Source organism: Bactrocera dorsalis, chromosome 4 (assembly GCF_023373825.1).
Source record: "Bactrocera dorsalis isolate Fly_Bdor chromosome 4, ASM2337382v1, whole genome shotgun sequence".
Lineage (NCBI taxonomy): Eukaryota > Metazoa > Arthropoda > Insecta > Diptera > Tephritidae > Bactrocera > Bactrocera dorsalis.
The window spans coordinates 18,382,336-18,454,424 of record NC_064306.1 but is presented as its reverse complement, the minus strand read 5'-3'; the positions used below and the strand labels follow the sequence as shown (position 1 = coordinate 18,454,424).

At 34.5% G+C, this 72,089-nt stretch overlaps 1 protein-coding gene, 1 long non-coding RNA gene and 1 pseudogene across 3 annotated transcripts; 2 read left to right on the top strand and 1 right to left on the bottom strand.

Moving 5' to 3' along the window:
- Positions 1–15,010: 15,010 nt before the first annotated feature.
- Positions 15,011–35,891, bottom strand: LOC105225204 (uncharacterized). Of its 2 annotated transcripts, XM_011203588.4 has the most exons (7): positions 35,809–35,891; positions 35,592–35,753; positions 23,030–23,159; positions 16,346–16,487; positions 16,081–16,279; positions 15,440–15,605; positions 15,011–15,378 (listed from the first exon to the last, which is right to left on the bottom strand). In XM_011203588.4, the coding sequence occupies exons 2-7, from the start codon at positions 35,715–35,717 to the stop codon at positions 15,269–15,271; spliced, it is 873 nt and encodes a 290-aa protein (XP_011201890.1). In that variant the 5' UTR covers positions 35,718–35,753; positions 35,809–35,891; the 3' UTR covers positions 15,011–15,268. The 2 variants fall into 2 exon arrangements, with proteins under 2 accessions (XP_011201890.1, XP_049310678.1); XM_049454721.1 differs by having other exon boundaries at positions 35,592–35,870.
- A 130-nt stretch (positions 35,892–36,021) lies between these two features.
- LOC125778152 (uncharacterized) lies at positions 36,022–40,576 on the top strand (annotated as a pseudogene).
- Positions 40,577–42,945: 2,369 nt separating this feature from the next.
- On the top strand, positions 42,946–52,417 carry LOC125778173 (uncharacterized). The gene is made up of 4 exons (XR_007422539.1): positions 42,946–43,790; positions 43,852–44,090; positions 44,145–44,779; positions 51,896–52,417. It is a non-coding gene; the product is annotated as an uncharacterized LOC125778173 (long non-coding RNA).
- The last annotated feature ends 19,672 nt before the right edge of the window (positions 52,418–72,089 follow it).

Below are 72,089 nucleotides of genomic sequence, written 5' to 3'. Positions count from 1 at the left end.
ATCCAATTGTTTCTGACTATATTTTCTTCCTCAGTGGAACTAGGAAATTTTATTTCTTCTCCTTTAACTTTTACTATAAGTTTGGCCACGGCCCGCATACTTCTCGAGAGTGACGACTGACTCATTGGCATGTTGCAGTTATTACCGACACATTTTTGGTAGGAACCGTGACCAAAGAAATTTAAAGTTGCCAGGACTCGAATGGTCAAAGGCAATGAAGTCTTTTGTTGATCATGAGGCCGTAAGTCATCTATTAGACTCCGGCAAATATCACGCGGCAGTCGGAAATTTTTCATGAACTCACTTTCACTGAGGGCAAATGGATCAGTAGAATCCCTCAAACTCCTGAAATAACGCGCGCGATCTCTATTTTCTAAATTTTCCTCTCCTTCTAAAAGCAACAATAATAATATGTCTTCTTCCATTTTATTTTATTTAATTTCAATCAAAATTACAATTAAAATGTGTTCACAATATTTTCACAAACAGTTGTTGAATTTGTCAAGAGCATTTGACATCTTGATAATTTATCTAGAAAAGAGCTTTTGGTTTTTGGCACAGAATACCAAAGACTTGATAAATAATCAATATTGATAAATAAGCAAGATGGAAAATTTATCAAGTGCACAGAATCGGGCTGTTACTCTTATTTGGTTCTGCTGCTTCTGTTGCTTTTGTTGCCGTTATTGATGGTTTTCTTGTTTTATAATTGTTTCTGTTACTGTAGTTGCTTCCGTTGATGATGTTGTTAATTGTTGCTTTAGATATATCTGATGATGAGTGGTCTTCCTCCAAAATCCCTTAATTTTCTTCCTGTTCTCTGCTCGGCCGCCAATTATATTTATTACACTTGTCCAAGTTAAATAAAAGTCAATGTTTGATCCAAATTAAATTAAGACAGTAATTATATTTATTACAAATCTCCAAATTAAATAAAATACAGTATTTGCTCCAAATTAAATATAAGACAGTGTTTTCTCTTTGAGTGCCAAAATCGTTCTGCCCTTTCTTCCTAAATTTTTATCCAACATAACTTAACTCCTAAGCTTAAAGCTATCGTCTCTTGTTACAGCTATATGAAATGTTTATTATTTATGTTTGTGCACTTAATGCTGTCAGCAGTTTTGATGAGAATGTTTATACGATATTTCTCAACTTTAACTTGCTCTCAGCAGTTTTGGTGGGAGTGTTTATTTGACGATTCTTAACTCGTCGAGAAGCTGCAATCACAACAGACAGCCGAGAACGATTTTCTACTCGGCTTGCACTCCTGCTCTCTGAGAGCACTCGTTAACAACTCGGTATAAGGGAACTGTGGGACATCATTTCAAACTCCTTACGTACAGCTGCAAACGAAACCATTGGTTTTCGGAAAGTGCAAAAGAACAGCTGGTACGACGAGGAGTGCCGTGTCGCAGCAGAGAGAAAACAGGCTGCTATCTCGCAACGTTACGATCGACCACAACACGTGCGAGATGGGATAGATACCGAGAGTTGAAGAGGGAAGCGAGACGCATTTGGAGACCGAAAAAGAAAGAGGCCGAAATGCGTGAGTACGAAGAGCTTGATAAGCACGCCGACAGGAGTAATGCTCGAAAATTCTACGAAAAGATTCGGCGACTTACAGAAGGTTTCAACACCGGAGCATACTCTTGTAGAACCCCCAAAGGTGATCTAGTCACCGATGCCCATAGTGTACTTAAATTATGGAGAGAACACTTCTCAAGCCTCCTGAATGGCAGTGAAGGTACAACGCCAGGAGAAGGCGAACCCGATTCCCCAATCGATGACGATGGATCCCGCCCATGAAAAAGTTCGAATTTCAATTACCCGTCTGAAGAACAACAAAACAGCGGGGGCCGATGGATTGCCGGCCGAGCTGTTCAAACACATCGGCGAAGAACTGATGAAGAGCATGCATCAGCTTCTTTGCAAAATATGGTCGAACGAAAGCAAGCACAACGATTGGAATTTAAGTGTGCTGTGCGCAATTCATAAAAAAGAAGACCCCACCATTTGCGCCAACTACCGTGGGATAAGCCTCCTCAACATCGCGTACAAAGTTCTATCGAGCGTATTGTGTGAAAGATTAAAGCCCACCGACAACAAACTGATTGGACCTTATCAGTGTGGCTTTAGACCTGGAAAATAAACAACCGACCAGATATTCACCATGCGCCAAATTTTGGAAAAGACCCATGAAAGGAGAATCGACACGCATCACCTCTTCGTCGATTTCAAAGCTGCTTTCGACAACACGAAAAAGAGCTGCCTCTATGCCGCGACGTCTGAATTTGATATCCCCGCAAAACTAAAACGGCTGTGTCAACTGACGTTGAGCAGCACCAAAAGCTCCGTCAGGATCGGGAAGAACCTCTCCGAGCCGTTCGATACCAAACGAGGTTTGAAACAAGACGACTCCCTATCGTGCGACTTCTTCCATCTGCTGTTGGAGAAAATTATTTGAGCTGCAGAACTTCATCGAGCAGGTACAATCTTTTATAAGAGTGTACAGCTGGTGGCGTATGCCGATGATATTGATATCATCAGTCTCAACACCCGCGCCGTTAGTTCTGCTTTCTCCAGACTGAACAAGGAAGCAACGCAAATGGGTCTGAACGAGGGCAAGACGAAATATCTCCTGTCATTAAACAAACAGTCGTCGCACTCGCGACTTGGCTCTCACGTCACTGTTGACAGTCATAACTTTGAAGTTGTTGATAATTTCGTCTATTTAGGAACCAGCAGGACCTGGCCTCGCTTGGAATATCCAATTGGCGCCACGTAGTGAAGAGAAGAAACAACTGGCGCGCTGTTGTTGACTCGGCTATAATCGCGTAAGCGGTGTCTGCGCCAGTAAAGAAGAAGAAGATTTTTTACTATTCCAAATATTTAGCAATTGTATTATTTTTGGGGAAGGATCAGTTTGAAATTGTACGCATATACTACATCGTTTCCGTTTAAACATTCCTCGCTAGAGAGCTCCGACAATAAATGCGTCCAAGCGCTGCTAAATTCAAGGTGCTATAGAGAGAACCACGTCCCCCGACCTGCTATTTATAGACACGCTCCTAACGCCACGACGTGTACCGCCGCAAACGCTATGTCCCTCAATTTTTAAATCTGTAATATCTTTGAAGAAATCAACGATATATTTAAAGTATTTAATTGGATAAGGATTAATGCTGTATTAGTTAAAATCGCTTCGAAAATTAGCCATTATTTATAGTAAAAAGGAAATAACTGAATAACAAAAAAATGTTATTGTGGGGTATCCATAAGAGAGAGACATACTTATGTATACCATAGCGAAAAAAAAATATAATTATTTACGTCATCGCATTAGAAACCTCAAAAATGACAGTATTTCTCCCCTATTTAATGGATTTTATTATACATAAACACCTTCATCTTCAAGCACTCTATCCATTAAAAAACCGCATCAAAATCCGTTGCGTAGTTTTAAAGATTTAAGCAAACATAGGGATATAAGGACAAAGAAAGCGACTTTGTTTTATACTATCTAATGATAACGCATACATATTGTACATATCTTACACATTTTTTTATATAGAACAAATTCGTTACGTATGTGTAACAACATATAACACTAATCAACTCTATTTAACTCTACATTTATAAATTACCAAGCAGAGGTACTTATTTCAAAAGCCACTCGACCTTCCCAAGCGATATGGTTTCGCTCTATGCGCTTTTGAAAAGTTCCAGGAAGTTCTGACGTTTTCGAGGCAAATTTTGTTCAGCGATGAGGCCCATTTCTGGCCTAATGGGTATGTAAAGAAGCAAAATTACCGTATTTGGTACGAAAAGAAACCTAGAGAGATTCAAAAGCTGTCATTTCATACAGAAAAAAAAAACGGTTTGGTGTGTTTGTGGGGTTCGTTCAGGCCTTGGAGCAAAATATCGCGCGTGTCATTCGCCAGTTACCAGTTCAAATGCTCGAACGAGTCATCGAAAATTGGACTCTAGGATTGCACTATCTGAGACGAAGCCGCGTATCATCATTCGAACGAACATTTTTTAGCAGTTATTCTTTGAAGATGATCTCTTTATTATCGGCTACAACACAGTTGCTAAAAGTTCTAAAGATGATTTCGGACGAAAAAAGTCCATGTACACCTGTAGAAACTACACCCTCGAAGCAAGGTGCTACGAAATAAAATAGTGGGAAAGGCATAACATGTAGTAAATTCATTACTGAGAGTGACAGTTTAATAAGATACTGCATTCGGTAATTCTGGTAAGTTGTGGAGACAATCATTCTCATCAAGATAAAAATTACCCACGTGGTAACAAATTAAAGATTTTCTTACTGCCCCTTATAAGGTTAGGGCAGAGTTTAGAACAGAGCGTTCCTTTTCACTGTTTCCCTTTATCCCGAAAACTCGCATCGCCGACTTTTCAGATATTGTCGTCGAACATTCCTTTGCGCCATACAGCAAGACGGGGAAGATGAGTTCTTGTACAATTTGGTCTTTGTTCGTTGAGAGAGGACTTTATTTCTCAATTGTCTACACTTTCCGAAGTTACCTGTTGCCAGAAGTTATTCTGCAATGGATTTCGAGTCTGGCATTGTTGTTGGTGTTAATGCTGGTTACAAGAGGCGAAATTATCTACGACTTCGAAGGTATGAATGTCAACAATGACGTGAGAGCCACGTCGCGAGTGTGATGTCTGGTTGTTTGATAACAGGAGATATTTCGTCTTGTCCTCGTTTACAAGCGGACCCAGACGTTTCGCTTCCTTATTCATCCTGGAGAAAGCAGAACTAACAGCGCGATTGTTGAAGCCAATGATATCATAACATCTGCGTAAGCCAGCAGCTGCATACTCCTATATGAGATTGTACCTTCTCTGTTTAGTTCTGCAGCTTGAATTATTTTCTCCAAGAATAGATTGAAGAGATCGCACGATAGGTAGTTGCCTTGTCTCAAACCTCGTTTGGTATCGAACGGCTTGGATGCAGTTCCTTTTCGTGCTGTCGAAGGCGGATTTAAAAACGACGAAGAGTGTGTGTTGATCTTCCTTTGAAGAAAACGGTTTTAATAAAACGAAATACGCGCTCTTGTTAACCTTATTTAACTAAAATAGTAATTGGTTTCAAATTATACTTATTTAAATTAGTTTACTCTGAACATTTTTATGTCATTTGACACACATTTTAATACATAACAAAAATGATGAATAACGACTAAAATCAAAATACACCTACAGAAGTTGCACGCTCAAAAGTCGCTACTAATGGTTTTCATTATTTTAACAAACCTTATACCTCTTCGGCTGAGTTTATATCATATATGTATGTATATCCAATTTGAAGATGATTTTTATAAAATTTTAACTGGCACGAAATCAAATATAGCAATAAAACTAAGTGGGTCTATAATGCGACTTAATAAAAAACTAAATGTGATAGTAATTCATTCACGATTTCGTCGAATGGTAGGTATTTTCATATCTGCATTGCCAATACAAGTTCTACTTAAGCGAAAATACTGTGACAAACATGATTGCGAAAACAAAATCGAATAGACGATAAATTTAATTAACTAGAACTAGAAGAGGCTCAAGACCAAACTTTATGGGCATAAACATGATTGTTGCTGCAATACCGAAGCAAATGTCGCAGATTTCATCAAAATTCTTGTCACAATAATGCCAAATGTACTCACAGTTAGAAGCGCGTTGTCAGCCCGGTTTGAATCGATTGTGGTGCATATGTCAATACAGTTGGTGGCGCTGGGGATGCATACTATATAGTATATTAACACAATAAGGACAGGAAACGTTTATACCTCAAAGTAAAAAAAAAACAAGAAGCTTATATACCAACACCAGTGTTCTCACAGTTTGAAGAACAGGAAGAGTAAACTAGTACAAGGGTCCTCGTAGTCGGAAGAGCATGAGGTGCGTATATCAAAACAGATCTCCTCATAGTCGGAAAATTGGATAAAATTAAAATGGATGAGTCCTTGCCAGAAATCCATATTTGCAAGGGAAATGCATGAAATGGAGTTGAACCAATGTGCAATGAGCGAATTTACATGGATGCAGATAGTCCATCTTCCACAAATTAATTGAGAAACAGACATGTTATGGTAGTAAAAAAGTTTTTCATTGTCAGAAGTATACTTTATTCCTAATCAATTGGAGGTAGTAGTGGATGTATTCATCAACAATCGGGTAACGAGTCAAGGGATGTACCAGAAATTGGGTATGCAGAAAGCAGATTATATGTTTCGAATTAATGCCGATAAGAGAGGGACGGGTAATAAAGTCAACTGCATCGAAGAATATGTACATAAATACCACGCGTTTGGTACTACAAATATGTCCAATCTGACCGATCAGACTTAGGTGGTGCGTTGTGTGACGAACATGAATGCGACGACAAAATCGAATATACGTTATAAAGCCAGAATTAACCAGACAGCGAAATTCGTATCTGCCAAAAATTTAAATGGCGATGTTTTGTTAACGTATAAGGGCAGCCGGATTGTGCTGTAGACACAGTTCTAGGGGGTGCGCTGCTGTATAAAGAGCAAATAAAGTAAGAAATTGTAATCTAATGTAATGAGTAATAAAGTGTGAAGTTGTTGGAATTAGAAATAAACATTAGTGTATAAACATTAAAGTGATACTTTTATTTAACAATACAGTGATCGAACTTAAGATTGAGTTACAAGGTAGATGATTTATCGAGAAAACCGTTACAATATGAAATAAGTTAAGTGCGTTGTTAATGATTACGCTATTAGCCTGAAACGGTCTAATAAAACACGCCTAATAGCAATATGCAAGCAGGCATTTGCTACTTTTGTGATTTTTATGTCTAAATAATTTGGAGTACAATTCAATACAATTATAATAATTTAGCCTAAATCATTTTGTATTGCATTAATAATGGAGTTTTCAATAAGAGCGCTACAAAAGTTGTTTAACCCTCTCATGCCCGAATTAAAATGGGCGGAGCTAAAACACTTTTTAGGACAAACATACTTATGTTAGTCTTAACTCAAGTATGAAGTGATATAAATTTCAAAGTACTTAGTGTCCTGGTCGTTAGTTACAGGATGTTGCCTATAGGCAACAGCACTTTTACAAAATTATTTTAATCAAACTAAACACTTTTACAAAGACTTATTTTTTCTTAATAACTATCTTACCATTATTTATTTATGTTGTTCCTTTAGTTTTACAATAAATCAGCTATTTTAATCCTTTAAAACAGTTTTTGCGTAAACGCCTTTTTCCACGATCTTGACAATTTCACTCTACGAAAAACGCCTACAGAGTGAACCCTTGCAACAATACACCAGACTACATAATGCAAAAAATCGCGCGTCAAAAAAATGTAAATAACGGGACTTAGAAGCATATATGTACAATGTTGGAAATAGGCATGAAAAGATCAAATAAAACAAAAACAGTTGGGGATATAATGAAATTCTTTATTTTTGTGAAAGTACATTCGATGCCATTATGTAGGAAAATCGATTCCTTTTGCATGGCCACCCAATTCTCGACTGTTTTCAAGCATAAATCGGTCGATACTGCTGCAATTTCACGTTCGTTATTCGTACGAAGCTCATCAATCCTCGCTGGCTTGTTGGCATAGAGCATAAACATGACGTAGCCGCACAGGAAATATTATAGTAACGTGCCGGTCTTGATCATCACGGAGAAAGTACGGCCCAATGACACCGCCGGCCCATAAACTGCACGCAACCGTAATTTTTTTGGGGTGCAATGGTGACTCATGGAATCCGTGTATATTTCTGTCCGACCATATTTTGACGAAGCCATTCAGCCGGAAATGAGCCTCATCGCTGAAGATGATTTTTCGATGAAAATCCGGATCAAGTTGTTGCTCAGCCCAATTCAAGAACATACGGAGATTCTGGTGCTCACTCTTGTAAGAGCTTTTCGCAAAATTCGCCACAACTCTTAAGAACGACGTGTGAGAGATTCATTTAGGTCTTCTTCCATTGACGCGTTAGCGGCCAGTATTCTCGATCTACTACAGGCATTTTTTTGTTTCACTGGCACGAGACCACTTTGTACTGTGGCTGTGGATTCAAATTTTACCAGTAGACGCTGAATTGTTGATCTATCAGGACGAATTTTTCGACCATAAATTGGACGTTACGATTCTGAAGTCGAGGCCACAGACTCCGAATTTCGGTAATTAATTTTAATAATTTCCACTCGTTGTTGGATCGAATATCTTTCCACGATAAAATACCGAAATGGCTTATTGAAAAAAAATGTGAAAAGAGCGGGGAAAAATATGGCGTCGTTTGCTGTCCCTATCGGTCTACTTTTGTAGCGTTTCTATTGAAAACCCCATTACATACTAGGTTCTGGGAAAAGATTGAGGAAGATGAAAATGTCGTTCACACAATATTGACCATTTTCAAAGTAGTTTTAAGCTACAGAATTCTTAAAGTTGAAGGCAGTGAGACTTTAATCTTATAGTGTTGGGCCAGTTCATCAGTGTAATGGATTACTAGCATCTTTTAAATTTCTTCATTAATGCGTGCGATCCCTATTTTCGCAATTTTCTTCCCCTAAAAATAAAAGTAATATACTATATGTATGTACGTTCGAATAACAAATGTATTTGCACAATTAATTATGTAAAACGGATTTTTCATTTGTGATAAGCACTGCCAGGAGCATTTAACATCTTGAAAACTTATTAAGAAAAAAGCTTTTTATTTATGTCATAGATTGTCTAAAAAACTGTAGGAAAGTTAAAATTCTGGCAAGAGAAAGTAAAATTTGAAAATTTTTCGTGGTGAATCCAAGCATCAGAGTTTTACCAACCTGTACATACATATGTATGTTATTGATTCGTATTATTCATTTGTTTATGTTATTATTTAATTCATTCATTAGAGAAATGATATCTTAATCAAGATAATAAAAGATAAAATCTTTAAATTATGTATATGGGGGCTAAGAGAAGTACAGATCTGATTCAATCCCTTTGCAGCAGACAGACATACTACTATCAGAAAAGAATTCTCTCTGAATTTCAGTTATATAGTATATCTCACACATTGTCCGATATTTTGGGTGAAGAGTCAACTACAAGCATTGGATCCACATATTCAGTACCTTAGGGTTTGAACAGTCAATTTACGCAATATTTAGTCATAAGGTGCCACACCTCAAATGCATAATTCGTGCAAAGAAAGGAGTTTCAAATGAAATCTAAAATTGTTTATTTGGAAAGTATGTAAGCATGGCTTTAGTGGAATTTCGCTTATTTTCACACTGTAACATAAAAATGTGAGAAGAATGTAATGAATGGCTGAAATCGGTCGGACGAGTCTCGAGAAATGTGATTTCACCGAAAAGTGAACAGCATCACCCCCATCGGGGGTTAAGATTTAAGGTATATGGCGTATTTAGCTTTTGAATTACCGCGCTTTTGGTAGTTTTTAATATTATAGTACCGTTGTTTTTAGAGTGGACAGGATTTTCCATTTTCATTCAGATAGTCACCCTGATTTCAAGTCGTCTCGTTCTGTTCTTATATATACATAATATACATATATTCTATCTCGATTAGTTTCAGGTGATAATAAAAAAAATAAAAATATAAATATATAAAAATTATATTTTAAATCATAAGCATGTGTTCAATATTCACGTTAGAATCATTTGAATATTTTCTTACTGCAAAAAATTAAATAACATTACACAGCTTCTGCCAGGGTAGAGTAATTTTTGTTTCCATACATACATACATGTACATATGTATATGGATTAAAATGATTGTTGTTAATGAACGAGGCGTTTTGTTTTTGGACACACCATGTGGAATCGCTAAGGTATTTATGTCTAATATCATAACCAGGGTGACCCATTTTAAGCTCTAAAAATCGGTTTTAAGCGCTTAAAAAAGCTCCAAAAAAGTTAAAAATATGCTCTTAAAAAAGTAAAATATGACGATAAAAAAATTTATTGTATTACAATTCTTTTTGTGAATTTTACTGATAAATATTCAAATTTTACTACTTTAATTAAGAAAAATAATAAAAGTATATTTTCCTTTGTCCTATTTATTGCAACGCACTACCATGTGCATTTTTAGGCTTTTCAACTTAAAATTACGTCTGTATTCAGATAATATATTTCCATAAATTGAAAAAGATCTTTCCACGTCACAAGATGCGGTTGGACAATATTTAAATTTAATTATTTCATTTGGAGAGAACTTAGCAATTAAACTTGTTACTTGTTCATTTTCGAAAAGAACATTATTTATGTCCACAAGTACTTTGTAATCTAGGTTACGTAGTATAATTGCTTTAAATTTATTTAAATATTTATCATTTGAGATCGTTTTCAATCTCAAAAAACTGTGTTAAGTATGTTAATACTTTTTTCAAGGGGAATTCCTTTTTCTTCGAGCTGTTTTATGCTTTCGTTTATAAAAACAAAATTCATTTTAATAAAAGCTAAGTCGCTGCTCAATTGCTGATCTTCAAAAAGGTTTTTTGCAACTTTAATGGCCTCTGAGTCTTCTGGGTCGGAGGTGTCAAGCACAGTTTTAATTTCATTAAAATTTTTGAAGTAGTACTCCGCAGCTTTCAACCAGGTCCCCCATCTGGTTATAACTGGACTCGGAGGCAATGGTAAATCTGGGAACATTTCCAAAAGTTTTTTTTACGCGAGGGTGCCTAAAAAATTTGCCAAATAAATGTTTGCCTTGTGAATACAGTAAAACCTTACCTTTAAAAAACAGATTTGTTGCTTGCAATAAGCGTATTTACTTTGTTGAATTGACAACGGACAAACTCAGCAAGTCTATGCAATGCATGCACAAAACATGTTACATGCATCATTTTTGGATACAAAACTTTTAAGCTGGACATAGCCGACAGCATATAGGCTGCTGCGCCTGTTACGACAAGTAAGACTTTCGAATATTGCATGCCTTCTGGCCATAATAATTGCATGCTGTCATTAAAGAATGCAGCCACATTACTTGCGTTTGCCGAATCCAGCTCGGCTACATTTAAAAGGTAACACTTGTCTTTTTCTTCTTCTTCTTCAAGAACTCCAAATACAAAATTGGCAATATAACGTTGCTCGACGTCTGTTGTTTCGTCTAAGGACACCCATATATATTTATTTTCCACCTTTTTTTTAAATTTTCCGTACATTCGTAGTATAATTTTGGAACGTATCTACGCAGTGTTGTCTCTGATGGCACGTTGTTTTCAGTATATTTTTCTAAAAAATTTACCACGCTGGGATCACGCATTTTTTTCAATGGAATATTAGCTTGCATAAACGTTTTGCAGAGATCCATGCCAAATGAATTTGATTCCTGCTCTTTATATTGTGTCAATAATGTTTGTTCATGTATAGAGTTGGTGGCGCGCCTTTTTGCCGCAGCCACATCTTTTGTTGAACTGAAATGTTGTGTGACGTTGAACATCCGTCCAGCGGTAATCGTTGTGTTGCAGTACAAACAAAAAAGTACACTTTCATCGCAGCGTAAGATGCCTCTATACTGCTCCGTGACTCTTTTTAAAAAAGATTGCTTCGATTCTTTTACTTTCGGCATTTCAACCACTAAACACGTTTGACAACTTGCTAAGAATTTTCTAAGCATAAGCACAATGCAATAGACTGAAACAGCATTGTCGGTGGTGTTATGCTTAGTAAAATATAAAGGTGTAAAAGAGACAACATGAATATTTAACAGAAACAGTGCTGTGAAAAATGGTAAAAAAAGGAATAAAAGGTAAAAATAAGACCTTAAAATGAACAAATACAAAAATATGCAGCATAACCAAATAATTGCAAAAATATGCAGCATAAGCAATATTAAGTAAAATCATAAAATGGGTCACCCTGATCATAACAGAAAATCGGAGATTGACATTGCGGTTAGATGATAACAAATCAAACAAACATGTAACATAACAAATATAACGGAATAGCTTCAGTATTAAAAAAAATTCGATAATAATTTGAGATTAGTGCGTGATATTAAGATATGATGCCGACCCCAAACTCCACGCGAACGGAACCGCGGTTTCAGCCATAGTATTAAATAATTTAAATAAGAAGACAAAAAATAAAAGCAGCACTTTTGCGTTTGGTTTGAACTTCAAATGTCAAAATTATATTTTCTATTTGATAAAGCATATATTCTTTCACCAAAACTCAACATATGTATATACTACTTATTAGAAATGTTACCGCTTGGCGGTATATAATAGAAATCTTTGATAAATTAGCAAGACGATAAATTTGTCACTTCCGTCGAATATACTTGCTTTCATGAAAATACCGTAACTATTAATATATCAAATTAGGTTTTTTTTAAATAAAGTTTACATTTCAACAGAAACATACCATGTGAAGGAACTATGGTAAGTGTTTCTGTACAACTCACCATTAATGTGGTATATATGTTTTTGTAATAATGTTTTATTTCCTTTACTTCAGGTTATATCGCTCATTTGCTGCAAGACCGGCATAAGTCAAAAAAATCGATTCGCCAGAAAACGCGTTTAAAGTTTTCAACTTACTACAACCTTACACGGTGACTCCAACCTTTCACCTCTTCTCAAGCGGAGCATGAATACCTCTTATTCATATGAATTTTTCACTCAACATGAAGTATGATATAACGAACAATTCTGCAGCATTAACTCAAAAATCACGTTTTTTGAATTATGCCGGTCTTGCAGCAAATGAGCGATATGTATGTATTTGTATCGTTCAAATTTGTCGTTTGCTTCAAAAATTTTTGAAACTTATTCAATGAAAATGTTATGTGTGTTGCACACAAAGTGATCAATTACAGATTGAATTTTGTTACGATGCCACGAAGAGGTCGCGCTAATATCAGTCGGCGTTCTTTTTGGCATCAACATACATTAGCAGCCCAACGCACATGACCGAGTACTCGCAGGATGCGATGACATACGTGCGGTATTATGGATCGCGGTCAATCAGCAAGCGATCGTCACTATGTCACAGCGAGACTTTTCAAGCAACAGCTTCTATGGACTTTATCTTGAAACAACGTATATATAGTGCTGTTAGATGCTAGATTACTTCTGTTGAGTGGCAGAGGAGAGGTTTTGCCGCACGCACACATTTTTCTTTGGATATTGAATGGTGGTTACATCAGATCGAATTGATTAAATCATTCAATCATGTGGAAATTCCTGATAAAAGAAAGATTCAGTAGTATACGAAGTGATGAAAACCAATAAGGTTCATAGACCTTGCGGAAACCACAATCCCACTTCGGTTTGCGTGTCTGACAATAAATGCACGAAACAGTATCCAAGTGCTTTTCTTTCGGAAACACAAACTATAAATTATGGATATCCACTCTATCGGCGTCGCTCACCAGACACAAACTGGAAATGATGGATATCAACTCTATCGGCGTCGCTTACCAGATAACAGAACATTCCGCATTCAATTTAAATAGAAGAGTGAATATCGAAGTTGACAACACATGGACCGTACTATATTCACCATTATTGTCTAACTCATATTCAAAACTCATACGAGTATCAATGTTGAGTATAGCAGTTTGGTGTAATCGATAAAATACATTTGTAAGTACGTCACCAAAGGAAGCAACATGACGGTTATTGGTCTTGAACGATACGGTTGAAGCGCTTTGTAGGATGTTTACTTTTTCAATTCATGAACGTTTTCCCACTGTTATGCGTCTCGAAGCTAATTTAGAGAATGACCAAAGAGTGTATTTCAACCCAGGGAATACAGTACAGCCAGTGGTAACACCGCCAGCAACAAAATTAACATTTACGAGTTTTTGCTCAAGTTTTGTCAGTGATCCATTTGCGAGGACATTCGGAAATACCTTGACATTATACATGGAATGCATCGTCGAAGAAATACTTATGCAGAAAGCAAGGCCAACCAGTAGGTGGACATCCGGTCCCAAAAAACGACGATTGTTTCTACTTTGATAAATGTACGCGGTTCAACTTCATTTGAGTCATTGCGTACTGTGAATAATACGGTGTGTGCAATTTTTTTAGAAGAAAGCCAGCAATTACAATTGCTGGAAAATGATAATCACTGGATTGCAAATGAAGTTCGCACACTTTTCGCGATAATAATTTCGACATATAAGCCTTCAAATCAGCGTCTATTATGGGATACGAACAAAAGTTACATTACCGAAGACATTTTACATCGTCTTCGCTAAAAATTGGAAATGAATAAATTCCGGTTGATACTTCCAGTGGTTTATCAATTCCATCAGCCGTTTATCGATTCACGAAAGATGAGCTCATCACGAGGGTTTATCCGAACATTGGCCAAATTATCTTAACTGCGAGTCCTTGAGTGCACGTGCAATGATAGCTGCCAAAAATACCGATGTTGATGACTTAAACTGGAAGATTCAAAGTCAAATTCCCAGAGACTTGCGCTCATACAAATCGATCGATCCAGTGGAATTTCTAAATACTTTGTAGAGGTTTGGTATGCCACTGCATCATTTGCGTCTCAAAGTTGGATCTGTCGTTATTATGTTTTGCAATCTACAAGCGCCGAAACTGTGTCACACACCTATCGAAACACCTATCGAATACAAGGGGCAGAATGCTTGATTCTACGAATTTCTTTGAGTTCTATCTATTTGTCATTTCAGTTCAAACGGATTCCGTTTTCAGTAAAAATTGCATTTGAGATGACAATCATCAGGAAATGTAGGGTATAAATTTGGAGTCGCTATGTTTTTTACACGGCCAAAAATACGTGGCGTTGTTGAGTACGAGTTGGAAAACTATCTACGCATCGGAACAGAAACCAAAAAATGTTGTTTATCAAGCTGCGTTTCATTGAAAAAAACAAGAAATAAGAAATTCAACTTTCTTTTCATTTCAAAACACATATGTGTGTAATTTTACACAGGAAAACAGCTGCAGGCTCAGCTAGTATATATGTATATATATTTACACAACTATTGGTTTCACAGATTTCTGTAAAAATTTAATTCGGATTAGTTTTTGATATTATAAAAAATCCTTAAAAATAATTTATAATTACATATTAGGTTACATGAAATTACAATAAATTAAAAGATAAAAGTACGGTAACACGATTTTATAAAATTTAAACATAGTCATATATGATGTATGTATATATGTATATGTACATATATATATATTAATAAAGTGGGTTATCCTTTATGAAAATTATAGTGCATAAATGTATTTCATAATTAGTAGTTATATGGTCCATATTGAGACCCATGGTAATATGGCCCAGGATAAATTTGCGGTTGTGGGTAACTAGCATAGGGTGGATATGGCGGTTGCTTCTGTGAATACACTATATATTTTAAGAAAGCGTTAGGGCAATGAAAAATATAATTCAAATATTTATAAGTCACCTGGCATTAAATATTGTAAGTTCAGTTGTTCTTCTTTCTCACGTTCGTTCCGTAAGCAAATAGCAGCAGCTGACAGTAAGATTGCCGCTAGTAAACAGGCACCTATTCCAGCCCAGGCAGTGAGATATGACCAATCGTATGTAATTTTTGTGTTATCCCTGAGTACCTAAGTGAATAAAAGGTTTTTATTTTTCTTAACAGTTGCAAGTAATTGCATTAGAGTATTTCAAGTGTATTAGAAAAATTAGGCAGATCGATTGTTAAGTCGATATGTTAGTTTATTATAAATATTAGGTTAAGTTGATGTTAACCACGCTCAGGAAATGATAATACTTAAAGCTTCAATTTAGAGCTTGGGTGGCTCTCCTATTTTCATACTAAATACATATATTTCCTAGATTATTTTGATCGATTGATAAAAACCACGAAAAACGCTACAACTAATTCATACAGCTCAGCCTATAGTTAGCCGTTGCAATCGGCCCAAACTATTTCTATTAATTGTTGCTGATTTCTGTTTTCAAATTTTATATAATAAACCGAAACATGTGGTATATTGCGAAATATTTAACACGCCTTTAATTCTTATAAATTTAGTGATTGCAATCTTAGTATTCTGTTGCTTGCTTTTTTTCAGTTACCGTATTCCATTGTTGGTAATAGTCTTCTCCAACAACTTTCTCTTTTTCAAAAAATTCAACAGTGTGCCATAAGCCCATAGCGCCAGCAGATAGTAAGCAACTTGCTAATAAAAGAATTGATGTAGCTGTTATGGCACCGGATGATCGCTTCCAACATCCAGACAGTCCTGTCCAAAAAGCGCAGAAAATTGTGACAAAGCTAAATAAAAAAGTAAATATATATATATATAGATCATATTTAAAAATAGTTATAGTCTTATGTTACCCGATAACAAATAAAGCTATACAAGACCGCGCTAAGTGTAGTCTGGAATTCGCATCTTCGTTCGAAGTCTTCTCATCATCGATTTGAGGAAAATAGTCTAAGTTAGAGCAATGTGTTTCTATTGGTGACAAGTATGTAGGTACTGAAACGAAATTAAAATTATTCAATACATATTAAGCTTGTATACTTCTTAATTTCATTTTCTTTACTGGTCCGTAAAGAGCTATAATGGATATAACCATTTTAAGATCGAATAACAAAAGATATAGATTTCAGAGTTAGACACTTAATTTTTAATAACACTGTTTTGATTGAAAATATTAAAAAATATTTTTCATTCAACAAAAAATCTATTAATAGCAAATTTTTTTACTCATTTTTTGTTAATATATTGTGACATGCAAAGAGGAAACATGAAATTAATGCCGAAATATTTTAATTACAACTGAATCCTTTCGGAAAATATATGTAACATACGAGGCATTCTCAAAAAATAACGGGAGTTTTCGTTTAAAAAAAAATTATTCGTTTGTCTACAATAGCGATGCGCTTTTATTGTTACCTATGCTTGTAAAACTTGTTTCGATCTGAAGGATGAAAAGAATTCCTGTGGAGGTCTCTGTTGATTAACGTATTATTTTGCCAATAACTGACTTGTTAGGTACAAATCAAAAAATTCACATGATTACCACAGCTACAATAAGCATAAATTCATTTTCAATAAAAAAAATTAAGAACCATAAATAAATTAATATTGTAAGTGGTTAACTATATTCAAAACCCCAAAAGAAATTATACTAAAACAATCGTAAAGTATTTATAATTTAAATTATTTTTAGTTAATAATTACCATATTTCAAAAATATGTAACAATTTAGGAATTCCTTAATGCTTGCAAATTTATTTGCAATATAGAAACTTTATTTAAGAGGTAACGCCAATATTAAATAACACATATCAGTTCAATTTTGCACCACTTTTTTACGCATCTTCTTTTTTACAGGCGTAGACACTGCTTACGCGATTATATCCAAGTTAACAACAGCGCGCCAGTCATTTCTTCTTTTCGCAACGTGGTGCCAATTGGAAATTCCTAGCGAAGCCAGGTTCTTCTCCACCTAGTCTTTCCAACGGAGTGGAGGTCTTCCTCTGTCTCCCCCGGCGGGTATTGCGTCGAATACTTTCAGAGCTGGAGTGTTTTCGTCCATGTGTACCATATGTAAATCATGTGCGCAGCCGCTTTTTTTAATTCGCTAAACCATGTCAATGTCGTCGTATATCTTATCGTTCCATCGAATGCGATATTCGCCGAGGCCAACGCACAGAGGTCCATAAATCTTTCGCAGAACCTTTCTCTAGAAAACTCGTAACGTCGACTCATCAGGTGTTGTCATCGTGCGTTCCTATACACCATATAAGGGGACGGGAATAATAAGTGACTTATAGAGTTTGGTTTTTATTCGTTGAGAGAGGGCTTTACTTCTCCATTGCCTACTCAGTCCAAAGTAGCACCCTTTGGTAATAGTTATTCTGCGTTGGATTTTTTTTTTCAATATTATTCTTGAATCTGCTTTTTTTAAGCCTAACAATAAGTTTTAAAATCTTAAATCTATTTAAAACTAGACAGGCTCAAGCAAGTGATTGAGCTGTTTTGGTGATACGTCGCTCTTTAATACGCAGGCATATCTCTTCTTTTAAGTCGTGTTTGATCGCAGGAATGTACCAAGGCATTAGCCAAAGGGTTTGGGTAATCTAGGAGTTTAGATATATATTAAATTCTGCTGTCTTCTACTTCTTTTTTTACCATAGGGATACCAAGGTCTGTATGGATATTTTCGTTACGCATGTACCATGGTGAACATGTACATATGTACTTGTTCTAAGCATTTTTGATTGAAACCTTTGTAATATATCAATATTAGTTGCACAGGTCGTACCCCACAGTTGAATGCCATACATCCAAATCGGCTTTATGACCGCATTATATAAAAGCACTTTGTTGTCTAGGCTAAGTTTGGAGTTTTTATTTAAAAGCCAATTTAAATTTCTCCACGTGAGCCTTCTATCTAGGTGAATACCAAGATATGTTACTTCGTTCGCTTGGGGTACTAAAATATTGTTTATTTTTACTGGCGGACACATCTTTGGTCTTAGCGAAAATGTAATATGTTTACACATCTGTTCATTCACATTTATACGCCAGTTCGCTAGCCATTCTTCGACAGAACTTAAATGCTTCGCTAATATTCTTGATGCTAAAATGTGGCATTTGTTACGGCTCACTATATCTGTGTCGTCCGCAATAATTGAAGTTAATACATTATTAGCTGTTGGAAGATCTGCTGTATATATGTATGATGTATAGTGTTGGGCCTAAAACACTGCCCTGGGGTACACCAGCCCTTATCTGTCATCAGATATGAAATCTCTCACTTTTACCATAAATTTTCTATTTTTTAAATAAGACTCCAATGTTTTATATAATTCTAAAGGTAGAATTTTTTTAATCTTATATAAAAGACCTTCGTGCCACACCTTATCAAACTATTCTATTGTGCATGTTATCAAACGCCTGAGCAACATCTAGAAATATTGCTGAACAGTACTCCCTGTGCTCAAATGCTTTCCTTATCTCGTTAGTAATTCTATTTACTTGCTCTATTGTGCATGTTTCGCACGAAAACCTAATTGATGCATTGGTATTGTATTATTTTCGTGGAGGAAAGGAAACATCTTTGATAGTAATACTTTTTCAAATACTTTTGAAAGACAGAGTAGAAGACTGATTGGTCTGTATGAAAACGGCTGTGTTAAGTCTTTCCCAGGTTTATCTATCAAGATAATCTGCGACTTTTTCCATGAAATTGGATAGTAACCGAAACTAATTGCATTGAAGAGCAAAGAGAGCACCTCTACAGCAATAATTGGTTACTCAATTAGCATTTTTGGGGAAATATTATCATGTCCCGGCGACTTTTTTGGATTAAGTTCTTTGATAATACCTATAATTTAAGAAGGTGAAGTCTTAAGAGACTCGAGCGACTCTTTAGCTGTGTTGGGTAAGATTGACAGCTTACAGTTGTTCTTGGCAAATTGGATTGAAATACCTTTTCTAGGTGATTTGCAAAGCAATTAGCCTTTTCCTCGTCACTTCGAGCCCAATTTCCACCCAAGTCTCGTATAGGCATGTTTGAGTCAGTTGGTGGCTTCATGGTCTTTTGGCCTTTCCAAAGGGAATTTTGCTTTTTTGAATTTGGACACATTTCAGTGTTCATTTCTTCCTCACGTTTATGCGCTTTTTTTAATTTACGTACAGCAGTTTTTAATTGAACCTGAGTGGAAGTGGAACGATTTATTTGCCTTTTTTTATTTACAAGCATTTCTATTTCTCTATTAGAGACTTTTCTGAAACCAAGCCAAGATTGTAGGCCGAGCTATTCAATTATAGCTTTTGTTTGGTGTTGCTAAGACAGCTGCGCTGGTTATTATATGATTGACTTCTCTTATGCTTTCGTCAATATCTCTTCCTGTATTTATTTTGTACTCAATATTAACGTGACTACTGACGTATTTTTTTATATTTTAGCCAACTCGTTTTATAAGAAGTTAGACCCACTTTTGGATTAACGAATATGAGTTGTTCACACAATTTTATTATTACAGGAGAGTGCCAAAAGAAAGATCAGTACATGTATCAGCTGTTATTTGCGATTTATCTATATTTTTGATTACAGCAAAATCAATTAAATCTGGTATTTTCTTACGATCACTAGGCCAATATGTGGGCTTACCAGGAGATATTATTTCAAGGTTAGTGTGCCTATAACAGTTTGATACAGCTGTCGTCCTTTCGGATTAATAAGACGTGAGCCCCAATGTTGTAATCTCCACCTGCTGGAAATCTTTGACCTAGTGTTCCAAAAAAGTCTTTAAATTCGATTTTTGTAATTTTAAAACGAGGTGGACAGTATATAGCTGTAAGGTTTAAGTCACAACCCCGATTTTTTAGTTATATTGTTGTAGCTTGTAACTGTGGTGTAGCATCAGATTCTAGAGCATAGTGGTTAAAACGATTTCTAATCAACAGTGCCGTGCCGCCATGCGCTTTACCATCCGGATGATTTGTAACATATAGTCTAATTCCCGGTATATTGAAATGATATTTATTTGTTAGATGAGTTTCCGAAATAAGCATTACATCTATATTCGTTTCAGACAGAAATCTGATAATCTCTAATATATGTTGGTTAACACCGTTAGCATTCCATATACAGATATTTAGTAAGCTCATTTTTTACTTAATAAATTTTGCAGCATTTGATTTGTGATTTTATTAAATCTTGGATACACATACACATAAATTGTGCCATACACTGTTTAAGATTTATAATCATAGTTTCAATACCTATTTTGCGGCAGTTGCATTTGCACAATGTTGCCTTTCACCACATTTGCATAGCTTCCTTGCATATTATTATTGTTAGAAGTAATAGGATTTTAACTATTTTTTGTGGTTGCTATAATTTCATTATGGGGTGTTTGTAACATTTGGTTACGACGTGCTTGAATGCTCTGTGACAACTTCGGTTTCAAATCTTTATATACAGAGCAACCTCTGTAGTTAGCAGTGTGATTTACTCCGCAATTGCATCAATTTTATTTAATTCTTCTTTCTTAAGGGTGCACACATACCACACAAACACTGCGTCGAGTGCAGAATGATTTAGTATGCCCATATTCTTGGCAGTTAGCACATTGTACCTGACCGTTTCTTTTATGTGGTTCCTCCACAAATACTGTACGATGCAGCAAATATTTCAAATTATATATTGGATGTGTTTCATTTTTTTTAAGTTGGTTTGAGTTCGGCAACAATTCAATTTTAAACATTGGCTGCGGTACTTTGTTTCTATTAAATATATTTACAACTGTTTTAATTCCAAAACCGCATTCTTCCAATGCTTCTTTGACTTCAATAGAGTCTACGGTGGACTCTATACCCTTAATTACAACAACTAGGCCCTTAGAGCTCTTCTGTTGATACGAATAATAAATTTTGTTTTTAATTGACAAAAATTTAACGATTTCTTATGAAACTTTTTTCAGGACTGAATATTTGTTTCGTCTATATTGCCTTTTTTCAAAGGCACTAATGAAAATAGTTAGTGCCAACAATTTCACTTATTTTATTGGAGGTGGTTTGGGATTAACGACTGTGATGGTACCCTTCGCATCGTCGTCTGAACCATTACTTCCGTTTTATTTTCATTTGGGGTGCCGCCTTGAAACTTTTTAGGATTGACCGCTGACTTTGAAGGACTTAATTTCCTTTTTATACTAACGTAGCGGTCAATGCCAGTTTGTACAGACGGGCCATTTTTGGTTGGTACACTCTCACCTTTCGTTGTGACTTCCTTCGTTGCCTGCGCGTTTGCTGGTACCTGCAAAGTGGTTGCTGTCAGGCCATTTGTTGGTGCCCGATTGTTGTTTTCGGCTGCTACTGCTGACTGCGTTCTTCGCTTCGATTCCTTTTCAGCTTTATTGCCAGTAGTTGTTGGGTCGACAAAACTGAAGTAGGCATTTAAGGAATGCCTACGGCCTTGCTGATGACGCTGGGAAGCACTCATTATTGTTTGTTTGATTTTTTGTTTTCACTTGTTGATTCGGGCACTATTTGTTTATTATTATTAATTTGTGTGCACTGTTTTTAATGTTTGTTTACAATTTAATAAATTGTTTTTTTGTTTACTTTTCGCTTGATTTTATTATTAATTTTTTTTTTTTTGTAAAGACTGAATTCACGGAGCGAATTGAATAACACGTCCGTACTCTCTGAACACACTCTTTGGATTTCGAGGCTGATGTTGTTGTTGCTGTTAATGCTGGTTCCAAAATAGACGAAATTATCTACAACTATTTCGTCTTGCTCTTATAAAGCTGTCTAATGTCATCTCAGTGGTAAAATTTATTACCGCTGTAGTTTTTGGTTATTGACAGTACCGTTAGTGAGCGGGGTTATGGTACGGTAAGAGTTCTTAGAGGATTTCTCTTGAGTGAATTTGATTATTTTTTGCGAGAACAGTTTGAGAGATATGAATATTAAACTTATTAGAAAGTAGAGCCGCGCCCAATTTTTTAAAGTTTTTAGCCCACAAATGCCCCTTCCTACTGAGATCCTCTGTGTAAATTACAGTTCCATATCTTAATTTAGTGCTTATTTATGGCACTTTATAGGATATCCTTTGATGATATTTTGTGAGCGTGGCAGTGATCCGATAATACCCACCTACGAGCTCGTTGTTACTTTTTTGCAAAGGAACATATATACCAAGTGTCATTACGTTATCTCAATTTTACTCCAGACGGATGGAAGGACGAACAGACAGACAGTGAACCGGATTTAAACTCGTCTCATCATCCTGATCATTTATATATACACACATATATGCATATCCTTATCTATCTCGATTAAGGTGACACATACAACCGTTAGGTGAACAGAACCTTTATACTCTGTTGCAAGAGTATAAAAATGCGATACGATAAAAATATACCGAAATTAAACGAACTTAATATAGTATGTTAAGAAAAATATAGTAAGCATACAGTTTTAATATTTGCTTTTGATCTTACTTTTTGCTTTATTTTACAGTTTTTGGTAAAAAAAAGAGTATATACACTTACCCGCATTCAGTGGTGGTCTTTCCTTCGGGAAGCATACTCGGAATAAACCTCTTGTTCGAGGGTAATAAAAATATTTATTGGTCATGCTATTGAAAAGATCATCGGCATCAGTATGTTTTGCAGCAAACATCTAAGTAATTTAAATGTAAAAAAATTAATATTTTACCATATTTATTATAATTATTTTTTATAGAGAAGGAGAAAATTTTGTTGTTTAGCCCGGTCAATAAACCTTAATATGTTATAATATATACAATTTAAATAAGGGGGAAAATCAGGATGATGCACTTACATAAGTATTTTTATTATTTTTTGTAAATGTATAGTAACATAGATCAGTCTTAACTGATTTTGGTGCTGCAAAAGGTAAAACTGATTTGAAGTAAATACATATGGTTCCCTGATATGAACTCTTCAAAAATATCAGTTTTTAGTCTTTCATCGATTTAATAAGGAAACTTTTTTGAAGATATACAATACACGGATGATTTTATCTAATACCTTAACGTATTGCTTCATGAGTTCCAAATTGGTGTGCAATGAAGTTAAAAGTATATTTAGGGTATTCCACCAAACTCGTAAATGCCTCATAAAGTTCATAAACTCGTAAAATTCTGCGCCTTATAAATGAGCTGTCAAAATTTGTATGAAAATAAGTTTACGCGTTTCGTATAAAACTATGAGGCAAATTCGACGCGTATTTGCTTCATAAACTGATATTTAGTTTTAGTGTTGCCTATACTATGCCTATTTACGCGGCTTTTATACGTATGAAAAAAAGGAGCGTTCCAAAAAACTAAAGCGTAAATTTTTGAACTTATAAGTTTCTACATTTACGAGTTTGGTGGAATACCCTAATTATATTTACAAACTAAACTTTGTAATATTTATCTGCCAAGCGTCATGTTGACAGTTGATTATATGAATCAAAGGAATTTATTGTACTTGGGTGCAAGTGACCTAATGGAAGAATGATACTTTTGATACTCTTATATTTCATTGAATGAGCAATAGACCACGATATTGTTTCTCTCTTTGAATCTACATAGATAGATCGTTGTTTTTTGGAGAGTTCTGATCAATTTACTTAAAGCATGTAAAGGCCCTTCCCCCATTTCTGCATCCGATAAATTTGAAAGATATTGCAAAACGCTAATTTTGAAGTACTCTCACACTGGAATAAGTTGTTCATCCGTTTATTTCTGATTAAAGGGCTTGGGTTAATGTTTTGGATGTGCAGCAAAAAGACTTCGATCGAAAGCCGCCAAGGGCCATTACAGAAAAATTATTTTACGGACGATCTGAAGTTAGGAAAAGGAAGGAGAGAGGCGTGGTTAAGTTTTGAAGGGTTAAAAAATAGTTTATCTCGATTTCCGACAAAACTAAGAGTCTGATAGAATCAGAACAGTTTTGGGCAGCCGCAAACGACAACAAATATTTATTATTCCCCGTCAATATATATTTTGAATTGCGCAAAACTTGCCTCTGATAAAAAATATACAAAAGTATGAATTTGTAATAAAATAATATAGTTTGAGGATAAAAACAATCGCAATAGAAGTATTTTAAAATTGTCATATCTCAGATTGAAGTAATCCGAACATTGTCACGCCGTTAACCAAAACCGTATAATGCCAAAAATATGCTCCAAATTAAAACAATAATTTGGGGCAGGGAGTGGTAGTGAGGGGCATCTGTGGGCTAAATAGAACTTTCCATAAATAGTTTATTTTAGGTAGCCACAAAATGTCAACTATGTTGACCTCGGTACATATGACTGACTTTTTACCATTTATGCAATTGATTATACATAACGCTAAACCTACGTTTTCTGCTGCAACGTTGATGAGATTCGCTGACCTTGCGCTTCCCACAGTTTTGTTTGCACGTGTCGTAGTTTCAGCGATTTGGTTGGTGTCGGCTTGTATTAATTTGTATCTTATGATTTTAATGCATCATACTCTTTAAATTATGGATTTCTAACTAATGCCCCCTTCACGCGTCCTTTTCTCGGCCTTTGAATCTTTGGGTGTGTTGAAAATTTGATTCAGACCGGTTGCGATAGTTTAATTGATTGTTCTGTGCTGTTTTGTATAAGATATTTTCCAAAAATTAAGATGATGCTGGCTGCATGTTTTGCACTATTTGCTGTTTCTCACAAGTTTACTTTTATGTATTGTTAAAGTTTAGCTCTTTCAGCATCTCCAGCGAGGGGGAATTTTTGAGTGGTGCGGATGAAGATTGTAGTATATTTTAGCGCTGATTTTAATAGTTGTGTTGGTGTACAAAACAATAAATGTTCCTTTTAATGTTGCAGATTAATTGTTAACAAAAATTTTACCCTTGCAGAATGGCAAACGACTTTTTAGAAGACTATTGGTTCATTAATCAATACTTAAATCTACTACATTACTATTTAAATATTTATGTTTACAATAGTTTTTTTTTATTCCATAGTTTTTCTCTTCACAATTGAGAGTTGTATTGAAAGTGATTTTACTAATTCTTCAATTATTTTTTTACAAATTTGGTTATCTATGGTTGGAAGGCTTACAATATAAATTATAATTTTTACTATTAGTTGCAATTTTTATTTTCGTCTTTGTCTATTACCTTCCTTGCGCTATCTACATATATGAAATGACGATTTGACAAGATAAAGCAATTTATTATATTGGCCTTGTCCAATGTATTGCTTATGCGATATTTAGAACTTCTTTGCTTGTATCTTAACTGTAAGAATGATTTTATTTCTATTTTTTTTGCATATTTTTAATTATATTATTCGTAATATTTCTTATTTCAACAATATTATCTATTGTGAGTTAAATAATTACTGATTGGTTATTATTATCTTGCAAAACATTGTTTATTTTACTTGAAATAATTTCGTACAATTTTGTATATTTTTCCCGTTTGTAGTCTAGCTGTTCTTTATTCTACTGTTATAAGTTGTGAGTTGAAATAATCGAGTATCTGTACTTCCGTCCAGCGTAGCGGTAGTAATATTCTAGTAAAGAACTACAGTACCTTAACTTTCATATTCTACTATTGTTAATTATTTGTCCTGTTTCCGTTAACACGGTATTTTCTTAAACTATTTCCCTACTGTCTGCTCTTGTAGAACCCCCGAAGGGGATCTAGTGACCGATGCCCAGAGCATACTTAAATTATGGAGGGAACACTTCTCCAGCCTGCGGAATGGCAGTGAACGCACAACACCAGGAGAAGGCGAACCCGATTCCCCAGTCGATGACGATGGAGCAGACGGTCCGTTGCAGAACAACAAAGCAGCGGGAGCCGATGGATTGCCGGCCGAGCTATTCAAACACGGTGGTGAAGAACTGATAGGGAGCATGTATCAACTTCTCTGCAAAATATGGTCGGACAACAGCATGCCCAACGATTGGAATTTAGTGTTGCTCTGCCCTAGGGATGGCAAAATTGGTTACAGAATCGATTCTCGATTCTGACTATTTTTCTATATTTTTCGATTCTAAGAATCGATTATCCGGGGGCAAAAATCGATTCTTTCGATTCTAATCGATTTTAAATTAAAAGGATAAAAATTTATTTATTAAATCACAAGGCATAAATTGAATGAATAATTCAAATCGATTAAATAAAACACAAAAATAGTTAAAAACAATTATATTGTTTTGCTTATAAATAAGGTACAGGGAACATTACATTTCATTTCACAAAAATAGTTAAAAAAAATTATATTGTTTTGTTTATAAATAAGGTACAGGGAACATTACATTTCATTTAATTTTTTTTTAAATAATTCAAATTGTATCTGGTGTACTACCTCTATCTACTATCGACCGATTAATAAATTGCCTTAATTCAATTGGTACTCCACCCGCTTCAGTAAATTTTTCATAGAAAAGTTTCTTGACCGTTTCTTAAGGTTTTTTTATATGAAGTTTTTACATTTCTTGAGAGCTGGATACTAAGCTTATAACTTGAAACTGGTCACTTAATTAATAGTAAAGTCGAATGTCAAGAATCGATTCTTAATCGACTCCGACTACTGAAGATCGATTCCGAAAACTCGAGTATTTTACGAGAAAACTCGATTCTCGAGTAGAATCGGAATCGAGTTTGCCATCCCTACTCTGCCCAATCCACAAAAAAGGAGACCCCACAATCTGCGCCAACTACCGTGGGATAAGCCTCCTTAACATCGCGCATAAGATTCTATTGAGCGTATTGTGTGAAAGATTAAAACCCACCGTCAACAAACAGATTGGACCTTATCAGTGCGGCTTTAGACCTGGAAAATCAACAACCGACCAGATATTCACCATGCGCCAAATTTTAGAAAAGATCCGTGAAACGAGAATCGACACACACCACCTCTTCGTCGATTTCAGAGCTGCTTTCGACAGCACGAAAAGCAGCTGCCTCTATGCCGCGATGTCTGAATTTGGTATCCCCGCAAAACTAATACGGCTGTGAAAACTGAAGTTGAGCAAAGCCAAAAGCTCCGTTAGGATTGGGAAGGACCACTCCGAGTCGTTCGATACTAAACTAGGTTTCAGACAAGGCGACTCCCTATCGTGCGACTTTTTCAACCTGCTGCTGGAAAAAATAATTCGAGCTGCAGAACTTAATAGAGCAGGTACAATCTTTTATAAGAGTGTACAGCTGTTGGCGTATGCCAGTGATATTGATATCATTGGCCTCAACACCCATGCCATTAGTTTTGCTTTCTCCAGACTGGAAAAGGAAGCAATGCAAATGGGTCTGTCAGTGAACGAGGGCAAGACGAAATATCTCCTGTAATCAAACAAACAGTCGTCGCACTCCCGACTTGGCACTCACGTCACTGTTAACAGTCATAACTTTGAAGTTGTAAATAGTTTCGTATATTTGGGAACCAGTGTAAACACCACCAACAATGTCAGCCTGGTCATGTTGTCCGAATGGACGAAAACACTCCAGCTTTGAAAGTATTCGACGCAGTACCCGCCGGAGGAAGCAGAGAAAGAGGAAGACCTCCACTCCGTTGGAAGGACCAAGTGGAGAAGGACCTGTCTACGCTTGGAATATCCAATTGATGCAACGTAGCGAAAGAAGAAACGATTGACGCGCTTTTGTTAACTCGGCTATAATCGCGTAAGCGGTGTCTACACTAATTAAGAAGAAGATTTCCCTACTGAATGGAGTACTTAGCTCAGATCCTAATCTCCTATTATTCTTAACTAAAATTACTTTTCTTGGTAGATAAGCCTTTATTTCCTGCGTATTCTCATCATGGTATTCGTTATCCTTGCTTTGTTTGGATATGTTGGTAATGAAATTTGTACAAATTTCAGTTGGTTGGGATGTCTCTCGTACTTTTTTTTCCTTACAAACGGTGCAGTTGGCTATTATTCGTTTTATTTTAACATACTGGGGAAATATTTTCCTTCGAGAGTGCTGCTCTTACATGTGTCTTTCTTGTTCGTTACTAATATCTTCAACCATTTTTTGGGTGGATCGGCTTTTAATATTACCGAAGTGAATAGGATATATATTTTTGATCATACCCATGTTGTCCACCATTATCGTTTCTTCTAATATGACTTCCATTTATAAAAGATGAGTTAAGGTATCGTTTCATGTAAGAAATCACTAATTTTTCGTTGTACTCTGGTCTGTAATTATATGTCTATGAACAGTTGCAAAAATTATCTTTAAATGACATGAAGGTATTTTGCCAAGCTTGAAAAAAATTTGCTTTTTGAAATCATTGATTAACTTATGACTTGATCTTTGTCGTTATGATTTGTAGGAGAGAGTGTATCGATCTTCTTGAAAGAGAGTCTGCAACTACATTTTTTACCATGTTAGTAAGTTAGCTCGTAATTATAATCTTCTAAAATAGCTTTCCATCGTTTCGTTTTACTGTGGTTGTTTTCGTCAGGTTCGGACACTTATTAATAATATTATTAATTTTATTTTGTTGTTTTAAAGAGGGGCAATTCTGACATTATTAAATCGTGTGATAACTGCTGCCTTATAACTTTGAAATTAATTTGATTTTTTGAAAATCATTTTAGAAAGATGTTTTAGGCTATACATATAAACTGTTAAAATAGGTAAGACAATTTTCTGATAGTGTGTTAAAATTTCTAGACCGGAATTGCCTTCTAAGCAAAATGTAGCTATGAAATAAGTGAGTGTGGTACTTTTTTACACTCTCTTACTAATTAATTTAGAATACAAAGTTTTTAGAAAAAAGGGTAAAAGATTGTATCGTAAAAAAAAAAAAATCCAATCATAAATAAATAAATACTATTCTTTACTGACATTTTGTCAAAATAATGGGCGATCGTTAATTTTATTCTATCAAACAGTTAACAAATCTATTCAAAACATTTTAAACTGTGAGCTTTAACTTGTTCTATTTACTATAATAGTGATGGTTTTCATAATATCTATGAACCGGACGCTCTATTAAGCGGACATATCCATTAACCGTGCGATTCTGTACTGTGATGCAGTCTCTAAATTTGAGATTTTAAATTAGAGACAATTTTTGAGATTTAGACGATTTTGCTATTCTGTAAGTGACAGTCACATTTCATTATTCGGAGATGTTTTTACTTTAATGAAAATAAATATGTCGATAACAAATATTAAATTTTCTATAACATAGTTAAAAAACATAATTATCCATAAAAATAAAAATATATATTGACTTTGTTTCATAATATTTACGAAGTTAACGTAAAATTGATTTATTTTTAACCTTTTCGTATTTGAGTTGCTTACAAAATATAAAAAAAAACGATAATCGATTAATATCTATGATGATCTCTATTCCGTATATTCAAAATGGCAGTCAAGAGTTCTATTTAGTTGATCTGCTAACTATTCGGTCTCAAATTTGAGTCAATATTTTGAGACTAATGCTAGAGACCGTTTAATGAATAGTAACTAGTCACAAATTGATACTTTACCTCAAAATGTCTCAAATGAGGCTAGAGACTGGTTACAGAATCCCGCTATTAACTGTATTAATTTATGATATGAAAATTTTAATGCACAAACCAAGGATAAAGGGATGGCCAAACTTATTCCAGTGCGAGAGCGCCTCAAAATAAGCGTTTTTTATATAATTTTCCATTGTAGCCAGATCGGGAAAAATAGTGATTTTTAGGCATTTAAATAAAAATACCCAACATTTATTACAATTTAAAATTGTATTATATTGGACTTCTAATATACCGCGAAACTATTTAAATAATTTTTAATAACGTGAATTAAGCCCGCTATTTCTCAATTTATACATGTTTTAAATCATTGGTAATTGTAAGTTAATATTACTACACATCACATTGCAAAACGTTTCATGAAATATATTAAAATTTCGCATTTTCTTTAGTTTTCATTCTTTTACATTTTCTATTAGCGATCTTGAACGGCGGCAACAAATCCCTCCGTTCACATACATATATTTCGGTTCCAGTCATTCCGATTGCAAAACGTCAAAACCTATCAGATCCAGTCAACTGTCAAAGTTCGGTTCATGAGCGGTTCTCACATTTCCAGTGACAGGAGAGTTAGACATCTCTTTAGCTCTGGCACAAACTGTTTTATTGTTTAAAAGCAAAAGTAAAATCGATATCTGTCAATGAACAACATCCTTTAGCGAATAAAGGTGTTGTTGAATAAATAGCAATGGGGTTTGCTAAAAATTTATGGTCAGGAATACAATGTATAAAAACATAAAAAAAAATATATTTTTTATAATCTCAGAAAATGAAGTTTAATTTTTGTTCTTTATCAAATGTCTTCATATTTAGTAGGAAATCACTATTTTGAAATTAAGCTTATACCATTAAAATTTTGAAAAAAAATATTCTTATTTACGCTGTCATCGAAGCGGTTCAAAGTATTATTTATAATTTCGATAATATTGTCAAACATTTTTTGTTCTTTTTAATTACGTTTACAACTTGAAAGCGAAGTGCGGAATATGTGGTGCAGATTGGTAAAGATCGATCTTACTTGGTATCCTCTACTATATCATTATATTATTATATCATTAGATTTGAAACCGACTAAGTTTTAGACTTAGGGTTTTAATAGTTTTCATTAAAGACTTAATTTACGAATATAATCACCAAGATTGAAATTTTTACCTATTAGTAGGTCGATAAACTAGGGTTGGAAAATTATAGACTTACCTATAGTACGTATACTAGGAACTATACGCTAGTATGTATAAATTGAGAATATTATATCTAAATAAAGTTTACGGAAAACAAAATTTTCATTTTTGAAAATTTGACAATTTTTTTAAATAAATAAAAAAAATATAAAACAAAAATCGGCCCACTCCGGGATTAGCAGGGATAGTTGTCAAATTAATTGAAGTTTTTTTTTTAGGAAAAAACTTCCAAAAAATGGCGATTTTACCGATTATTTTATATAATTGATCGTGTTAAATTTTTTTCGTGTATTTTTTCGGAAAGTTCATTCAAAAACAAAAATTAAAAAAAAAGGTCCCCAAAAGTCAATTTCTGCAAAAGTTGTTGCTATTTGAAAATAAAAAAAGCATTTTTTTGAAAAATTCATAACTTTTTTGAAAATATTCTCAAAAATGTTTTTCAAAGGGTAGAAAAGTATGGATAAGTTTCGGCAAAAACCTAAAGGGGTCGGTTTCAAAAGTGGTCGATTTGATATGGAATACCCCAATATAAAAGAAAGTCGTGTTAGTTACACCATTTATAACTCAAGAACAGCTGAACCGATTTAGCTGAAAATTGGTGGGGTAGTAGCTTAGAACCAGGGGACAGATATAGGTTACTTTTTAGCTCTTTATGTTAAAAGTCAATACAATTCATAAATACCAAAATTATATGTCAAATCATATGCATGTGTTAAAAATGTATGTAAGAATCATTTGGAAATTGTATTACTTAAAAAGAGAAGGAATTAAGTAAAAAAAAAACACAGAGCTAATGCGGGAGAACACTAATTTTCGAATGCATGCATAATTAATATATGGGTTATACTAGTTGTTGCTATTGAACCAGACGTCCTTTTTTGGACGAAACCGTCAAATATTTTTAATATCAAAACAAAAAATGGCATTGACATTTTCGTCGTCAAGGCATTGTGACTACTTTACCCAAATGCATTCATAACAAACCGAAATAGCGGAATAACTGCAGTGTTAATAAAAGCGTCTATTATAATTTGAGGTATACAGAAATACAGATTGCACAGAGCAATACAATATTCAAATGCAAACGGTGAAGTATATGCGTACAATTTCAAACAGATCCATCCTCAAAAATAATACAATTGCTAAATATTGGGAATGGTAGCATAGAACCAGAGATAAAGAGGTGTCCAACTCCTCTCTCACTGGAAGTGAGCGAGCAATTGCTAAACGTCAAAACCTACTGAACTTTGACAGCTAATCGAGTTCAGTAGGTTTTGACGTTTAGCAATTGGAAACGAGCGATGGCCAGACTGAAAACTTTCCAAAAAAATATGTAAACGGAGAGATTTGTTGCACTTACAAAATATGTAAAACAATGAAAATTAAATAAATTTATCAAATCTAAATGTATTTGATGAAACATTTTGTAATATCAAGCATCATAGTATTATTTTCAATGGAAAATTATTAAAAACATTTATTGATTAAGAGCTTAAAAGCTTAAAACCTTTTATTGGGTATTGAAAAGTCAAAAGTCAGTTGTTTTAACATGCCATACAAAGATTTAAATAGATTCTCTATGTATTAAATAACCACTAAATAGTAATTTTTATTCTTACTAAATGTTGGGTGTTTTAATTTAAATGTCCAAATATTTGTATTTTGTCCAATCTGGCCATAATGGAAAATGTTATAAAAAACGCTTATTTTGAAGCGCTCTCACACTGGAATAAGTTGGACATCCCTTTATTCCTGATAGAACTGCAACCACATACACAGTGCAATAGATCATAACTGCTTCAGTAATCAGTCGATGAATACTATACCACGTGCATCCCAAAAGAGTGATGGCATAACCTTGCCAGCCGATTTTCTACGCTTGAGGAGTGGTATGCAGGCCGCTAGGCCGACTGTTGATTGGACTACAATGTGAAATGATGAAGCCATGTTTTTATTGTCACATATCGACGCAAAACTTCGATTTTATTACGCTCAAACACTTCTCAGAATCAGCAATTCGTTGTTTTTGTTGGATTATGAACTTGGGCGGCACCCACTTTACACAGAGTCCACTACTTTTATTGGCTTCGGTGCTCATTTCGCCTCTTTCCAACTTAGCAAATCTCTTTACAAAGGTTGCAGAGTTGGTGCAGAGCCCAAATACAACAGTATTTTTCCCCAAAAAACAATGCTTAATTAAAAAACGAAATGCCTTTGATCTATTTTTTGTAAACTAACAAAAGTTGCTTCTCCCAAAATAGTATACTTCATTACATATGTATGTACCAGTAAAGTGCGGACGGGTCCTCGGGGTTAAAATAAAAATTTGTGTTTTTAATTTTTCCCACATTTATTAATTTTTTTTTTGAATCAACAAGAACTAACAATTTTAATTAGATCACCAGGTTAGCACATATCACCTTTTTTTCTTTCTTAAATTTTTAGCAAAATACATATCTCAAATCCGATTGGGTGGCGATTCCTACGATTTTCTAATAAAAATTAACGAAATTAATGGCCAACCATACCTCTAACTTATTCCTGTTTACTGGAAACCTACCGACCAGACTCAAAACTTTGCGAGCCAACCATCCCCATACCTTTCCTATTATATTGATGTCATGTGAATACGGTGTCCACTGCATTAAATGATGTTTTGTCCTTCAATCTGAGACTAAGCCCCTTGTGAATCGGTGCTCTATGATATCGTGCAAAGTTCTAAACAATTTTTAAAATGAAAAAAGACAATTTCCAGTACTTTTTATACGTCTTTGCATTCATATTAGTATTCAACACTTGCGATGCGCTTGTATCATATCAATAGATAAATACCAATATCCATAAATCCAACTGATGTTCCTCCTTCCGAAGATTATGGTAGTAAAAACAATCACCTGAACACACAACATTATTGAATCGGACTTTACGTCCATGTGCTCCCTGTTTTTTTTTTTCGGAGAGTCTTAGGTGGTACAAATTACTATGCTAGCCTGATGATGCAAAAATAAAGCACAACTTGAAATAAGTACAGTAAATAGCAAAATCGTATAATGGTACATTCTTATCGCCTGTATTCTTTACCAGTGATTGCCCATACAAAGATAAAAAATAGAGAACAATAAAGTAGCTAAAAGTTAATAACAAAAGAAATTTGAAGCAATTGGGCTAATGAAGGTGTGCTAATCTGATGAAATGCCGTGGAAGTAAATCTGTTGAGTGGCAATTGGTGACATTCTGTATATTTAACCAGAAAATTTTAAGTCCAGAAAGGACTTTCAAAAAAAAATTACAAAGGACGTAGTGAATGTAGTGTCAAAAAGCTTCATATTTCTTTTTCCCATGAATTTCTAATTTAAATTTTGATCAAATTGTGTCATTAACAATTTATTCGTATTCAGTTTTAACTCAAAAAACACATTTTCATTCTTTGAATTCTTTGAAAAATTTTGTTTTGATTCATACAAAAGTGTGATACCATAATATTATTTTGAATAATACCTGACATACATATAATGCATACAGTTTATCAGAGACCCAGTCATTAGCAAGAATTAACAACTTATAACATAGTTATTTTTTCTACTTTCGGTTTTATCACTCAGTGTAGAATAACTATAATATAACTAACTAATATTTATAGTTCATAATAAAATATAAACTAAACATGTGAAAGCTACTAATATTTCTATCATGAATACTGGTTTATTTTAATATACGAAGTTTAAATAAAGCACTATTATTTACATATATGTATGTACATTTGTATGTATATATACACTTATGTACATATGTATGTATGTATATTTCGAGATATATGTACATACATACATATATGCACAACTATTGAGCATAAATAGCAAAATATAGCTCAAACCGGTTTTACACAGACACAAAAATAACTATGAAAGCACTCATAATTCCGAAAATCAAAATTACAGCAGGTATGCAGGTAACTCAAGTAAACGTTTCGTTAGCTATTCACATACTTAAGATATTTTTATGCAAGCATAAGTACATTTTCATACAGGTTAATACGAACATATTTACAAATATATATAATATATGTACATATACATACATATGTTTTAATTTTTAGGCGTTCGACAAAAGGTTCATTATGCATTTGTATAAGACGCATTCCATTCACACCTCACATATACAAAGGCATACTTATACTACAAGCATAATATAATATGTATGTACATATTGTACGTAGCATTAGAGAAAAGAAAACTAAGCTATGCCCATAAAATACACGTTGTAGAAAGTTAAAACTTTATTTAATATATGTGCGTGCAATGTAAGTTATTTTTAATCATATATAACGCGATTGTATTTTTATTTTCTTAAAGATAAATTATTTATGCCCTAGTAAACACTTTTTACTTTACTCACCTGGATATTACTTCTTTTAACGTCATAGTATAACCAGTTATCTGTAGAAAAGGCGATTGCTAATAAAGCCGTTGCAATTATTGCAGATATTGTTGCGATAGAAAGCGTAACTGCTGAGCACGGCATTCTGGACCTTCATATATTTCTAGTAGTGTTTTTATTCTATAAAATTCGAATTACAGCTGTTTTTATACAAATATTTATTTAAAATTATTACTGTTCCCAGCTTTAAAGTATACTTCTTTGAAGATGTCAGAGTCGATACTAATATCTAAATACGTTTGTGAACTCGAAGACAATGCCTCCGTAAATCTGGATTTAACTTCGCTCAAATTAGTTAAGAGTTGAGTCAAATAAAAACTCAAGAGAATACAAAAGCGTAAATCGGCTTGTAAAAATGAGTAAATGGTATATAGTTATGTACTTACACTCGCATTCTTACGGAGATTTATGTATCGCCTCTTAGGTTTGTCGTGTTTGGTGTGTTTAGATTTGATCGTGCTCAGCTGTTAACTATATATTTTACCAAATTTAGGATTTTAGAAATATATTCCCACTTGTTGGGATCGTAATGACCAATTTGTTACGTTCTTATTTCTTTACAATACCGGAATCTAGTGAGAATGTATTAATTTTGTTGAATACATATACATACACAGTTTTGTGAAATGTCCTATCCTAAAAAATTTATTACATATAAATATGAAGATCCTGAAGATCCTCTGTCAACCTATTCCAAATTCCAACCATTAAATTCCTCGTTTGCATATACATGAATCAGTTAATTAGAAATCCCCAAAAAATTAATATTGCAGATTGATATATTTCGAGTTCAAATATATTAATTAATTTAATAGCGACCATATTTGTTTTTATATTATTTATTTTTGTTAAAATTATGTTCCGGGAATAAAAGTTAGAGTTTCATTCACTTCAATGGTAAACGTAGTATTTACCTGTATGGACTAGCTTAGTTCATAATTAAGATTTATTAAATACACGCGCTACAAAAATTATGCTGCTAATGGTTCTAGTTCATGTTATTAACCTAAGTGAAGAATTGATAATTTTTATTTATCACGATCTTCTATCAGGTGAGAGACTTTTTAGTTCATGTAACAATCAAATGTTAGCTTCGGGGTAGTTTAATGTGTTTAAAATAATTGAAGTTTATCTGTGTTATAAAAAAAACATTTTATTTACTTTTTAAAGGTTTTGATAACGCCCTTAAATTAAGACTATGAGATAGGAGCCAGGGTCAAAATAAGACTGATATCGACTAAATTTGGTGTGTGTTATTCCGCAAATTTCTAAGCTCCAATGAAAAAAGAGCTAAATCGGACAACAACCGTCTGAATTTTTCACTTTTATATACGCAAACGAAGCACCAATAAATGTATCTTGATAAAAGCTTGCGCGAATACTGCTTCTGAGGTCTGCCCCTATTCATGTCCACGGAACCGAAAATGTGGACCAAAGTTCCAATTGCGAACTTTTTATCGATAATATCGTTTAAACTGTAATATAAATACATATATTATATAAATTCTGAAAGGAGCCGAATACAAAAAGTAGTAGTTAGGCAAGGTTTATTTATTTATTTCGTCGGCATTAATTTCGATATGTCCGTTACAAGTGATGAAATTTATTGATATGTTGTTGAAAGACTTATGCGACGATTCTCAAAAAACGAATGATTTTTGCTGGAAAAAGTGTATTATTATGTGGAAATTCCAGAGAAATATTTCCCATTGTTCCTTATACATCACGATCAGTAATGATTGAAAATTGTATTACGAGTTAGGCTGAATTCCCGTGTTTTAAACAAATAACGTTAACTTAAAATAAGAGGCACTCCCCGAAGAGTTGGAATTCGTTCAATTTTCAAAAAGAATTGGTAATGGTGAATTAACGTTAGACAGTTTAGGAAAGATTTACTTGAAATTCCAGCAAATTTTGATAGGTGTCGAATCTAACATAGTACATGATATTTGTGGAATTATAAATGAAATATTTTTATCAGATAGAATGTTGAATGACACTAGTTGAAGCTAGTGAAGGTTGTGGACATATCAATAACAATGTATTCATGCAGTAGAATTTTTAAATAATTGTAAGTGGTTTGCCACCACAAACATAAGTTATTTGAGCTGCAACTTACTAGTAAAAAATTACATAGTTTTGTTAATTCGAAATTTAAATACGAAACAAGCACAATAGGTGGTGAAGTGCTCACTGGTGTTACTCGAGGAAAACGTATTTTGATTCCACGCATACACTTGACGTATTCAGGTACTATAATACCATTTAATTTTTAAAGGACACAGTTTCCAGTCATCCCCGTATTTTATAGAGCTGGAATACATATTGTTGAAAAGACTTGTTTTTTCTCATTGTCAAGAGTTAGATCATTTGACGACCTTAAAGTTTATGCCAGAAAAGATGGTGGAGAAGGTCATTTGGCTAATGATGAAAGGGTGAAAAAATATTGTTTACACTGAAGTTTTGCGAACTTTGTAATATAAAATTATTATTATACATTCTTATCATTTTAGATTTAGTTGAATTTAAATGATTTTCAATATTTTAATTTTTTGATTCGTTCATTTCCTAATTTCGTTTCTTTGTTTCTCGCTTTCACACTATACAAGCGATTTGATTTCGTGATGGCAGCGGATAGAAGATTGTTTGACAATTTATGACGAGAGCAAGTTGTTGTGGTACGTCGCATTGTCGAAACTGTGGTTCCATTAAAGAATGAACGCGATCAACTGAAAATTCAATTCTAATCATTTAATAATAAGGATCAACGCTTATTGCGCCAGGACGTTCAATTTCTTCAGAAGAAGGTGCCGTTCTACGAAATTGCTCATTCCCATGCCTATAACTTTCCTACATCACGTGAAGAACAAATGTACGCAGCAGAAGAAAAGAAAATTTCTTTTGGAGGAAGAAATGAATTCAGAAATTCAAACTCCAATAATCAAGCGGGTGCGGAAAATGAAAGCAAAATGGACAGCGGAAGAGACCGAGCGGCTGATCCAAGAAGTAGAGTTCAGGGAAGGAACATGGAATTTTCTTTCCCATGATTACAGAGATAGAAATTTGTGAATTTTAAATATGCCACGATCAGAAGTAGCAGCCAAATGGAACAGCCTTCGCTACTCTTTTCGCGTAAATAACTGTGAAATAGTACACAACAAATTGCATTATAAATATTATTTTTAGGCGGCCTTCAACCGAAAGGCACATACAAAAAGTGGTCAAGGTGCTGGAAGAACGCCTACAATGAACCCACTTTTTAATTCTTTAAAGTTCCTCGAAGTCGAGCTCGAGATGATGATGAGTATATTCAAGTGGTGGAACGTGCACTGGAGACCCTGACATCAGCTACCAAAAGTGACGCTTGGGATGGTTTAGGAAATTTTGTATCATCCAATGGCCGAGAGTGGGCCCAAGAATCTCCACAACTGGCCAAAAAATTTAAGCGGGATATATGTGAGTTGATATTCAAATATCAACAGAATGTAGCCAGGTCTGAGCAGTTGCACAATTTTATGTGTTAATAAAACCTAATTTTGCTGTTTTATTCCATAGGTCAACATAATGCAATTCGAAATCACATATATTTTATCTACTACATCTGCTAGTCCTTTGTACCTAGACGCACCACTAAAAAACCGAAATCTTCCAGAGTCATCCTCAGGAAATTCTTCAACCACTTTGGGTCCTAAGAAACCAACTTGGATCGAAGTGTGGCGTAAAATCCACTGGTGCAACGATTCCTTAATCCTGGTCTAATCCACCACTGCTTCGGTTTCCTTTGCTGAGCCCTTTTATTTTTCCAAGCTTTTAATGGCGTTATAAGACATAACGCCACAGTTACTATTGCAATTTTTCTATTTTTATTCATTTTTACACTTTCACGCACTTAATTAAAAGTAATTATATTTTCGATTTAACAGCTGTCAGAATTGCCTGTTCACAATTGACATAAATGAAAACAAGTGGTCAATCATCTGACACCAAAAATTGACGACAGTTTGGATATTGTAATGAAAGCGAATTTGGCACCACAGTTGTTCGTTTAGGCAGTTTTTGATGTCAATTATTTTGACCTAATGAAAACCAGGCATTTGTTGAAATAATTTCAAAATGGAGCATCAGTTCGGTACTTAATCGGTATTTCATTCAAACGATCAGAATTATATAGTAATTATTTCGGCATCTTTTCGCAGGTGCATATGCAGTATAATGACAAATTCAAATTAACCGATTCAATTCCATTGTTCGGCCACTGACGACCCTAGTCCATATAATTTTACGTCAGCCTTTATCTTTAAAAGAAGCGTGTACAAACTTGACAGCTTTTGAACTATTAGTTTATGAAATATAGCATTTTGAGGAAAAAAAACTTGTGTTATTTTTCAAAAATGCATCAAAAGGTATTTTGTGTGTTAATAAAGCATTGTTTTTTGGGAGAGAAGAATACTGCTGAAGCCAAAGTTTGGATTGATCAACATCATTTTGAATTGATCATTGAAAAGTGGTTTGGCAAGTCTGAACGAGCCGAAATGATCATGGAGAGCGATGCAGGCAGTGGAGACCCTAAAAATGCTAATACCGACGATTTTTTTTTTATTATTATTTTACCTTGTACCTAGTATATAAAAATAAAATACTAACAACAATTCTGCTCTAAATAATTAGAAGATATATTTAAAAGCTAAATGTTAAGAAATACATTTGCTCCTACTGTTGTCTTACTAGGTCGGAAGGCTTCTTGCGTTTCAACCGGGTTTCTCGCCCAGCAGTTTCGATGAGTCTTGAGGCTTCCTCATTAACATGCTGTCTAAGCTTCAGTTCACCACTGAATTCACGCTTAGATCACGGTGCAGGTCAGCAGATCTAATTACCAAGCAGCATTAACTAAAGTCCTTAGTACCTTACTTTGAAAGCGCTGAATGCTGGCAATACACCTTTGACTTGAGCAACCCCATAGTTGGGCTCCGTAGGCCCAACTGGCTTTTGGTCGGCATGAGAGGATCTGACACTGTGTTGGTGAGCACGAAAAAAAAATAGCCCTGTGAGAAATTGGAATTAAAATTAAGCATCTAATCTAAATACTTAATAGTATAATGAAAATTAACAAAATGTCTTTTAAGGACATATTCCCTATTATCTTTAAAAGACTTGGAACATAAAAGGCATTGAATGGCACCAAAGGCATTTAGAATCATAAAATATTTCTCGCAGGGCATATTTGGCTTTGCGCTATATGTAGTCTTGCGTGATGTTAATTCGTTGCTGGCTCGACAACGACTGAACGATAGAGCGTAAGCGTACGTGTGAAGTTAGTTTGTACAATTGTGCTAAGAAATGCCGACCACTGCTTTAAGACTTGATTCGTGCCAAGTAGGTGGTAAAGTTTGCCAAATTTCATATTAAGCTCGCTCCTTTTTTTGACATGCTCCTTCCAGCGCAGCTTAGCATCTAAAGTCCCTGCCAACCACGGCTACCCGCTTGAGACAAATATTCCAATACAACTACACATTTTTTCTCTGTACACTAACACCAACGCACATTTTCGGGTTATTTTCTGTTTACCTAAATGCGATGAAAAAAAGTTTCTTTCATTTCTTGATTTATTTGAATGAGTGCGAAGGAGAAAACATAATTGTCAATAGTGCGAAAAGAAAATCTCAAAAAGGGTAATAAAAAAACGATTGAAAAACGCATGTCATTCGTGCTTGTGCAACAAGAAGAAGTAAGTAGGGGTATTCTCTTGCTCTTGCAAGATTGCAGATTGCAAAAATACTACACCGAAATATACAAGGGCACGAGAGCACCCATTGTAGAATCTAGTGATATATGAGCGACTGATTCAGTCAATTTATTGTAAATGATACCTGTATGTATTTACCTGTATGGACTAGCTTAGTTCATAATTAAGATTTATTAAATACACGCGCTACAAAAATTATGCTGCTAATGGTTCTAGTTCATGTTATTAACCTAAGTGAAGAATTTATAATTTTTATTTATCACCATCTTCTATCAGGTGAGAGACTTTTTAGTTCATGTAACAATCAAATGTTAGCTTCGGGGTAGTTTAATGTGTTTAAAATAATTGAAGTTTATCTGTGTTATAAAATAAACATTTTATTTACTTTTTAAAGGTTTTGATAACGCCCTTAAATTAAGACTATGAGATAGGAGCCAGGGTCAAAATAAGACTGATATCGACTAAATTTGGTGTGTGTTATTCTGCAAATTTCTAAACTCCAGTGAAAAAAGAGCTAAATCGGACAACAACCGTCTGAATTTTTCACTTTTATATACGCAAACGAAGCACCAATAAATGTATCTTGATAAAAGCTTGCGCGAATACTGCTTCTGAGGTCTGCCCCTATTCATGTCCACGGAACCGAAAATGTGGACCAAAGTTCCAATTGCGAACTTTTTATCGATAATATCGTTTAAACTGTAATATAAATACATATATTATATAAATTCTGAAAGGAGCCGAATACAAAAAGTAGTAGTTAGGCAAGGTTTATTTATTTATTTCGTCGGCATTAATTTCGATATGTCCGTTACAAGTGATGAAATTTATTGATATGTTGTTGAAAGACTTATGCGACGATTCTCAAAAAACGAATGATTTTTGCTGGAAAAAGTGTATTATTATGTGGAAATTCCAGAGAAATATTTCCCATTGTTCCTTATACATCACGATCAGTAATGATTGAAAATTGTATTACGAGTTAGGCTGAATTCCCGTGTTTTAAACAAATAACGTTAACTTAAAATAAGAGGCACTCCCCGAAGAGTTGGAATTCGTTCAATTTCCAAAAAGAATTGGTAATGGTGAATTAACGTTAGACAGTTTAGGAAAGATTTACTTGAAATTCCAGCAAATTTTGATAGGTGTCGAATCTAACATAGTACATGATATTTGTGGAATTATAAATGAAATATTTTTATCAGATAGAATGTTGAATGACACTAGTTGAAGCTAGTGAAGGTTGTGGACATATCAATAACAATGTATTCATGCACACCGCTGGTGAGCAACTTTCCAGTAGAATTTTTAAATAATTGTAAGTGGTTTGCCACCACAAACATAAGTTATTTGAGCTGCAACTTACTAGTAAAAAATTACATAGTTTTGTTAATTCGAAATTTAAATACGAAACAAGCACAATAGGTGGTGAAGTGCTCACTGGTGTTACTCGAGGAAAACGTATTTTGATTCCACGCATACACTTGACGTATTCAGGTACTATAATACCATTTAATTTTTAAAGGACACAGTTTCCAGTCATCCCCGTATTTTATAGAGCTAGAATACATATTGTTGAAAAGACTTGTTTTTTCTCATTGTCAAGAGTTAGATCATTTGACGACCTTAAAGTTTATGCCAGAAAAGATGGTGGAGAAGGTCATTTGGCTAATGATGAAAGGGTGAAAAAATATTGTTTACACTGAAGTTTTGCGAACTTTGTAATATAAAATTATTATTATACATTCTTATCATTTTAGATTTAGTTGAATTTAAATGATTTTCAATATTTTAATTTTTTGATTCGTTCATTTCCTAATTTCGTTTCTTTGTTTCTCGCTTTCACACTATACAAGCGATTTGATTTCGTGATGGCAGCGGATAGAAGATTGTTTGACAATTTATGACGAGAGCAAGTTGTTGTGGTACGTCGCATTGTCGAAACTGTGGTTCCATTAAAGAATGAACGCGATCAACTGAAAATTCAATTCTAATCATTTAATAATAAGGATCAACGCTTATTGCGCCAGGACGTTCAATTTCTTCAGAAGAAGGTGCCGTTCTACGAAATTGCTCATTCCCATGCCTATAACTTTCCTACATCACGTGAAGAACAAATGTACGCAGCAGAAGACAAGAAAATTTCTTTTGCCTGGTTTTCACTAGGTCATATTTGACGTCAAATGTTGTCAAAATAATGAAAACGGTTTGTCATATGATGTCCTTTGCGTTTGCCGGCATATTTGGCAAAGCATGGTAATTTCAAATGTCAGTCAAATGAAAAAACAATGTTCGATATGTGGCAAGATTTGACAACTAATTTTGATTTGCCAACATGTTGGCAATTATTTTCGTTTGCCGCACAAACAGGTGTTAAGGAAATAAAAAGCAAACACGATTTTTCACATTTAAACGTAAGGTTTTTATTATATTTGATGAAGAATACTATAAATTTATTTCCCCAAACTTTTTCAGTTTCAAATATGGAGGAAGAAATGAATTCAGAAATTCAAACTCCAATAATCAAGCGGGTGCGGAAAATGAAAGCAAAATGGACAGCGGAAGAGACCGAGCGGCTGATCCAAGAAGTAGAGTTCAGGGAAGGAACATGGAATTTTCTTTCCCATGATTACAGAGATAGAAATTTGTGAATTTTAAATATGCCACGATCAGAAGTAGCAGCCAAATGGAACAGCCTTCGCTACTCTTTTCGCGTAAATAACTGTGAAATAGTACACAACAAATTGCATTATAAATATTACTTTTAGGCGGCCTTCAACCGAAAGGCACATACAAAAAGTGGTCAAGGTGCTGGAAGAACGCCTACAATGAACCCACTTTTTAATTCTTTAAAGTTCCTCGAAGTCGAGCTCGAGATGATGATGAGTATATTCAAGTGGTGGAACGTGCACTGGAGACCCTGACATCAGCTACCAAAAGTGACGCTTGGGATGGTTTAGGAAATTTTGTATCATCCAATGGCCGAGAGTGGGCCCAAGAATCTCCACAACTGGCCAAAAAATTTAAGCGGGATATAAGTTAACACAATATTTTATTCCCACATTATATGCTAGAAACATATAAACCGTTTGCATACTTTGGAGTCCTATTACAACCAAAAGTGCAACTGCGCTAAACGCGCATCAGCTAAATTCTTAAGTGAGCGAAACAAGCGCAACCATGTTTTCTCCCCCAAAACCAAATAGCTGCAGGTGAGCGCTACACGCGCAAACCCTTTTAGCTGACCAAGCATCTTTGGTCACGTAGGCCGGCTCAAGCATAGGTTAGATTATAAGCTTTAAAGTTAAGTGTAGTCAGTTTTATAATAAAGCTCAAGAGAAGCACATAGTGCTGATTTATAAACGCATTGTTTTATTTTTTATGTGGCGCCCGAGCAGGGACAGTGAGGAAAAAATAATAATATTTTTTATACTCGCGGACTAAACTTAAATAACATTTCGTACTCGGCCCCTTAGTACCTTTCGGAAAAAGGACGGGCAGTATCAACCCAGGCGAACGAAAAGCATAAGCTAAATACAAATACATTGAACAAAAAGTGCGTGACGGGGAAATTTAGAATAAATTAAACAAGTGTAAAATAATACAACTATAAAAGGAAAAATTTAAATTAATTAACCAAATACAACCAATACAACAAATACAACTCCTAGAGAAAAGATTTAAATTAATTTATCAAATACAACCAATACAACAAATACAACTCCTAGAGGAAAGATTTAAGTTAATTCATCAAATACAACCACAAGAGGAAAGATTTAAGTTAATTCATCAAATACAACAAATACAACTACAAGAAGAAAGATTTAAATTAATTCATCAAATACAACCAATACAACAAATACAACTACTAGAGGAAAGATTTAAACTAATCCAGCAAATACAACAAATACAACTACAAGAGGAGAAATCTAAATTAATCACACAAAGGAGGAAACACTATCAACACAGGATGCAAATGATATTTATGTAAGTTTGATATTAAGATTATTAGTAAGTAAAGTTATGTGAAAGGAAATAATTATTGTTATAACAAAAGAAAAGTTAACACTGTAAAAAAAAAAAAAAAAAAAAAAAAAAAATTTTTAATTTAAATAATCAGAAACAAGTGAACAAAATGAGTCAGGAAGAACAAATAGCATCGACATTGTCGAGATTAAATCTGCACTCATCCAGCACTAACGTTTCCCCTCCTAACATCCCTTCCACTTTCACTCCTAATCAAAAAAGAGAACTCGTTTCGTTAATATCAGAAACAGTTTCGACCATATTACACCCACAAATCGAAGAAGAAGTTGAACATCCTGTAGATTTTAGCATTAACGTGGACGCATCCGAAAGAGTTCCGGATGTGGTAAAATGTTTAAGGGAATTTTCGGGTAAAAACGGAGAATTTAGTTCATGGCGGAAATCGGTAGATAGAATATTATTAATGTACGGACAGAATAAGAACACCCCAAAATATTTTGCTATCCTGCATACAATAAGACACAAGATAGTTGGCGAAGCTGACACGGCCCTTGAGTCTTACCGCACCCCATTAAATTGGGGTAAGATAAAAAAATGTCTGATGTTACATTACTCAGACAAGAGAGACGTTAGCACGTTGGAATATCAAATGACAACACTTGCACAACGGGGTAGCACTGTTGAAGAATTTTATCAACAAGTCTATCAATATCTCTCGCTTATCCTAGACAAAATCGATTGCCTGGAGTTAGGAGAAGAAGCTTTGTATGCCATGACAACGACATATAGAGAAAAGGCCCTCGACACATTTATAAGAGGTCTGAACGGTAACTTACCCAGTCTGTTAAGTGTAAAGGAACCAACCAGTTTACCACAGGCTCTCAATATGTGTCTCAAATTAGGCAACATGAATTACAGGACGAACCATACAAATAGTATCAGTCGCTTGCCGACCAATACCAAACCTATTAGCCACAATCAACCCATTAGCCACAATCAACCAAGGTCATACTCATTCAAACCCCAAGTAAGACCCTTTTACCCAGAACTTACAAATGTTCACAACCAATCCCTTAGACCAAATTCGTATCAACAGTACGGACAAAACCGACACTACGTCACAGTGCAACCAAACTTTAGACCACCTCTTCCTCCAAAACCTCCTACACCAATGGAAGTTGATCGATCTGTTCAAACGAAGCAAATAAATTATCAGAATAGGCCTCAGTATCAACAAAATCAAACATTTTATAATAGGCAACAAACATTCAGTAACAAACCACAAGCATTTAGTAATGGTCCAGCGCAGGCTAATAATAATCAAGCTAGTAAGAGACCACCATCACAGATAATACAGACTCCTAACAAAATGCAACGGATCTACAATACTGAAGTTACAGAAACTGACCCAATAGAATACAATAATGAAATATTAGGATATCCTGAAGGGTACTACGAGTCTTCACAGGACTACCAACCCGAATACAACGAAGAACAAGAAGAGATCGAAGCAACCCCTAGTGACAATATCAATTTTTTAGACTAAACTCCTCATTGCCATACTATCGTTTCAAAATGAAAAATGGCAATGAACTAAAATTTTTATTAGATACCGGATCGAACAAAAATTATATTAGTCCAACTTATATTAGGAACCCCATTCCGAACAAACCCTTCATTGCAAATTCTGTTGGTGGACCCGTCAAAATTACTCATCATGCTAATATCAGTGTTTTCGGTGATGAAATAGGTAAATTAAAATTTCACATTTTGCCCAAGTTAAGAACCTTTGATGCCATAATAGGTAACGATACAATGAAAAGTTTAAACGCAGTAATTTTTACTAAGGAGAACTATTTTACATTACTCAATAAATATGAATACCCCATCCACCAGTTAGCAATTAACTCTATTGCACACACTACATTAAGGCTAAATCATTTGAGTCCCGAAGATAACGAAAGATTAAAACAACTCTTTAACTCTTGCCCAACATTATTTGCTGAACCAGATAAAAAGTTAACATATGTCACGAACGTTAAAGCCGAAATTAGGACTAAAAGCGATAGACCAATATATTCCAAAACTTACCCCTATCCAATGCCTTTAAAAAAAGAAATAGACAAACAAATTGAGGAATTACTTAAAGATGGCATTATTCGACCATCGAAATCTCCCTACAATTCTCCGGTATGGGTCGTACCGAAGAAAGAAGACGCCTCAGGATTAAAAAAATTTCGTATGGTTATCGACTATCGTAAATTGAACGAGGATACCATACCAGATAAATATCCCATTCCAGATATTACCACTATTCTAACTAATCTAGGATCAAATAAGTATTTTTCTACAATTGACCTTAAGAGTGGATTCCATCAGATTGCTCTCAACGAAGCAGATATTGAGAAGACCGCCTTCTCTATTGCCAATGGGAAATTCGAATTTACTCGACTTCCATTCGGCTTAAGAAATGCGCCTGCCATTTTCCAACGCACTTTGGATGATGTGCTACGGAAACACATCGGCGTTCGGTGCTACGTTTATGTTGACGACATAATTATCTTTAGCAAAAGCAAAGAAGACCATTTTAGAGATCTTGCAATTATATTTGACACTCTCGAAAAAGCGCATTTAAAGGTACAGTTCGATAAATGTGAATTTATCAAAAAAGAAATCGAGTTCCTCGGTATAATAGTTGGCCAAAATGGAATTCGCACTACACAAAAAAAGATAGAAGCTATAATAAATTTTCCACGGCCCAAAACTCGCAGATTTATAAAGGCGTACGCACAAATTGCAAAACCCCTGACTGAAATACTGAGAGGAGAGCTTGGAAGAGTTTCCAAGAACCAGTCTAAAAGGACACTTTTAAATCTAACAGCACAACAAGTAGAAACTTTTAAAGACCTGAAAAATTGCCTGACGTCAGACGATGTTATACTTCACTATCCAGATTTCGAAAAAGCTTTTGAGCTTACCACGGATGCTTCAAATTACGCTCTAGGAGCCGTACTCTCCCAAGACGGTAGGCCAATATCCTTTCTGTCAAGAACTCTAAGCAGAGCAGAGGAAACTTTTGCCGCCAATGAAAAAGAAATGTTGGCAATAATTTGGGCACTACAGTCCCTGAAATGCTTCCTATACGGATCAAAAAAGGTTAAGATTTACACTGATCACCAACCATTGACCTTTGCTCTCAGCAACAAAAATACTAATGCAAAAATGAAGAGATGGAAGGCACAATTGGAAGAATATAACCACGAAATCATTTATAAACCAGGCAACACAAACATCGTCGCAGACCTACTCTCACGACCACCAATCGCTAACTTAAATTCAATGACTGTCCACAGTAGTGACAGCTCTTCCGAAAATTTAATTTCTTCAGTAGAAATACCCATTAACGTTTTCAAAAACCAAATTTTCATATCGGAAGATTCCAAAAATTCATACAAATTCGAAATAGTTTTCCCTACGTACCATAGGCACTTAATAACTGAGACAACCTACAATGAAGAATCGCTAAAATCGCTTTTAAAGAAATATCTTAATCCATCGGTAATCAATGGTATAAAAACCACAGAGCCCATTATGCTAAAAATCCAATCAATCTACCCTCTACATTTCGCAAATTACAAAATTCGTTTCACACAAATAGTAGTTGAAGATATTACTCAGACCGAGGCCCAAGATAAAATAATAATCGAGGAACATAATCGTGCTCACAGAAACGAAAAAGAAAATAAGCTACAGATTTTGGAAAAATATTATTTCCCCGCTATGTCGAAAAAAATAAAAAAAATAACAAAATTATGCAAAGTTTGTAAAGAAAATAAGTATGATCGCCACCCAAACAATGTAAAATTAGGAGCTACACCCTTACCAGAATATTCAGGTCATACTATTCACATAGACATTTTCTCAACAGACAAACATAAAGTACTGACTTCTATTGACAAGTTTTCCAAATTAGCCATTATAATGAAAATAGACGGGAAAAGTATAGACAGTATAAAAAAACCCTTAAGAGAGATAATATTTTATTTTGGAATTCCGAAGGCTATAGTTTTCGATAACGAAAGGACATTTAATTCTCAACCAATAAAATTCATGTTAGAAAACGAATTCAATATAAAAATATTCACTGCACCACCCTATAAAAGCGAGGTGAATGGACAAATAGAACGGTTCCATTCAACAATATCAGAAATTATGAGATGCTTAAAACAGGAACACTCTGATAAAAATTTCGACGAATTAATGGAATGGTCTGTAAACGAATACAACCATTCTGTTCATTCTGTTACAGGAAAAAAACCCGTTGACATATTCTTCGGTAGACCTACCTCAAATGCCACTAACAGAGAAGAAACTATGAAAAAGGTTCTGGAAAAATTAAAAGAGAAACAGGAAAAGGACCTGCAATATCATAACAAATATAGAAAGGAAACTATTGACTATAGAACAGGAGACAAAATTTTTGTTAAACAGAATAAAAGATTAGGAACAAAACTTTCAAAAAGGTACAAAGAGGAAATAGTTAAGGAAAACAGACATTCCACGGTAAAAACAGAATCAGGCAAAATAGTTCACAAGGACCGCATACGAAACTAACTCAGAACATTTTTATTATTTTTAGATCTCTCTTTTTCCTGAACTTTATTTTAAGCGATGGTTCGGTTGAGGTGTTAGATTACACTCAGTCAGAAATCGTAATGATGGAGGAAGGAATTGGCAAAATTCAAACAGGAACATACCGGATTATCCACATGACAAACATAACAGAATACTCTACAATATTACGGGAACTGAACAGAAACTTCATACGAAACATTCCAGCTAACAACCCTCTTTACCCATTTATAACAGACGAAATCAGTAATATCAACATAACAATTAATAACATTTTACCTAAATACAAAAATAAAAGATCACTAGACTACATAGGATCAGCCTGGAAATGGATAGCTGGCAACCCTGACCATGACGATTTAATAGCCATCAACAGCAAATTTAAAGAAGTAATCGAGAATAACAACCAACAATTAATAATCAACAAAAACATTTTAGAAAGAATAAACAATATAACAGAAATTAGCAACTCAATAATAAAGTCTCTAGGAAGTAGTAACGAATTTCAAACCGCCCTAATACTTCAATATAAATTTAAAATTGACATAATCAAAGATGAGTTAGAAAATATTAAAAGAGCAATTCATTTAACTAAAGCGAACATTATTAACTCAGTTATTATTAACAATCAAGAAGCTCATAGAATAAATAAAATTTTTATCGAAGAGAATCTGCAATTTGGTTCGTTAGAAGAATCTCTAAATTTTGCAGATGTTCAAATTGCTGTAAAACAAAACTTACTAATTTATATGATAAAAATACCGAAAACCGGTAAAGAAATTTGCAAATCTATTATAATTAAGCCTTTAAGTAAAAACGAAACTATTTTAAAGATAAATTTTGAAAAAATACTGAAATGTAATGAAAAATATTATGGTATAGAAAAAGATTGTAAAATAATAAATGAAATACAAATTTGCAAACAAACCCAAATTGTTAATTTGGAAAACGAAAATTGTATAAAAAATTTAATAAGGAATAAACCATATAAGTGCACCGTAACAAATACGGAACATGTTAAAAATATTGTAGAAATAAATAATGGATTAATACTTTTAAATAATTTCGAAGGAAATATTACTACAAATAATAATACTAGAAAATTAAGAGGATCATATTTGATAAGAATCTTTAATGAAACTATAAGAATAAATAACATGAATTTTACAACTTTAGAACAACATAGCTTGAGACCACTGCCTGCTTTAATCCAACATTCAAACTCAAATTCAGAGTTCGAGGAAGTTCTATCCTTAAAACTTATGAAAGAGCTTAATATAAAAAACATTAAAAAAATAAGTTCTCTGAATCTTTTAGTGAAATCCAGTTTATTCACTCATTTTGTGCTATTAGCCCTAGTACTTACCATAATTGCAATTTTCAGATGCAAAAAGCGCGTAAAGCCTGAAATAATTATTAGCAAACCGGAATCATTTCAAATGCCAGTAATTAAAAGGACGCTGCATAGAAGTCTTAACGACATCCCATTTTTTTAATTAATCAAGCGGGGACGCTTGATATTTCGGAGGGAGGAGTTAACACAATATTTTATTCCCACATTATATGCTAGAAACATATAAACCGTTTGCATACTTTGGAGTCCTATTACAACCAAAAGTGCAACTGCGCTAAACGCGCATCAGCTAAATTCTTAAGTGAGCGAAACAAGCGCAACCATGTTTTCTCCCCCAAAACCAAATAGCTGCAGGTGAGCGCTACACGCGCAAACCCTTTTAGCTGACCAAGCATCTTTGGTCACGTAGGCCGGCTCAAGCATAGGTTAGATTATAAGCTTTAAAGTTAAGTGTAGTCAGTTTTATAATAAAGCTCAAGAGAAGCACATAGTGCTGATTTATAAACGCATTGTTTTATTTTTTATGTGGCGCCCGAGCAGGGACAGTGAGGAAAAAATAATAATATTTTTTATACTCGCGGACTAAACTTAAATAACATTTCGTACTCGGCCCCTTAGTACCTTTCGGAAAAAGGACGGGCAGTATCAACCCAGCCGAACGAAAAGCATAAGCTAAATACAAATACATTGAACAAAAAGTGCGTGACGGGGAAATTTAGAATAAATTAAACAAGTGTAAAATAATACAACTATAAAAGGAAAAATTTAAATTAATTAACCAAATACAACCAATACAACAAATACAACTCCTAGAGGAAAGATTTAAATTAATTTATCAAATACAACCAATACAACAAATACAACTCCTAGAGGAAAGATTTAAGTTAATTCATCAATTACAACAAATACAACTACAAGAAGAAAGATTTAAATTAATTCATCAAATACAACCAATACAACAAATACAACTACTAGAGGAAAGATTTAAACTAATCCAGCAAATACAACAAATACAACTACAAGAGGAGAAATCTAAATTAATCACACAAAGGAGGAAACACTATCAACACAGGATGCAAATGATATTTATGTAAGTTTGATATTAAGATTATTAGTAAGTAAAGTTATGTGAAAGGAAATAATTATTGTTATAACAAAAAAAAAGTTAACACTGTAAAAAAAAAAAAAAAAAAAAAAAAATTTTAATTTAAATAATCAGAAACAAGTGAACAAAATGAGTCAGGAAGAACAAATAGCATCGACATTGTCGAGATTAAATCTGCACTCATCCAGCACTAACGTTTCCCCTCCTAACATCCCTTCCACTTTCACTCCTAATCAAAAAAGAGAACTCGTTTCGTTAATATCAGAAACAGTTTCGACCATATTACACCCACAAATCGAAGAAGAAGTTGATCCTGTCCTGTCATCCTGTAGATTTTAGCATTAACGTGGACGCATCCGAAAGAGTTCCGGATGTGGTAAAATGTTTAAGGGAATTTTCGGGTAAAAACGGAGAATTTAGTTCATGGCGGAAATCGGTAGATAGAATATTATTAATGTACGGACAGAATAAGAACACCCCAAAATATTTTGCTATCCTGCATACAATAAGACACAAGATAGTTGGCGAAGCTGACACGGCCCTTGAGTCTTACCGCACCCCATTAAATTGGGGTAAGATAAAAAAATGTCTGATGTTACATTACTCAGACAAGAGAGACGTTAGCACGTTGGAATATCAAATGACAACACTTGCACAACGGGGTAGCACTGTTGAAGAATTTTATCAACAAGTCTATCAATATCTCTCGCTTATCCTAGACAAAATCGATTGCCTGGAGTTAGGAGAAGAAGCTTTGTATGCCATGACAACGACATATAGAGAAAAGGCCCTCGACACATTTATAAGAGGTCTGAACGGTAACTTACCCAGTCTGTTAAGTGTAAAGGAACCAACCAGTTTACCACAGGCTCTCAATATGTGTCTCAAATTAGGCAACATGAATTACAGGACGAACCATACAAATAGTATCAGTCGCTTGCCGACCAATACCAAACCTATTAGCCACAATCAACCCATTAGCCACAATCAACCAAGGTCATACTCATTCAAACCCCAAGTAAGACCCTTTTACCCAGAACTTACAAATGTTCACAACCAATCCCTTAGACCAAATTCGTATCAACAGTACGGACAAAACCGACACTACGTCACAGTGCAACCAAACTTTAGACCACCTCTTCCTCCAAAACCTCCTACACCAATGGAAGTTGATCGATCTGTTCAAACGAAGCAAATAAATTATCAGAATAGGCCTCAGTATCAACAAAATCAAACATTTTATAATAGGCAACAAACATTCAGTAACAAACCACAAGCATTTAGTAATGGTCCAGCGCAGGCTAATAATAATCAAGCTAGTAAGAGACCACCATCACAGATAATACAGACTCCTAACAAAATGCAACGGATCTACAATACTGAAGTTACAGAAACTGACCCAATAGAATACAATAATGAAATATTAGGATATCCTGAAGGGTACTACGAGTCTTCACAGGACTACCAACCCGAATACAACGAAGAACAAGAAGAGATCGAAGCAACCCCTAGTGACAATATCAATTTTTTAGACTAAACTCCTCATTGCCATACTATCGTTTCAAAATGAAAAATGGCAATGAACTAAAATTTTTATTAGATACCGGATCGAACAAAAATTATATTAGTCCAACTTATATTAGGAACCCCATTCCGAACAAACCCTTCATTGCAAATTCTGTTGGTGGACCCGTCAAAATTACTCATCATGCTAATATCAGTGTTTTCGGTGATGAAATAGGTAAATTAAAATTTCACATTTTGCCCAAGTTAAGAACCTTTGATGCCATAATAGGTAACGATACAATGAAAAGTTTAAACGCAGTAATTTTTACTAAGGAGAACTATTTTACATTACTCAATAAATATGAATACCCCATCCACCAGTTAGCAATTAACTCTATTGCACACACTACATTAAGGCTAAATCATTTGAGTCCCGAAGATAACGAAAGATTAAAACAACTCTTTAACTCTTGCCCAACATTATTTGCTGAACCAGATAAAAAGTTAACATATGTCACGAACGTTAAAGCCGAAATTAGGACTAAAAGCGATAGACCAATATATTCCAAAACTTACCCCTATCCAATGCCTTTAAAAAAAGAAATAGACAAACAAATTGAGGAATTACTTAAAGATGGCATTATTCGACCATCGAAATCTCCCTACAATTCTCCGGTATGGGTCGTACCGAAGAAAGAAGACGCCTCAGGATTAAAAAAATTTCGTATGGTTATCGACTATCGTAAATTGAACGAGGATACCATACCAGATAAATATCCCATTCCAGATATTACCACTATTCTAACTAATCTAGGATCAAATAAGTATTTTTCTACAATTGACCTTAAGAGTGGATTCCATCAGATTGCTCTCAACGAAGCAGATATTGAGAAGACCGCCTTCTCTATTGCCAATGGGAAATTCGAATTTACTCGACTTCCATTCGGCTTAAGAAATGCGCCTGCCATTTTCCAACGCACTTTGGATGATGTGCTACGGAAACACATCGGCGTTCGGTGCTACGTTTATGTTGACGACATAATTATCTTTAGCAAAAGCAAAGAAGACCATTTTAGAGATCTTGCAATTATATTTGACACTCTCGAAAAAGCGCATTTAAAGGTACAGTTCGATAAATGTGAATTTATCAAAAAAGAAATCGAGTTCCTCGGTATAATAGTTGGCCAAAATGGAATTCGCACTACACAAAAAAAGATAGAAGCTATAATAAATTTTCCACGGCCCAAAACTCGCAGATTTATAAAGGCGTACGCACAAATTGCAAAACCCCTGACTGAAATACTGAGAGGAGAGCTTGGAAGAGTTTCCAAGAATCAGTCTAAAAGGACACTTTTAAATCTAACAGCACAACAAGTAGAAACTTTTAAAGACCTGAAAAATTGCCTGACGTCAGACGATGTTATACTTCTCTATCCAGATTTCGAAAAAGCTTTTGAGCTTACCACGGATGCTTCAAATTACGCTCTAGGAGCCGTACTCTCCCAAGACGGTAGGCCAATATCCTTTCTGTCAAGAACTCTAAGCAGAGCAGAGGAAACTTTTGCCGCCAATGAAAAAGAAATGTTGGCAATAATTTGGGCACTACAGTCCCTGAAATGCTTCCTATACGGATCAAAAAAGGTTAAGATTTACACTGATCACCAACCATTGACCTTTGCTCTCAGCAACAAAAATACTAATGCAAAAATGAAGAGATGGAAGGCACAATTGGAAGAATATAACCACGAAATCATTTATAAACCAGGCAACACAAACATCGTCGCAGACCTACTCTCACGACCACCAATCGCTAACTTAAATTCAATGACTGTCCACAGTAGTGACAGCTCTTCCGAAAATTTAATTTCTTCAGTAGAAATACCCATTAACGTTTTCAAAAACCAAATTTTCATATCGGAAGATTCCAAAAATTCATACAAATTCGAAATAGTTTTCCCTACGTACCATAGGCACTTAATAACTGAGACAACCTACAATGAAGAATCGCTAAAATCGCTTTTAAAGAAATATCTTAATCCATCGGTAATCAATGGTATAAAAACCACAGAGCCCATTATGCTAAAAATCCAATCAATCTACCCTCTACATTTCGCAAATTACAAAATTCGTTTCACACAAATAGTAGTTGAAGATATTACTCAGACCGAGGCCCAAGATAAAATAATAATCGAGGAACATAATCGTGCTCACAGAAACGAAAAAGAAAATAAGCTACAGATTTTGGAAAAATATTATTTCCCCGCTATGTCGAAAAAAATAAAAAAAATAACAAAATTATGCAAAGTTTGTAAAGAAAATAAGTATGATCGCCACCCAAACAATGTAAAATTAGGAGCTACACCCTTACCAGAATATTCAGGTCATACTATTCACATAGACATTTTCTCAACAGACAAACATAAAGTACTGACTTCTATTGACAAGTTTTCCAAATTAGCCATTATAATGAAAATAGACGGGAAAAGTATAGACAGTATAAAAAAACCCTTAAGAGAGATAATATTTTATTTTGGAATTCCGAAGGCTATAGTTTTCGATAACGAAAGGACATTTAATTCTCAACCAATAAAATTCATGTTAGAAAACGAATTCAATATAAAAATATTCACTGCACCACCCTATAAAAGCGAGGTGAATGGACAAATAGAACGGTTCCATTCAACAATATCAGAAATTATGAGATGCTTAAAACAGGAACACTCTGATAAAAATTTCGACGAATTAATGGAATGGTCTGTAAACGAATACAACCATTCTGTTCATTCTGTTACAGGAAAAAAACCCGTTGACATATTCTTCGGTAGACCTACCTCAAATGCCACTAACAGAGAAGAAACTATGAAAAAGGTTCTGGAAAAATTAAAAGAGAAACAGGAAAAGGACCTGCAATATCATAACAAATATAGAAAGGAAACTATTGACTATAGAACAGGAGACAAAATTTTTGTTAAACAGAATAAAAGATTAGGAACAAAACTTTCAAAAAGGTACAAAGAGGAAATAGTTAAGGAAAACAGACATTCCACGGTAAAAACAGAATCAGGCAAAATAGTTCACAAGGACCGCATACGAAACTAACTCAGAACATTTTTATTATTTTTAGATCTCTCTTTTTCCTGAACTTTATTTTAAGCGATGGTTCGGTTGAGGTGTTAGATTACACTCAGTCAGAAATCGTAATGATGGAGGAAGGAATTGGCAAAATTCAAACAGGAACATACCGGATTATCCACATGACAAACATAACAGAATACTCTACAATATTACGGGAACTGAACAGAAACTTCATACGAAACATTCCAGCTAACAACCCTCTTTACCCATTTATAACAGACGAAATCAGTAATATCAACATAACAATTAATAACATTTTACCTAAATACAAAAATAAAAGATCACTAGACTACATAGGATCAGCCTGGAAATGGATAGCTGGCAACCCTGACCATGACGATTTAATAGCCATCAACAGCAAATTTAAAGAAGTAATCGAGAATAACAACCAACAATTAATAATCAACAAAAACATTTTAGAAAGAATAAACAATATAACAGAAATTAGCAACTCAATAATAAAGTCTCTAGGAAGTAGTAACGAATTTCAAACCGCCCTAATACTTCAATATAAATTTAAAATTGACATAATCAAAGATGAGTTAGAAAATATTAAAAGAGCAATTCATTTAACTAAAGCGAACATTATTAACTCAGTTATTATTAACAATCAAGAAGCTCATAGAATAAATAAAATTTTTATCGAAGAGAATCTGCAATTTGGTTCGTTAGAAGAATCTCTAAATTTTGCAGATGTTCAAATTGCTGTAAAACAAAACTTACTAATTTATATGATAAAAATACCGAAAACCGGTAAAGAAATTTGCAAATCTATTATAATTAAGCCTTTAAGTAAAAACGAAACTATTTTAAAGATAAATTTTGAAAAAATACTGAAATGTAATGAAAAATATTATGGTATAGAAAAAGATTGTAAAATAATAAATGAAATACAAATTTGCAAACAAACCCAAATTGTTAATTTGGAAAACGAAAATTGTATAAAAAATTTAATAAGGAATAAACCATATAAGTGCACCGTAACAAATACGGAACATGTTAAAAATATTGTAGAAATAAATAATGGATTAATACTTTTAAATAATTTCGAAGGAAATATTACTACAAATAATAATACTAGAAAATTAAGAGGATCATATTTGATAAGAATCTTTAATGAAACTATAAGAATAAATAACATGAATTTTACAACTTTAGAACAACATAGCTTGAGACCACTGCCTGCTTTAATCCAACATTCAAACTCAAATTCAGAGTTCGAGGAAGTTCTATCCTTAAAACTTATGAAAGAGCTTAATATAAAAAACATTAAAAAAATAAGTTCTCTGAATCTTTTAGTGAAATCCAGTTTATTCACTCATTTTGGGCTATTAGCCCTAGTACTTACCATAATTGCAATTTTCAGATGCAAAAAGCGCGTAAAGCCTGAAATAATTATTAGCAAACCGGAATCATTTCAAATGCCAGTAATTAAAAGGACGCAGCATAGAAGTCTTAACGACATCCCATTTTTTTAATTAATCAAGCGGGGACGCTTGATATTTCGGAGGGAGGAGTTAACACAATATTTTATTCCCACATTATATGCTAGAAACATATAAACCGTTTGCATACTTTGGAGTCCTATTACAACCAAAAGTGCAACTGCGCTAAACGCGCATCAGCTAAATTCTTAAGTGAGCGAAACAAGCGCAACCATGTTTTCTCCCCCAAAACCAAATAGCTGCAGGTGAGCGCTACACGCGCAAACCCTTTTAGCTGACCAAGCATCTTTGGTCACGTAGGCCGGCTCAAGCATAGGTTAGATTATAAGCTTTAAAGTTAAGTGTAGTCAGTTTTATAATAAAGCTCAAGAGAAGCACATAGTGCTGATTTATAAACGCATTGTTTTATTTTTTATGTTATATGTGAGTTGATATTCAAATATCAACAGAATGTAGCCAGGTCTGAGCAGTTGCACAATTTTATGTGTTAATAAAACCTAATTTTGCTGTTTTATTCCATAGGTCAACATAATGCAATTCGAAATCACATATATTTTATCTACTACATCTGCTAGTCCTTTGTACCTAGACGCACCACTAAAAAACCGAAATCTTCCAGAGTCATCCTCAGGAAGTTCTTCAACCTCTTTGGGTCCTGAGAAACCAGCTTGGATCGAAGTGTGGCGTAAAATCCACTGGTGCAACGATTCCTTAATCCTGGTCTAATCCACCACTGCTTCGGTTTCCTTTGCTGAGCCCTTTTATTTTTCCAAGCTTTTAATGGCGTTATAAGACATAACGCCACAGTTACTATTGCAATTTTTCTATTTTTATTCATTTTTACACTTTCACGCACTTAATTAAAAGTAATTATATTTTCGATTTAACAGCTGTCAAAATTGCCTGTTCACAATTGACATAAATGAAAACAGGTGGTCAATCATCTGACACCAAAAATTGACGACAGTTTGGATATTGCACTATGGGTCAAACGAATGGTTTTTGAGGCAAGAAATCACAGGAAGCAGCTAGAGCTTCAAAATTTAGTACAGGTGACTACGATGGGCATCTTACTCTTCGATAAAAATCTCAAGTCGATCCGCCCTAACCACGCCCACTGCTAGTAACTATATTGTTTACCACGTTAAAATTATTATAATGCCCACTTGCATTGACCGGAAAAGAAAGCTTAGCGGTGGGAGAATTAATAGAAAACACGGTCCTTGGATAATGGAGCATTCTGCTAGAAATAACATTTATTTACTAATAAAATTATTAACATAAAACCATGAAATTAAATAAGTCTTCTTTTGCTAGTGATCGGCTTACAAATTAATTTGTGCTTCCAATGCCATCAAGATTTAATTCCACTAAAAAGAGAACATTAAATTTTATAAAAGTTGGTATATTATAAATAACTCTTACTTCAAAATTGTCCGCTGTTTCATCAACTTCTAACTCTATATTAAAAAGAGATAGATCCTCTGCCTCCCATTCGAAATCAGAAAAAATTTCATTTGCGATGACATTTGACGTAGTCGGCAATTGATATTCAGGAACATCTGGAATCTTTGAAAGAGAAATAACTTCTCTTGGAAGTTGCAAATTTTTTTTTGCTGAATGACGGTTCTTTAAACAAATACTGGATAAGAATGGGTCAGAAGAATCCATGGCTCTGTTAAAAACATCAGATATATTGTGTTCTCTCGAGTCTTTTCGTGCATGCTCCTTTTGCATTTGCACAAAAATTGTTAATTTTTATTTATTTTTTATTTTTACGCAATCTTAAAAGGAAAATATAAATAATTTAGAGCAGTTGGGCTGCAGTTGGCTGCAGTTGAAATTACAACCACATGAAAGTACACATCATTACCTTTCTCCACATATATATTGTTCAACAAATACGTCCCAATAAACAAAGTACTACTCCAAGAAACACGAGGTCAATAACCAAAACTCCACAGTAAATACGACACAATTTGATGCAACAAAAAATTTACAACAACAACATTTTTATGAAACTTATTAATAATATTTTCTTTAAATACCTGAATTAATATTTTCCATTTTATAAAAATTATATACAATTATAATATTTTGTTAAACAATGGATTAAATGTTAGGCACTATAAAGGTGAATGTCAGAAAACAAAACAAACCAAAAAAACTACAACTTTGATAGCTTGGCTTTAAGACATGGGTTGCCACCTGACTCTAATTTTTGTATTTTTGGGTATTTCAAAATGTTTATTACAAAATGCTATTATCCTTTTTTTTGAAATAGTACACTTTAAAAATTGATTTTTTGCCTCAAAAACCATTCATTTGACCTATAGTGTATTGTAATGAAAGCGAATTTGGCACCACAGTTGTTCGTTTAGGCAGTTTTTGATGTCAATTATTTTGACCTAATGAAAACCAGGCATTTGTTGAAATAATTTCAAAATGGAGCATCAGTTCGGTACTTAATCGGTATTTTATTCAAACGATCAGAATTATATAGTAATTATTTCGGCATCTTTTCGCAGGTGCATATGCAGTATAATGACAAATTCAAATTAACCGATTCAATTCCATTGTTCGGCCACTGACGACCCTAGTCCATATAATTTTACGTCAGCCTTTATCTTTAAAAGAAGCGTGTACAAACTTGACAGCTTTTGAACTATTAGTTTATGAAATATAGCATTTTGAGGAAAAAAAACTTGTGTTATTTTTCAAAAATGCATCAAAAGGTATTTTGTGTGTTAATAAAGCATTGTTTTTTGGGAGAGAAGAATACTGCTGAAGCCAAAGTTTGGATTGATCAACATCATTTTGAATTGATCATTGAAAAGTGGTTTGGCAAGTCTGAACGAGCCGAAATGATCACGGAGAGCGATGCAGGCAGTGGAGACCCTAAAAATGCTAATACCGACGATTTTTTTTTTATTATTATTTTACCTTGTACCTAGTATATAAAAATAAAATACTAACAACAATTCTGCTCTAAATAATTAGAAGATATATTTAAAAGCTAAATGTTAAGAAATACATTTGCTCCTACTGTTGTCTTACTAGGTCGGAAGGCTTCTTGCGTTTCAACCGGGTTTCTCGCCCAGCAGTTTCGATGAGTCTTGAGGCTTCCTCATGAACATGCTGTCTAAGCTTCAGTTCACCACTGAATTCACGCTTAGATCACGGTGCAGGTCAGCAGATCTAATTACCAAGCAGCATTAACTAAAGTCCTTAGTACCTTACTTTGAAAGCGCTGAATGCTGGCAATACACCTTTGACTTGAGCAACCCCATAGTTGGGCTCCGTAGGCCCAAACTGGCTTTAGGACAGTGGTCGGCATGAGAGGATCTGACACTGTGTTGGTGAGCACGAAAAAAAAATAGCCCAGTGAGAAATTGGAATTAAAATTAAGCATCTAATCTAAATACTTAATAGTATAATGAAAATTAACAAAATGTCTTTTAAGGACATATTCCCTATTATCTTTAAAAGACTTGGAACATAAAAGGCATTGCATGGCACCAAAGGCATTTAGAATCATAAAATATTTCTCGCAGGGCATATTTGGCTTTGCGCTATATGTAGTCTTGCGTGATGTTAATTCGTTGCTGGCTCGACAACGACTGAACGATAGAGCGTAAGCGTACGTGTGAAGTTAGTTTGTACAATTGTGCTAAGAAATGCCGACCACTGCTTTAAGACTTGATTCGTGCCAAGTAGGTGGTAAAGTTTGCCAAATTTCATATTAAGCTCGCTCCTTTTTTTGACATGCTCCTTCCAGCGCAGCTTAGCATCTAAAGTCCCTGCCAACCACGGCTACCCGCTTGAGACAAATATTCCAATACAACTACACATTTTTTCTCTGTACACTAACACCAACGCACATTTTCGGGTTATTTTTTGTTTACCTAAATGCGATGAAAAAAAGTTTCTTTCATTTCTTGATTTATTTGAATGAGTGCGAAGGAGAAAACATAATTGTCAATAGTGCGAAAAGAAAATCTCAAAAAGGGTAATAAAAAAACGATTGAAAAACGCATGTCATTCGTGCTTGTGCAACAAGAAGAAGTAAGTAGGGGTATTCTCTTGCTCTTGCAAGATTGCAGATTGCAAAAATACTACACCGAAATATACAAGGGCACGAGAGCACCCAATGTAGAATCTAGTGATATATGAGCGACTGATTCAGTCAATTTATTGTAAATGACTATTGTGCATGGCTATTGTGAATTGGCGCACCTTCGCATACATTTTTAACAAAAAAATCTGTAACAAAACTTTATCTTTCTCAACAATTTAACGACGTAATATGTCTTTATGTAAAATGGTAACTACAACAGGGTTGCAATTTTATTTTTGCGTGACATTGCACGCAAATATACATGGGTTTTGGTCTGACATATTTTACAGCTCTTGCAAATATTTTTCTGCGTGTGTTTGTTGTTGTGCCTTGTAAATCTGCAATTCTTGCACCGTGCACCGGGTTTTGCAAGAGCAAGAGAATACCCCTAGTGAGTTTTATGTGATTTTTTTTTAATAATTTGCAAATAATTATTTCATTTGTTTTTATAGCATTGGAAATCAGAATGGATTGGAAATAGCAGCAGCAGCAATACGAGTACCATCGGAAGCAGCAAATATCAATTGTTCAGTAAGTATGTGAAAAAAGTGTGTGTTGTTTGAAATTGGACTGCGCAGTCCAATATAATACGAGTTTAAGGCGGCCTGCACAATCCATATATATAATATGTGAAAACAAATGTTTGTTTTATATTTTAAATGATCAAATAATATTTATCTTTTCTTTCAGATTTTATTATTTTTATTTAATTAATCTTTGCTTTCAGAGTAAATTCTATTTGTATTTAATATACATATTTTATTTTTTCAGATAATATTAATCTTTTCTTTCAGATATTATTATCATTTTATCAATTAATCTTTTTTTTTCTTTTAAATATTACAAATTCAGTGTAATTATGATTTATTTTCAGGTATTAATAACCTTTGTTTTGTTTCAATCTTTTTTCAGATATTTGTCTTTTATTTTCAGATGATAATTATTTTTTAAATGTAATCTATTTTTGTTTATATAATTTATTAAAACTTTATGAGAATATGTGAAAAAAAATAAAAAAAAAATTTTAAAAATTTAAAAGTTTTGTTTAAAGTTTTAAAAGTAGGAAAAGTAGGAAGTAGGAAAATACAACCCTGCATCAGCTCTTTAAAATGCAACCCCGCATCAGCCGTCGATTAGGGATATTAGAGCAGGACAGATATACTTTTTTATATGACACTGCTGAATGAGCGCAACAGATGTATGATCACATGTATACGTACGTGTGAAGGGAAAAGACGGTAGGATATTCGCTCGGCCTAAGACACACTCTATATCAGAGTTTCCCAAAGTGGGCGATAACGCCCCCTTGTGGGCGCTGCAGGTGTCAAGGGGGGCGGTAAGAGACCCAGAAAGAAAATGGGGCGTTGTGTAGAGGCCTGGGCGGTTATTTGTAATTTTATTTAGCTAGGAGGCCTCTTAGACAACGACTACATGAGCTATCGACTCTCAACAACAACTTGTGGACATCAACTAATATGAATTAAAAGATTGCTCAAACTCGGTTCTATACTTCCCTCCGCGTAGTTCATATATCTTTCCTATTTTATTGAATATAGAAAAAATGAAAATCATATCAATCGGTCGCTCCGTTTCATAACGGGGCATTTCTACAGGATAGAATTTATGGAATACTAACTGTCAAACGTATTGCTATTGCCATTGCCAAATCTGTATGTGGGCATTTGCTATCATAATATAATCATAAGATAAAGATCCTTTTTTTACAAATGTATTTCTAGGAAAAATAAGAATTCATATTTTTGGACTACTATATAATAATTGTGCTTAAGCATTCCTATATAAACAATGTAATATTTATTTTATATTCATTTGTGGTTTTGCGCGCAATAGATGAGCATTACTTACGCCTCCTTTACACTACTCGCGAAGTTAAACGTATTTCTCAAAGCAAAACAATGTCGGAAGTAAAAAAGAAGAGACGGCAATACTGTGCCGAATACATTAAATTCGGATTCATTGAAAATCCCACAAACCCATCCTCGCCTTTCTGTCTTCTATGTCTAAAAACATTTTCGAATGAAGCAATGAAGCCTTCAAGACCGCAAGATCATTTGAATAAAATGCATCCAGATAAGAGAGAAAAGAATGTAGCATATTTTCAAGACCTAGAGAAGAAGCATAATACTCAGCCAAGTGTAGCAAAACTATTTTCGGCGGCTGCTAAGCAAGATGACGACGGACTTCGGCCTTCGTACAATATCTCTTTGTTAATTGCTCAAAAAGGCAAACCACATAACAACGGAGAAGAGTTAATATTGCCAGCAATAAATGAAGTAATAACTACTGTGCTTCATAAACCGGTCGCAGATATTATCCGAAAAATTCCTTTGAGTAATAATTCTGTGCAAAGACGTATTGATGAAATGGCTGAAAACATTGAAGAATCATTGTGCGATCACCTGAGGACAAGCCAATTCTCAATTCAGCTCGATGAGTCCAGTTTACCAACTAATGAAGCATTGTTGTTGTCTGAGGTTTATTAAAGATGAGAAAATATGTGAAGAACTATTATTTGCTAGAAATTTAGAGACCGATACAAAAGGCGAAACCATATTCAATATACGAGTATTGGAAAAGTTTTGCGATGAGAAAGAGATTCCTTTGAAAAATATTATTTCAATTGCTACGGATGGCGCTCCGGCTATGATAGGGTACCATAAAGGCTTAATAGCGCACTTAAAAAAAAAAATTCCAGATGTCTTGGTGTACATTGCGTTATTCATAGACAACATTTAGTTGCTAGAAACTTAAGTGAAAAACTATTTCAATCACTGTATTGCAGTCAATAAAATCCGCAACAGCTCTTTGAATGATAGATTATTTCATCAGCTTTGTGTTACTAATGACGAGGATTTCAATCGTTTGTTGTTTCATACTGAAGTTCGTTGGCTATGAAGAGGCAATTGTCTGACGCGATTCTACAACCTGTTTGACTCTGTTATAGAGTTCTTGGAAACTAAAGATACAGATTTTCAAGACAAGCTCATAACATCAAAGAATTATACAGCTTACATGACAGACCTGTATAAATCATGTCGTTGAATCTCCAACTGCAAGGCGATAAACTAAATTTAATTAAAACAAAAAACGTTGTTGCTGCTTTCACAGCCAAACTGCTTCTACACAAAAAGAATCTGGGCAGACGTGAGTTTCACAATTTTCCGAATTTATCAGTATCATGCAGTACCGACGAATTGTTTGCCTACTACCAACATTTGGAAAACCTCCACATTGACTTCACTGAACGATACCAGGACATTTTGAACTTAGAAATACCAGACTGGGTGTTGGATCCGTTTCAAATGTCAACACAGTAATGTCACCTCAGCTGGAAGAAGAACTTATAGAATTGACAACAAACGAGGAAATAAAAATCAAGTTCAAAAATAGTTACCAAGAATTTTGGCTACAAAAACCGATCTCGCAATTGTACCCTGGATTGTGGTCAATCGTTCAATCTTTTTTCAGATATTTGTCTTTTATTTTCAGATGATAATTATTTTTTAAATGTAATCTATTTTTGTTTATATAATTTATTAAAACTTTATGAGAATATGTGAAAAAAAATAAAAAAAAAAATTTTAAAAATTTAAAAGTTTTGTTTAAAGTTTTAAAAGTAGGAAAAGTAGGAAGTAGGAAAATACAACCCTGCATCAGCTCTTTAAAATGCAACCCCGCATCAGCCGTCGATTAGGGATATTAGAGCAGGACAGATATACTTTTTTATATGACACTGCTGAATGAGCGCAACAGATGTATGATCACATGTATACGTACGTGTGAAGGGAAAAGACGGTAGGATATTCGCTCGGCCTAAGACACACTCTATATCAGAGTTTCCCAAAGTGGGCGATAACGCCCCCTTGTGGGCGCTGCAGGTGTCAAGGGGGGCGGTAAGAGACCCAGAAAGAAAATGGGGCGTTGTGTAGAGGCCTGGGCGGTTATTTGTAATTTTATTTAGCTAGGAGGCCTCTTAGACAACGACTACATGAGCTATCGACTCTCAACAACAACTTGTGGACATCAACTAATATGAATTAAAAGATTGCTCAAACTCGGTTCTATACTTCCCTCCGCGTAGTTCATATATCTTTCCTATTTTATTGAATATAGAAAAAATGAAAATCATATCAATCGGTCGCTCCGTTTCATAACGGGGCATTTCTACAGGATAGAATTTATGGAATACTAACTGTCAAACGTATTGCTATTGCCATTGCCAAATCTGTATGTGGGCATTTGCTATCATAATATAATCATAAGATAAAGATCCTTTTTTTACAAATGTATTTCTAGGAAAAATAAGAATTCATATTTTTGGACTACTATATAATAATTGTGCTTAAGCATTCCTATATAAACAATGTAATATTTATTTTATATTCATTTGTGGTTTTGCGCGCAATAGATGAGCATTACTTACGCCTCCTTTACACTACTCGCGAAGTTAAACGTATTTCTCAAAGCAAAACAATGTCGGAAGTAAAAAAGAAGAGACGGCAATACTGTGCCGAATACATTAAATTCGGATTCATTGAAAATCCCACAAACCCATCCTCGCCTTTCTGTCTTCTATGTCTAAAAACATTTTCGAATGAAGCAATGAAGCCTTCAAGACCGCAAGATCATTTGAATAAAATGCATCCAGATAAGAGAGAAAAGAATGTAGCATATTTTCAAGACCTAGAGAAGAAGCATAATACTCAGCCAAGTGTAGCAAAACTATTTTCGGCGGCTGCTAAGCAAGATGACGACGGACTTCGGCCTTCGTACAATATCTCTTTGTTAATTGCTCAAAAAGGCAAACCACATAACAACGGAGAAGAGTTAATATTGCCAGCAATAAATGAAGTAATAACTACTGTGCTTCATAAACCGGTCGCAGATATTATCCGAAAAATTCCTTTGAGTAATAATTCTGTGCAAAGACGTATTGATGAAATGGCTGAAAACATTGAAGAATCATTGTGCGATCACCTGAGGACAAGCCAATTCTCAATTCAGCTCGATGAGTCCAGTTTACCAACTAATGAAGCATTGTTGTTGTCTGAGGTTTATTAAAGATGAGAAAATATGTGAAGAACTATTATTTGCTAGAAATTTAGAGACCGATACAAAAGGCGAAACCATATTCAATATACGAGTATTGGAAAAGTTTTGCGATGAGAAAGAGATTCCTTTGAAAAATATTATTTCAATTGCTACGGATGGCGCTCCGGCTATGATAGGGTACCATAAAGGCTTAATAGCGCACTTAAAAAAAAAAATTCCAGATGTCTTGGTGTACATTGCGTTATTCATAGACAACATTTAGTTGCTAGAAACTTAAGTGAAAAACTATTTCAATCACTGTATTGCAGTCAATAAAATCCGCAACAGCTCTTTGAATGATAGATTATTTCATCAGCTTTGTGTTACTAATGACGAGGATTTCAATCGTTTGTTGTTTCATACTGAAGTTCGTTGGCTATGAAGAGGCAATTGTCTGACGCGATTCTACAACCTGTTTGACTCTGTTATAGAGTTCTTGGAAACTAAAGATACAGATTTTCAAGACAAGCTCATAACATCAAAGAATTATACAGCTTACATGACAGACCTGTATAAATCATGTCGTTGAATCTCCAACTGCAAGGCGATAAACTAAATTTAATTAAAACAAAAAACGTTGTTGCTGCTTTCACAGCCAAACTGCTTCTACACAAAAAGAATCTGGGCAGACGTGAGTTTCACAATTTTCCGAATTTATCAGTATCATGCAGTACCGACGAATTGTTTGCCTACTACCAACATTTGGAAAACCTCCACATTGACTTCACTGAACGATACCAGGACATTTTGAACTTAGAAATACCAGACTGGGTGTTGGATCCGTTTCAAATGTCAACACAGTAATGTCACCTCAGCTGGAAGAAGAACTTATAGAATTGACAACAAACGAGGAAATAAAAATCAAGTTCAAAAATAGTTACCAAGAATTTTGGCTACAAAAACCGATCTCGCAATTGTACCCTGGATTGTGGTCAATCGTTCAACGATTTTTAATAGCATTCCCATCGTCATATTTGTGTGAACGTGGATTTACTGCTGTGACAACACTGCTTACTAAAAATAGAAATCGTTTGCTTATTACCGAACGTGGCGACTTGCGACTGTTCTTGAGTAAATTGGAACCTGATATTAACAAACTTATTAAACAGCATCAGATTCATCCTTCACATTAGTTTTTATATATGGATCGATAATTTTAGTTTTATTTTTAATAAAAGATTCTCTGTTTTGATACTATAAAGTTGTGTTTCAATAATCATTCTTATTGGCAGGTGGAGCCCGTAAGAGTTAACTTGAGACCTAAGCGCCGTTGTACGTTACCTACTGCGCTCAGGTTTCAAGTTGCTGGTTATACATAGTAAAAGTTTCGTTTAGAATTCTCCGTTAATATACATATGAGTATATAGGTAACAATAATTCATTTGAAGTTATATTGGTTTTTAAATAGGTGAAAAAAGAGGGGCGCTAAAAAAATATTTATTCTCAAAGTGGGCGGTAGACAAAATAAGTTTGGGAACCACTGCTCTATATGTTTATCCCCACGTTTACCACCATGTTACCCACTGATTATCTGGTTTTTTACCCGCTCATGGTTGGCAGGGGTGATACCTAGGTACTTAGCACTGTTATGGTGATGTATAGGAATGATATTTATATAAATTGGACATTATGCCGGCTTTTTCAAGGTAAAGTCGACATGAATTGATTTGGTGTCGTTTAATTTGATGCGCCACTTAGTAATTGCGTTGACTGCTGTCTGCACTCGTCGACTAGATACTGAAGTTGACTCTCCAGTTGCTAACAAAGCTGTGTCTTCCACAAATGTCGCTGTCTTATAACTAGAATCAGATGGGAGGTCACTGGTAAAAAGCAAATAAAGCATTGGCCCAAACACGCTTCCCTGGGGAACACCGGCTTCTATCGGTTGCAAGTTTGAATATGCATCCTCTTGAAATTGATTTGAGTAGCATATATTTCAATTTGAGCAGTAGACCCGTATGCCAAACTTTTTAAAAAACTTGAGACACGTCCAAAAAGGCCGCCGTACAAACGATTTTTTTTCGATTGTATTTTCAACGAAATTAACGATTCGGTGTACCTGGTCAATTGTTGAATGGTGGGAACGGAAGCCAAATTGATGTGTTGGTATTATATTTTTATGAGCGATTATTGGTTTAGCCTATTTATGAGTACATTCTCAAAGATTTTTGATAATACTATGTTCGGACCGACATTGAAAACATGTTTTCATGGGAAAACTGGGAAAAGCTGGTTTTCGCACGAAAACTTGTGTTTTTGACCATGTAAAATCTGTCAAACGAAAACACAGTTTTCGCTGAAAACTACTTGAAAACTTACATTCCACTCATTATAATCGGTGCTTGCTCTAGTTTAATCGATTTTTTTGGAAGACATATTTTGCCGGCCCTAAATTGTCACTTGATATTTGTTTACATTCCATATACAAATACAGCTGCTCAGTGTTAAGGGGATTCTCTTGTTCTTGCAAAACCCTTGCACGGTACACCAATTGCAGAATTTTCTTCTTGGTGCAACGGCACAACAAACACACGCAAAAATTTATTTGCAATGGCTGTAAAATATGTCAGACCAAAACCCATGTTTATTTTCGTGCCGTCATATATCACTAGATTCTGCAATGGGTGCTCTCTCGGGCTTGCATATTTCGGTATAGGATTTCTGCATTTTGTGTGCTTGCAAGAGCAAGAGAGTCCCCGTATTGATAGTTGTCAGTGAAAACACGTCGAAAACACACATTGTCGGTCCGAACGACTTACATTCCACAACATACAAAAATGTTTTCAATGTCGGTCCGAACATAGTATAAGGCTGGCAACAGTGCAATTGGTCTATATGATGTAACAGCTTGTACTGGCTTATCCGGCTTGGGTATCATTATGACTTCAGATACTTTCCAAAGCGATGGCACGTACATATCTTAGGCTAAAGCACTGTTTATAATGTTTACAAGTTTTTTTATACAATTCTTTGGTAAATTGCGTAATATTTCTCCAGTTATTAAGTCGTACGAAGGTGCTTTTTTGAGCCTTGTCTTCCCGGTAAGATTTTTAATTTCCTTAATAGTAACAGAAGAAATGCTGATGTGTGGATCCATCCAACTTGTTTCACAGTTTATCTCATATCCATCGTTAGGCGTAAATGTGTTTCTCAAATGATTTGCAAATACGGCAGCTTTCTGTTCATTCGTTTTGGCCCATGCAGTTTCTTTTAGTTTTAATGGTGCTACATGTTTTATTTGTTTATTAATATTTCTTGCAGCTTTCCAGAGTGAATAGTCGGTGGATTTATCAGCTGTAAGCCAGATAAGTTTTGAATTAAAAATTTTTAAAGATTTTAATTTGTGCTATCAGTTTCGCTGTACATTTATTAAGCTCAGTTTTGAGAGTAGAGGACCTAGTTTGCTGCCATCTCCGTCGAAGCTTGCGCTTTTTATGGATACTTTCTAAGATGTCTTTTGGGTATTTGGTACCACTTATATTCACGCGGGTACATATTTGGTGTACCCTTCCACGCAGCGTTTTAAATTATTTTTGTGAAATCTTCAACCTCACAGTCCAACTCAATACCAGTCGATATGTGCTTTATTTATACCTAATAATTGGCTTTTCATACAGAGTTAGTAGCACTGGAGAATGGTCAGAGCTTAGGTCTGAGCAATCTTTTATACATAAATTGAGTTTCGGCATCTTATTGATTATAAAGAAGCCCAGAAGGTCTGGCAATTTCTGACTACCTGTAGGCCAATAAGCGCATCTTCCTGTAGAAACAAAATTGCATCCAACTGCTTGTATAGCTTTGAGAAGTTCTCGACCTTTGGTTGTAGTTAAACGAGATCCCCAATGAGTGTGTTTTGCGTTAAAGCCGCCTCCAATGATGTACCCTCCGTCATATTTTTTTAATAAATTCATATGCATTTCTATTTTTATACAATATTATGTCTAGATGGGACTATGCAGAGCGATAAGATACAATGGGTGATTGTGCAATTTAACTGAAATTGTTGTAGCTCGAATTTCTTAATGAAATGCTGTTTAACAAAACTCTTAGCTCAGCACGGGTTAAAGTTGAAAACGCTTTTGGTATTTTGGCATCGCGTTTTCGACTTTCGACATGGAATCAACGCTGACTAGAAATGCATCTAATGAGGCCAAAACAATAAAGTTGAAATATTAAGGGTATTCTCTTGCTCTTGCAAAACCCTTGCACGGTGCAAGAATTGCATATATTTCCTCTTGGTGCACCGGCACAACAACAAACACACGCAGAAAATTATTTGCAATGGCTGTAAAATATGTCAGACCAAAACCCATGTATATT

What these genes read in the sequence shown, in the direction of transcription:
- LOC105225204 (XM_011203588.4), bottom strand. Translation starts at nt 35,717, where the DNA reads ATGCCGTGCTCAGCAGTTACGCTTTCTATCGCAACAATATCTGCAATA. An exon ending in AAGACCACCACTGAATGCGG is followed by an intron (nt 16,488 to 23,029) that starts GTAAGTGTATAT and finishes ATTTCGTTTCAG; the next exon opens with TACCTACATACTTGTCACCA. An exon ending in CTTACAATATTTAATGCCAG is followed by an intron (nt 15,379 to 15,439) that starts GTGACTTATAAA and finishes TAAAATATATAG; the next exon opens with TGTATTCACAGAAGCAACCG.